The sequence below is a fragment of the Symphalangus syndactylus genome, chromosome 4 (assembly GCF_028878055.3).
Source record: "Symphalangus syndactylus isolate Jambi chromosome 4, NHGRI_mSymSyn1-v2.1_pri, whole genome shotgun sequence".
In the NCBI taxonomy this organism is placed as follows: Eukaryota; Metazoa; Chordata; class Mammalia; order Primates; family Hylobatidae; genus Symphalangus; species Symphalangus syndactylus.
This window is the reverse complement of record NC_072426.2, coordinates 162941685-163006003: the sequence shown is the minus strand read 5'-3', so window position 1 is coordinate 163006003 and position 64319 is coordinate 162941685. Positions and strand designations below refer to the sequence as shown.

Sequence of the window (64319 nt, the reverse complement as noted above, 5' to 3'; positions counted from 1 at the left end):
TTTAAAATTAACTGGGCATGCTATATTTTCTGTGGCAACCCTGTTTTATAGAGAACAGAGTATATGTCAGCTAAATTTTAGAATACTTAACCTGGTGTTCTAAGTCTTTCCTTTTTGTAATTATTATTATTTGGAGTCAAGGTCATGCTCCATCACCCAGGCTGGAGTGCAGTGGCACAATCACAGTGCCCTGCAGCCTTGAGCTTCTGGGCTCAAGTGATTCTAGCACCTCTGCCTTTGCCTCCCAAGTAGCTAGTACTTACAGGTACATGGGCCCAGCTAATCCCCCCCCCACCCCATAGAGACAGGGTCTCATGGTGGTCTGGAACTCCTGGGCTCAAGTAATCCTCCCACCTCTGCCTTTACCTCCCAAATAGCTGAGACCACAGGCACACACCACCACCATACCCAGCTTATTTTTTATCAGGTTGGTGCAAGAGTAATTACGGGTTTTGCCATTGAAAGTAATGGCAAAACCCGCAATTATTTTTTGCACCACCCTCATAATTTTTTGTGGAGACAGGGTCTTGCCCTGTTGTCTAGGCTGGTTTCCAACTCCTGGACTCCAGTGACCCTCCTGCCTTGGCCTCTAAAAGTGCTGGGATTACAGATGGGAGCCACTGCACCAAGATACTTTGTATAATTTTTAACATAAACATAAATATTTTGAGAAATAGAAATGTTAAAACCCTTGGAGGAAAATGTAAAGTATATAATAGAAAAAAAATACAAAAAATTATCAAAATTTTCAGAGGAACAAAAAATATCCAGTTTTCACAATCTTCTGGATTCATTCCCATTATATCAAACATACAAAGAAACATATTCAAAGAAAAAGGCAATCGAGACTGACCTCGAGATGACCCAGATGTTGGAATTAGTGTGGATTTTTAAAGTAGTTATTATAATTCTTACTAAAATCAAAACCCAAAAACCCTTATAATAAATGGATAAGAAATCACAGCAGAGAAGAAGAAACTACAGTAATAACAAAGGCTCAAGTGGAAATTCTAGAAGTGAAAAAGTTTTTGAAATTAAAAAATAATAATCAGTTGTGTTCAGGAGCAGCTTGGAGGTGGTAAAGAGTCAATGAACCTTAAAATACAATTGAAATGATTCAATCTGAAAAATGTGAGCAGTCATAGGTTGGGGCGAGGGAGCTTTTCCTTTGGTTTTAGTGCTTTTGGGTTATCTTGGTTTTGATAAGATTACTAGACTAATCTGTCAGGGGCATGCTAAGCCAGAGTTTACCTTGGTTTCAGTAGTGCTTTAAACAAAACTCATCCTGTGTTCAAGATGGAAGAAGAATGGGCCAAATGAAATATTTAGATGCAGTCATTCTTAACCCTGTTTCTCTCCCAGTCATCTAGCTGGGGTTTGTATAAAGTAGAATGGGAGGAACAGGGAAGGAGCCCCCACCTACCCTCTCCCCTTGTCCACTTGTCCTCCTTCACTAGTGGATAAAGTCCATGGGAACAGGCAAGTTATTTTAAATCTGTATCTTCTGTTGTCATGATCTGTAATTATTTCTGCTCGCTGTACTGGGGACAGGAACCGAGGGAACACGAGGGTGAATGAGGTGACATGGAGTCCAGGAACACACTGTGCCTGCATGCAGAATGTTTGTGCCAGGAAAGCCAGTCAGCAGGCAGATGGCCTCAGATACCAAGCTAGTGTTGGGAAGCAAGATTCAGTCTCTTGAAGGCGGTTTTCCTCAATGTGTGGTTTGTATTACTTGCTTTAGAATGACCTGGAGTACTTGTTAAATTCAAATTTTCAGCCCAATCCTAGACCTCCTAAGCCTGCATCTCTATGGATGGGTCTCAGTAGTCGATATTGGAAATGTGCAGGTCCCTAGGAGATGCTTATGCATATAAATTTGAACTGTTGTGTTTAAGGGTTAGGGAGCTGGCAAAAACAAGGAATAGACCAAGCCCTTGGGTGGGAAGGCTCCACAACCTTGGCACTATTAGCATTCTGGGCGGAAGAGGATTCTGCCACGTGCTTTGAAGCATCCCTAGCCTCTACCCTCTAACACAGTATCCCAGTTGTGAAAACCAAAAATGTCCCCTGGGGAGCAAAATAGTCACCAGTTGGGAACTGAAACCACTGCTTTGTATCAGAGTAGTTAACCTTGTTCCTAATCCAAGGATCAGAACACACGATGAGAGAAAGTCCAGCTACTGGAACTGGAGTGCCAAGTTGGAGCTAGACCTACACCAAAAGCTCCTTTATAGGGCTGGTCCCATGCCTCAGCTACCTAGCTTGTACAGATGCCATATAACTCTAGATTTGGTGACAGAAGGAATTTAAAGGCTAGAACTAGTTAGGGTCTTTCAGGTTAGGTCAGCACACAACGTGGACTTTTGACAACATCCAGATGCTTGAACTAACCTCAGTCCTGAGGCAGAATTTCCCGTGGCATCTGATGCACAGCCTGGATTTGGAGCACTCACTGGGATTAGATGCCATGGGAATATTGTGTTTAGGGACTCTGAAAGAGACAGGCTTCAACGAAGCAGACCTAAGCAACACGTAGTGTCTTTTTTTTTTTTTTTTTTTTTTAACAGAAATGTTCATAGCACCTTTATTTGTAATAGCCTAGAACCAGAAACAACCCAGATGTCCTTCAATGACTCAATGGTTGAACAAACTGTTCTATATCGCCACTATGGTGAAATATCTTTTTTTCTTTTTTCTTTTTTTATTGTACTTTAAGTTTTACGGTACATGTGTACAACGTGCAGGTTTGTTACATATGTATACATGTGCCATGTTGGTGTGCTGCACCCATTAACTTTTCATTTAACATTAGGTATATCTCCTAGTGCTATCCCTCCCCCAACCCCACAACAGGCCCTGGTGTGTGATGTTCCCCTTCCTGTGTCCAAGTGTTCTCATTGTTCAATTCCCACCTATGAGTGAGAACATGCTGTGTTTGGTTTTTTGTCCTCGCTATAGTTGGCTGAGAATGATGGTTTCCAGCTTCATCCATGTCCCTACAAAGGACATGAACTCATCATTTTTCATGGCTGCATAGTATTCCATGGTGTATATGTGCCACATTTTCTTAAGTCAATTATTGTTAGACATTTGGGTTGGTTCCAAGTCTTTGTTATTGTGAATAGTGATGCAATAAACATACATGTGCATGTGTCTTTATAGCAGCATGTTTTATAATCCTTTGGGTATATACCCAGTAATGGGATGGCTGGGTCAAATGGTATTTCTAGTTCTAGATCCCTGAGGAATCCCTGCACTGACTTCCACAATGGTTGAACTAGTTTGCATTCCCACCAACAGTGTAAAAGTGTTCCTATTTCTCCACATCCTCTCCAGCACCTATTGTTTCCTGACTTTTTAATGATCACCATTCTAACTGCTGTGAGATGGTATCTCACTGTGGTTTTGATTTACATTTCTCTGATGGCCAGTGACGATGAGCATTTTTTCATGTGTCTGTTGGCTGCATAAATATCTTCTTTTGAGAAGTGTCTGTTCATATCCTTTGCCCACTTTTTGATGGGATTGCTTGTTTTTCTTGTAAATTTGAGTTCACTGTAGATTCTGGATATTAGCCCTTTGTCAGATGAGTAGATTGCAAAAATTTTCTCCCATTCTGTAGGTTGCCTGTTCACTCTGATGGTAGTTTCTTTTGCTGTGCAGAAGCTCTTTAGTTTAATTAGATCCCATTTGCCAATTTTGGCTTTTGTTGCCATTGCTTTTGGTGTTTTAGACATGAAGTCCTTGCCCATGCCTATGTCCTGAATGTTATTGCCTACGTTTTCTTCTAGGGTTTTTATGGTTTTAGGTCTAACATGTAAGTCTTTAATCCATCTTGAATTAATTTTTGTATAAAGTGTAAGGAAGGGATCCAGTTTCTGCTTTCTACATATGGCTAGCCAGTTTTCCCAGCACCATTTATTAAATAGGGAATCCTTTTCCCATTGCTTATTTTTGTCAGGTTTGTCAAAGATCAGATTGTTGTAGATATGTGGCATTATTTCTGAGGGCTCTGTTCTGTTCCATTGGTCTATGTCTCTGTTGTGGTACCAGTACCATGCTGTTTTGGTTACTGTAGCCTTGTAGTATAGTTTAAAGTCAGGTAGCATGATGCCTCTAGCTTTGTTCTTTTGGCTTAGGATTGACTTGGCAATGTGGGCTCTTTTTTGGTTCCATATGAACTTTAAAGTACTTTTTCCCAATTCTGTGAAGAAAAGTCATTGGTAGCTTGATGGGGATGGCATTGAATCTATAAATTACCTTGGGAAGTATGGCCATTTTCACGATATTGATTCTTCCTACCAATAAGCATGGAATATTCTTCCATTTGTTTGTATCTTCTTTTATTTCATTGAGCAGTGGTTCATAGCTCTTCTTGAAGAGGTCCTTTATGTCCCTTGCAAGTTGGAGTCCTAGGTATTTTACTCTCTTTGAAGCAATTGTGAATGGGAGTTCACTCATGATTTGGCTCTGTTTGTCTGTTATTGGTGTATAAGAATGCTTATGATTTTTGCACATTGATTTTGTATCCTGAGACTTTGCTGAAGTTGCTAATCAGCTTAAGGAGATTTGGGGCTGAGACAATGGGGTTTTCTAGATACACAATCATGTCATCTGCAAACAGGGACAATTTGACTTCCTCTTTTCCTAATTGAATACCCTTTATTTCCTTCCCCTGCCTGATTGCCCTGATCAGAACTTCCAACACTATGTGGAATAGGAGTGGTGAGAGAGGGCATCCCTGTCTTGTGCCAGTTTTCAAAGGGAATGCTTCCAGTTTTTGCCCATTCAGTATATTGGCTGTAGGTTCGTCATAGATAGCACTATTTTGAGATACATCCCATCAATACCTAATTTATTGAGAGCTTTTAGCATGAAGGGTTGTTGAATTTTGTCAAAGGCCTTTTCTCATCTATTGAGATAATAATGTGGTTTTTGTCATTGGTTCTGTTTATATGCTGGATTATTTTTATTGATTTGCATATGTTGAGCCAGCCTTGCATCCCAGGGATGAAGCCCACTTGATCATGGTGGATAAGCTTTTTGATGTGCTGCTGGATTCAGTTTGCCAGTATTTTATTGAGGATTTTTGCATTGATGTTCATCAGGGATATTAGTCTAAAATTCTCTTTTTTTGTTGTGTCTCTGCCAGGCTTTGGTATCAGGATAATGATGGCCTCATAAAATGAGTTAGGGGAGGATTCTCTTTTTCTATTGATTGGAATAGTTTCAGAAGGAATGGTACCAGCTCCTCCTCCTACTTCTGGTAGAATTCGGCTGTGAATCCATCTGATCCTGGACTTTTTTTGGTTGGTAAGCTGTTAATTATTGCCTCAATTTCAGAGCCTGTTATTGGTCCATTCAGAGATTCAAGTTCTTCCTGGTTTAGTATTGGGAGGGTGTAAGTGTTGAGGAATTTATCCATTTCTTCTAGATTTTCTAGTATATTTGCATAGAGGTGTTTATACTATTCTCTGATGGTAGTTTGTATTTCTGTGGGATCAGTGGTGATATCCCCTTTATCATTTTTTATTGCATCTATTTGATTCTTCTCTCTTCTTTATTAGTCTTGCTAGTGGTCTATCAATTTTGTTGATCTCTTCAGAAAACCAGCTTCTGGATTCATTGATTTTTTTGAAGGGTTTTTTTGTGTCTCTATTTCCTTCAGTTCTGCTCTGATTTTAGTTATTTCTTGCCTTCTGCTAGCTTTTGAATGTGTTTGCTCTTGCTTCTCTAGTTCTTTTAATTGTGATGTTAGGGTGTCAATTTTAGGTCTTTCCTGCTTTCTCTTGTGGGCATTTAGTGCTATAAATTTCCCTCTACACACTGCTTTGAACGTGTCCCAGAGATTCTGGTATGTTGTGTGTTTGTTCTCATTGGTTTCAAAGAACATCTTTATTTCTGCCTTCATTTCGTTATGTACCCAGTAGTCATTCAGGAGCAGGTTGTTCAGTTTCCATGTAGTTGAGCAGCTTTGAGTGAGTTTCTTAATCCTGAGTTCTAGTTTGATTGCACTGTGGTCTGAGACAGTTTGTTATAATTTCTGTTCTTTTACATTTGCTGAGGAGTGCTTTACTTCCAACTAGGTGTGGTGCTGAAAAGAATATATTCTGTTGATTTGGGGTGGAAAGTTCTGTAGATGTCTACTAGGTCTGCTTGGTGCAGAGCTGAGTTCAATTCCTGGACATCCTTGTGAAGTTTCTGTCTCATTTATCTGTCTTATGTTGACAGTGGGGTGTTAGTCTCCCATTATTATTGTATGGGAGTCTCTAAGTCTCTTTGTAGGTCTCTAAGGACTTGCTTTATGAATCTGGGTGCTCCTGTATTGGGTGTATATATATTTAGGATAAGTTAGCTCTTCTTGTTGAATTGATCCCTTTACCATTATGTAATGGCCTTTGTCTCTTTTGATCTTTGTTGGCTTAAAGTCTGTTTTATCAGAGACAAGGATTGCAACCCCTGCCTTTTTTTTTTCATTTGCTTGGTACATCTTCCTCCATCCCTTTATTTTGAGCCTGTGTGTGTCTCTGCATGTGAGATGGGTTTCCTGAATATAGCACACTGATGGGTCTTGACTCTTTATCCAATTTGCCAGTCTGTCTTTTAATTGGAACATTTAGCCCATTTACATTTAAGGTTAATATTGTTATGTGTGAATCTGATCCTGTCATGATGTTAGCTGGTTATTTTGCTCATTAGTTGATGCAGTTTCTTCCTAGCCTCGATGGCCTTTACAATTTGGCATGTTTTTGTAGGGGCTTGTACCAGTTTTTCCTTTCCATGTTTAGTGCTTCCTTCAGGAGCTCTGTTAGGACAGGCCTGGTGGTGACAAAATTTCTCAGCAATTGCTTGTCTGTAGATTTTATTTCTCCTTCACTTATGAAGCTTAGTTTGGCTGAATATGAAATTCTGGGTTGAAAATTCTTTTCTTTAAGAATGTTGAATATTGGCCCCCACTCTCTTCTGGCTTGTAGAGTTTCTGCTGAGAGATCAGCTGTTAGTCTGATGGGCTTCCCTTTGTGAGTAACCCAACCTTTCTCTCTGGCTGCCTTGCCTTAACATTTTTTCCTTCATTTCAACTTTGGTCAATCTGACAATTATGTGTCTTGGAGTTGCTCTTCTCGAGGTGTATCTTTGTGGCATTCTCTGTATTTCCTGAATTTAAATATTGGCCTGCCTTGTTAGATTGGGGAAGTTCTCCTGGATAATATCCTGCAGAGTGTTTTCCAACTTGGTTACATTCTCCCCGTCACTTTCAGGTACACCAATCAGACGTAGATTTGGTCTTTTCACAATCCCATATTTCTTGGAGGCTTTGTTTCTTTTTATTCTTTTTTCTCTAAACTTCTCTTCTTGCTTCATTTCATTCATTTGATCTTCCATCAGTGATACCCTTTCTTCCAGTTGATCGCATCAGCTACTGAGGCTTGTGCATTCGTCATGTAGTTCTCGTGCCATGGTTTTCAGCTCCATCAGGTCCTTTAAGGACTTCTCTGCATTGGTTATTCTAGTTATCCATTCATCTAATTTTTTTTCAAAGCTTTTAACTTCTTTGCCATTGGTTCGAATTTCCTCCTGTTGCTCAGAGTAGTTCGATCGTCTGAAGCCTTCTTCTCTCAACTCGTCCAAGTCATTCTCCATCCAGCTTTGTTCTCTTGCTGGTGAGGAGCTGTGTTCCTTTTGAGGAGGAGAGGCGCTCTGATTTTTAGTTTCCAGTTTTTCTGCTCGGTTTTTTCCCCATCTTTGTGGTTTTATCTACCTTTGGTCTTTGATGATGGTGACATACAGATGGAGTTTTGGTGTGAATGTCCTGTTTGTTTTCCTTCTAACAGTCAGGACCCTCAGCTGCTGGTCTGTTGGAGTTTGCTGGAGGTCCACTCCAGACCATTTGCCTGGTATCAGCAGCGGAGGCTGCACAACAGCAGATATTGGTGAACAGCAAATGTTGCTGCCTGATCGTTCCTCTGGAAGTTTCCTCTCAGGAGTACCCGGCCATGTGAGGTGTCGGCCTTCCCCTACTGGGGGGTGCCTCCCAGTTAGGCTACTCGGGGGGGTCAGGGACCCACTTGAGGCAGTCTGTCCGTTCTCAGATCTCCAGCTGCGTGCTGGGAGAACCACTACTCTCTTCAAAGCTGTCAGACAGGGACATTTAAGTCTGCAGAGTTTTCTGCTGCCTTTTGTTTGGCTATGCCCTGCCCCCAGAGGTAGAGTCTACTTACAGTACAGAGGCAGGCAGGCCACCTTGAGCTGCAGTGGGCTCCACCAAGTTCGAGCTTTCCGGCTGCTTTGTTTACCTACTGAAGCCTCAGCAATGGTGGGCGCCCCTCCCCTAGCCTTGCTGCTGCCTTGCAGTTTGATCTCAGACTGCTGTGCTAGCAATGAGCGAGGCTCCTTGGGCATATGACCCTCTGAGCCAGGTGTGGGATATAATCTACTGGCGTGCCATTTGCTAAGACTGTTGGAAAAGTGCAGTATTAGGGTGGGAGTGACCCGATATTCCCAGTGCCATCTGTCACCCCTTTCTTTGACTAGGAAAGGGAATTCCCTGACCCCTTGTGCTTCCCGGGTGAGGCGATACCTTGCCCTGCTTTGGCTCATGCTCGGTGTGCTGTACCCACTGTCCTGCACCCACTGTCTGACACTCCCCAGTGAGATGAACCCTGTATCTCAGTTGGGAAATGCAGAAATCACCCGTCTTCTGCGTCACTCACACTGGGACCTGAAGACTGGAGCTGTTCCTATTCTCTTATCAGCTTCATTCCAGCCCATGAGGACAAAGGTGTCACATACCTATCCACTGTGGCTAACCTGTCCTCAGCAGGGAGCTTCCCCAGTACTACTCTCCTGTCTGTTCTGAGCCTACTTGCTCCTTTGTCATGCTTCCACTTTCTGTCCCACTCCCTAATAGATGATTTGTCCTCTCTGCCCAGCCCGTAGTTCTGATATTTGGATTGTCTGTGATCTGGGTAGTACTTAGGAGGTAGAACCAAAGCCTTGTTGATTGGATTGGGAGTTTCTAACTTCCTATTAAAGGCACTGATTAAGCATCTATCATATAAAGTAAAGTAAGATTATGATCCAGTAAGACAAGACTCCACAAGTAGCGCAGGAAGAACTGGTTTCTAGTACACTTCATGCTTCAGGACAGGAAATCCAGAAAAAAATTCTGTGGTACGTTAAATGTGTACTGTAAGTTTCATTTCCATGTGAAAAACTGTAGTTAGCTAAAAAGTACATCCATGAAGAATCCTGATTAAACTTGTTTAATCCTGTTAAACTAGCCACTAGCTAAACAATCATTTCACAACAACTCAAGAACTCTGTAAAAGCATTTCCTCTGAGTATTTTATTCAGAAAAAAAAACACAAAAAGATAAGGCAGAAACAAAAATCCCAGTCACTTGCAGTATCTGTCGGCTTTCAATTTGGCTCTCCTGTTTAAACAAAGAAAAATAATAAAATTAATCTATGTAAAACATGCCATACGTATTCAACTGCTACTAAATATAAAAAGCTTTAAAACTGTTCAATTTTGGTTATTACAACACTTATATTAAAATATGTATACTTTTAAATTTGGTTTCTATAAAAAATGGATTCTAATCTTATAAAAGTTATTTCCTAATATTCAATAAATGTTGCCTAAGGGCTTGTTCAATCCAAATAGCAATTTTAATTATTCCAGAATTTAAGGGTGCACTAAATTTCCATTTAACAGGGTGAGAATGCTGTATTATTACAAGTGATAAAAGTTACAGGACATAGAGCTTATTCTGTTTTAGAGTCCACATCCTGATTATATTTTTTATCCTTTTCTTGATTTCTTACAACTGGATACATATTCATTTCCTCAGCTGGAAAAAATTCTTAACATTATTTACTGACTTTAGGTATGAACTCTACCAGCTAGTTAACAGGAAATATGTAATTTTAAACATTGCCTTTATCAAGTAATGTAAAAAAAAAAAAAAAAGGGTAAGAGTAACTTTGCAACATAGGACCTGAATGAGCGGCTGGTGATTATCAAAATCTGGCACTTAATTGATTTATACTTGTACACCCACAGCTAAACGTCTCTACCTGTTTTTCTATGTCGTAAATCTAGGACATTACTTATCTACCTAGGAAGAGTAACAAATATTAATAATGTGCTATGATAAACATCCTGCACTCTTCCAAATCTTACAACTGCTTCAATTTCACTTGTTTAGCTTTTATACTTAGTTTTTTAGTTGCTCTATTCTTCTTTTAAGGAACCTGAACTACTATAACAGAATCCACATAATTTTTATATTAGTCAAACTGCTTCTTTCTAATTCTGGTTCTAATAGTTATAATGATAAATTTATGAAGTAGATACAGTCAAACCTGAATTTCTTAAAGTATATACTTGGTTAGAATCGGTTATATTTTTTAGATATCCTTTCTTTGACAGTCTTTTCCCAAACTTATGATGTCCTCTCTAGGTAATATTGCCACACTCATAAATTAGAAATAAAGATAAAAATGTGAAAACTACAGTAATTTAAGAGAATGTAGGTTTTCTACATGCCATTTCTATTGGCTACTGAAAATAGTGGAAATAAGTAAATAAATAGCTACCTGTCCAGAAGCATCTCATGCAAAAATCCATCTTTCCGAGCCTTTTTAAGAATTTTACTGTCCTCTTTACTTATTTTAAGTTTGTGGTCTTGGAAGCTCTGAAATTTCTTTCTGCAAAGAAAATGTCTTCATTGAAAAATACCTCAAACTCTTATTATACATATTTACTATTAAATTTATAAATACTGTTAATTTTTTTCACTTATTAAAAAAGTCTAATTGTAGGCCAGGCGCAGTGGCTCATGCCTGCAATCCCAGCACTTTGGGAGGCCGAGGCAGGCGCATCACTCGAGGTCAGGAGTTTGAGAACAGCCTGGCCAACATGGTGAAACCCCGTCTCTACCAAAAATACAAAAATTAGCCGAGCATAGCGGTGTGCACCTGTAGTCCCAGCTACTTGGGAGGCTGAGGCAGGATAATCACATGAACCTGGGAGGCAGAGGTTGTGATGAGCCGAGATCATGCCACTGCACTCCGGTCTGGGGGACAGAGCAAGACTCCGTCTTGGGGGAGAGAAAAAAAAGGTCTAATTGTATTTTTTTTTTTAATAAGCTGGAGCTTTTCAACAAAGATGACCTTCGTGACCTCTCATGAGGAGGGCCACTCATTGGCTGGGTAGCACAAGGCCCCACTTCTAGTAGGGCATGCTGGCTGGAGTCCCCTGTGTCCTGGCCATAGCACACCCTTTGACTGGCAACATACCCATTCTATGAATGAATAGATTGACTAACCCGAGTGACTAGCTTTGAGAGCTGATAGGATGATTAGGAAAACTGAAGCCTCAAGAAAAGAAAAGCATTTAACTCAGTGCTCTGTCCTAGAGGCCACATTGTGTTGTATCTTCTTGTCAATCAGTTTTATTTTTTCAGACAGGGTCTTGCTCTGCCACCCAGGCTGGAATGCGGTGGTGATCAGAGCTCACTGCAGCCTTGAACTCCTGGGCTCAATCCTCCTGTCTCAGCCTCCCGAGTAGCTGGGCCTATAGGCATGCCCCCCCATCCCCAGCTAATTAGGTAATTTATTTTGAAAGCACTTTGAGAAGCACTTCACTGTCAAATCTGTAGGTCTGAAAGGAAAAGAATACATACACATAATTTATTTCACATTGTTTTACGTTTCCTTTGTCTTCTTCTGGAATGTCATCTTTTTTCTTGGTTTCTCTTTCAGCACAGGATCTAATCTAGATATTGGAAAAGAGAATCCAATGGGTTATATGTTTATCTTCCATCTTCTCCACTTTACATATCACGTAAGAACATTCGAGATGATTTCTTATGCAGAAGAAAAAAATTAACTGAGCAACTATATTCAGAAAAAGGTTCTGGCTATGTGTTTTTACTTCATATATATAATCTATGAGTAAGTAAGTGCTATCACATGCTTCCTCTGCAGCCCTTGTGTCAGAAACACTACAGACAAAATTATTTGAGAAACATTTTACACATCAGATCCTGCTAGGCAATAAAGCAATCATTAACTAATTTAATTTTGTCCTCCAAGTGAATATACTAGGATCAAATTATCCCTAGTAGACAACTGTTCATTTGATCAGACTGAAAGCTTAATAGCTATTTTATGTTGCACAGACTATTACCAAAGTATTAAAACTTTTAACATTACACAACTTGTTTTTAATTAATTGGAACCCACCTCTTTTACTAGATTCTTATATCCTCCTAAGTTTGGATAGATGTTTACTATCACATGTCATAAGTTAATTGATCTGCATTCAACAATTAGGATCACCCACAGAACAGGCAACTGGCAATGGTAAGGACTCATGTCTCCTAAGGGATCTCTGTGGCCAGAGTCCAGTTCCAGGGCTGCTTAGAAAGTGATGACAAATAACGTGTTTGTGCCAATGACCAAAGACATCTTTGTGACAGTTTTGATTAGAGGGATCCCAAACCTGAAAACATTCCCTGCTAGGGCCTGTAACACAATGCTACCTTTAGTAAGAGGGATCTGTGTTCTGGTCATAGAGGTGAAGGGCTGACAGGTAACACAAGGCTACCTTTAGTAAGAGGGACCTGTGTTCTGGTCATAAAGGTGAAGGGCTGACAGAGGTAACACAAGGCTACCTTTAGTAAGAGTGATCTGTGTTCTGGTCATAAAGGTGAAGGGCTGACTGACAGGTAACACAAGGCTACCTTTAGTAAGAGGGACCTGTGTTCTGGTCATAAAGGTGAAGGGCTGACAGGTAACACAAGGCTACCTTTAGTAAGAGGGATCTGTGTTCTGGTCATAAAGGTGAAGGGCTGACAGAGGTAACACAAGGCTACCTTTAGTAAGAGTGATCTGTGTTCTGGTCATAAAGGTGAAGGGCTGACAGGTAACACAAGGCTACCTTTAGTAAGAGGGACCTGTGTTCTGGTCATAAAGGTGAAGGGCTGACAGGTAACACAAGGCTACCTTTAGTAAGAGGGATCTGTGTTCTGGTCATAAAGGTGAAGGGCTGACAGGTAACACAAGGCTACCTTTAGTAAGGGGGACCTGTGTTCTGGTAGATAAGGCAAGGTCATAAAGGCGAAGGGCTGACAGAGATTTAGGAGAGCCTGCAATTAAATGGTAAAGGAAAAGAGTCCTAAATAATCACTGTTCAGAGATTCCAGGTACTTGACTAGCCAAAGAGACCCAGAAAACTTTGTATTTCATCTGAAAATTGCTTTAAATAGTGAAAAACGCAGTCTTTGTGTATCTTTGTATAAGTGCAAAGCACTGCACATATATTTGCAATTGTTGCCTTCAATAACACTTTTGTGATGATATCCAGATGCAAAATAATTTAAACACACAATAAAATATAAATGTAAGTCACAAACCCATCTGCATTTCCCCAATGACCTGTTTCCTGAGAAGCAATGTGCTATGAAATATTGAGAGTGGCCTCTGGAGTCAGCTGGGCCTGGGTACACATCCTGTCTTACCACACCTTGAAATCACTGTGATTTCCATGAACTGACTGACAAAAACTACGAGGATGTAAGGAGGATCAGAGGCTGTCGTCTTGTCTGTAACGCTGAGCTCACATCCACCTCACAGGGGCATTATGGAAATTCAAGACTACAACGCATGTGCTGGGTACATGCAATGAAAAAATATAACATTTCCATTCTCTATAAGAAAATACCTACATTTTAGATTGAAATTGTTTGAGCTTTAGATTTGAAATTATTTGAAATCAAGACTATTCTAAAAAAAAATATAACCAGAAATCTAACATGAAGCACGTATAGAGATTTGATAGATGCTTTTAAATTGCACTGGTAGTAGAGAAAAATGTAACAAATTTTTATGCTCTAATAAGAATGAAAGGCATTTTAGAAAAGGCATTTGCCCCCCTCTTAGAGCCTTCCACTCCGGTCCCCACAATGCCTTACAGAGCAAATCTGGGTCAGACTGGATGCAACCTGTGATTCCCAACAGAGACAGACAAAGCAAGGTTCAGGATGCTCATTACTGGGACAGAATGCCAAGAAACAGAAAAACCATGTGTCAATAAGGGGGGATTTATTCTTCAGACACATCTTGGTATACGTTTATAATCAAAGATCAGTGGCTTTTGTGAGTCTAAAAAAGCCTTAAATGTTTTCATCAAATTCCAATTAACTACCTGATTTATCTAGGTTATATTAACAGTGTTATTTAGAATTTCACCTTGATATGAAGATGTCTGTGTAACTTTTACAGTGATGTAAAACAAAGAGGATTAGGGAGGGCACAGGCCAGTGGTGCAATGGATAACGCATCTGACTACAGATGAGGGAATTTAGCCTGGAATATGGAACTTTTATTTCCAGCTTAGTGACGCACACAAATTTTAAAAATAAAAATGTTTTGTGTGATGTTTCTCCTAATGCAAAGAAGGACTGGTACTATTAATAAAAATATTTTTAAAATGTGAGGGCTAAGGCCCCAGAAGTTCTGCTATGATGTGACTATCATCACATAAGCTCAAGCATTACATAAATACAAATGCATATACCCCGACCTGGTAATTCTCCTTCTGGAAATTTATCTTCAGGTCCACCCGCACATCTACAAATTGATGCATATTCAATGTTATGTACTGCAGCGCTGTTTATAAGAGCAAAAGACTGGCAACAGCCTAAATTTTCATCTATAAGAGACTAAATAAAGGTACATCCCTAAAATGGAATATTATGTGGCTGCTGAGAGAGGAAAAGCAAGAAAAAAACTTTCTACATTTAAACTAATAGTAGAAAACTCTCCAAAATGATTTTAAGGAAAAAAAAAGTCTAGAAGACTATAGAGGAGGCTACCTTTAGTGTAAAACAGTTGAAAATTATAAATATATTCATATGTTTATAAAGAAATTTTAGGCTATAAAAAAGGGAAAGAGGAACAGGAGCTGGGACACAGGTGAGTAAGATGCATGGCAGGCATATGTCTTCACATGCTTTTATTTGAAAATGTTGGACCACATGTATACGTTATCTATTTTAAAAATTAGATTTTAAAATGTAAGAAAACATGAAAGCCTAAAAAGAGCATGTGGAACTACCAGAAAAAGATACTAATCCATGGAGATAATGGCAAGGTATCTCCTAGATGCACTCATTTCTCTGCCACATTGTATAAAGTGACAGTAAATGACCATTTAACATTTTAAAGAGATACAGTCACATCGCATGTGTGAATGTAGTTATCTGTATAAAATGTCATCATTACCTTGATCATTTCTTCTTCTCCTGCTGTTTTACTTTTTGCTTCTATGTCTCCTGCTTCATTGCATCTAATAAAGCAGCTATTTGAGGCCAATAAAGCCATTTTCCCCTAAGTGAAACAAAATAACAAAATAGCCATGAGGATACTTCTTGTAGAAGAAACATTAAGTGTTTAGACTGGATTAATTTTTTCTCCCTGATTTAAAAATCACAGAAAAACTTAAGAGAAAAACCTGAAAAATATAATACAAGAACATATAGAAAAGGAAACCAAAATCACCTATCATTTTACTATTCAAAGATTACCACAATAAACATTTGTAGCATATCTTCCTAGTAGGACTAAATTCTAATTAGATGAGGTAGGATTGCTTCCTTTCTAAAAGATCTACTGAAGATCTGATTTAGTTCAGTTTGAAAAATTAAAGACAACATAATTATGAATGCATACTTTATTCAAATATTAGCATTTTAAGTAAAATTTATTTTCTTCACAATTAGGAAACATGAAAAGGTATATACAATGCCTTTGGTGTTTTGAATTTAAGAATCAATGTCTGAGGGACTTTTGTGTGTGAAAATATTCATATACTTTTTTAGTTGTTTTATGTTTGATATATTACACTGCTTTCTATTAAAACTTTAAAGACTGATTTTCTTGTGTATCTAAATCTGGGTTATAAATTTGGTTAGCTTAACTCCCTTAACAAATATAACGTTTATAACTTCGGTTGATTCTTTTGGAAAACTTGGAATACCATAACATTTAGACAAATATTTATAAATACAATGATTACAAAATATGTTAACCTTATATCACATCCAGTTAAAAAAGTGCTGATAACATGGATTTAATTTCTTAGTCAAGGTCACAAGGGCTGGGTGGTCTCTCATCTGGATGGCTCTTGGTGAGCCCTGGAACATGGCAGGGTGGTCCAAGACAATTTAAACCTGTGCCACAGATTATTCAGCTGAGTCCTTTTTGCAATAGAGTTTTAAGACCCTCTTTCATTTAAATTTAAATTTTTGAAACTTAGTGTCCTTCCTAAAAATAAAATGAAATGAACTTTCCTAAAGCGTTGTATTATTAGTACTACCTAAGTCATCACCTAAGGCCTTAGGATATATTGGCCTTTTCTACCGGTGTAACTTTTATTACAAGTATCCCATCATAACTAGTAGGATCATCTCAAAGGGGTTCAACACATTAGCGGGTCATGAAATCGATGTAGTGTTTCAATGTAGTGTTTCCTGAACCGTATGGGGGGCGGGGGAAGGAATACACACAGACACACAGAGGAAGGGGTAAAAGAGAATAAGAAATATCAAGGTGCATAACGGATAAGTATTGTTCAGCACAACTCTTGCTTCATTTATACATATGTGTGTGCTGGGCTGCAATGTAAAAATGCATTTCTCAATGGGTTGGGTCAAAATAGTTTTCAAGTCACTGACTTAAGATTTTATCTTAGGGGGTGAGGAAATCAGTCTAAGTGATTATCTCTTTCTAGGGGGATGTTTGTTTAATCTGTCATCTTAGAAAACACTCTGAGTTCCTATTTTCATTAGTGTATACTACCAAAGCTACTACTAGGGCTGAGCTTATCTTCTATTTGCTTGTTCTGCGTAGTGCCCATTGGTCCTTACTGTTTTGATATAGTTATCTACTTTTTAAAGACTGTTTAGCACATATTTTTGTTCAATCTTCTCAAACAGAAAAAGGAAATTATATATTCTGTATCAACAAAGATTTAACAAAACATACATATACTACAACTGTCTACTTACTAAAATTAAGAATTAGTATATATCTTTTTTCTTATATTAAAACTATCTTTTTGTACACTATTTTAAGCTTATAAACTGAAAGTCTTTTAGAGATAATTTACTTCAATGAACTATTATTTATTTTATGCACAAATTGTCACAACTTGGTCTTAGCAAGCTCTACTGTTCGCTGACAGTCTCGAATGTTTCTGAAAGCATCCATGATGTCTGCTACAAAGAAGATACTTAGGAACTATTCTGTTTTCCTACTCTGAGACCTAAAATTGACTGGTTCTTTAATGGAAATGAGATCCATATCTAGGCACTAGGGGTATACAGAAATAATTGTGGGCAAAAGTACTAATGCTATTTTTGTTGCATTGCATTTTGAGATCTCTTTAAGGCTCTATGTTCTTATTGATTTATTCCGATTTAATGTATTATACTATTGTATCCTACTTTGTAAATATATTATGATTGACTGTTACAGACTTTCTGTTAAACTGACAAGAAGTTTTTATGAACAATAACAGCACTTACATTTTGAAAGACTGGTTCCCATTGTTCTCTTGGTCCAATTGCATCTGAACGCCCAACAACAAGTCCATCTGAATTTATACCAAGGTATTTTCCATAGCCAGATTTCAGGGCAATTCTGTACATTAATAAGATAGATAAAAGTTAAAAACTGAGAGAAAATTAATTATAGAACATCAAAACAGGACATGTGTATGTGTGTGGGTGTGTACATATCTAAAATTTCAGACTAGACATATTCCAAGCTGCATGTGGCTGAGTGGTGACTCACTCCTGTAATCTCTGTGCTTTGGGAGGCCAATAGGAGAATTGCTTGAGGCAAGAAGTTCAAGATCAGCCTGGACAACACAGTGAGACCCCATCTCTACAAAAAATTTAAAAAATTAGCTGGGCATGGTGGCGTGCACATGTAATACCAGCTACTTGCGAGGCTGACGCAGGAGGATTGCTTGAGCCCAGAAATTTGAGGTTATAATGAGATACAGTCGTACCACTGCACTCCAGCCTGGGTGACAGAGTGAGACTCTGTGCCTTTAAAAAAAAAAAAAAAAAAAGCTACATGTGACTAGTTGCTGCCATGTTGGACAGTGCAGTTTTAAATTTAGTTTTATATTGTGCTTTTTAAATATAAGCATTGTGCCTTATATATTACATAATATTTTCAAAATTCATCATTCTTTAATTATACCTCTTTAGTTATACAGTTCAATACATTACTAAAACTTACTTTTTCTCTTATTATAAATAGTTCTATGTACATCTATTCTATAAATAAAACTGTTTTATCCTTAGAAAAAATTCCTAGAAATAATTGGATCGAAGGGTATAAAGTTCGAATGTCATCAAACTGTTTTCCAGAAAATGCTGCTTCCATTTACATTCTTACCTCAAATTAACAGAGTATGTTTTGTATCACGGATTTTTTTTTTAAACATTATGACTTTAAAAAAATACTTGAAAACCTGATATGGAAAAAACAGTATCCTATAAATTTGCATTTTAGTAGTCAACTAGAATAACGATTGTTTTTCTTTTCCTTTCCTTTTTAGTTTTTAGATTATCTGGTAATGTCCCTTGTCCATTTTTCTATTGAGATCTGATTGTTTGCAATTTTTCTACTAGGGTCTTCAGTGCTATGAATTCTATATAAGATACATATGAAGAGTAAGAACTCACTGCCTATTAAGATTGTTGCAAATATTTTCCTCATTTGTCAGTTAATTTTCTTTATAATCCTTTTTTGTTTATAATTGTAAAGCAGTTTAAAACTATTGAATTTTTTCTTCCTCTGCTTTTATTCTTTGTCTTTCACCATACTTATCAGACTTTCAAAGAAAGTACAGAAATAATTATCTTAATGTGATTTTTTAAAATTATGATTTCTAATCTTTTACCTTACCGAGAATCTCCTGGGATGCCAGAATTGACATTTACTCCTTTATACATTAATGATTATATAACAGAAATCATTATCATATTGATGTAACCAATTACTAAAATATGTAAATTCACTTTCAGTATCTTCTACCCAAAGAATCATTCTATACTTTTGCACAAGGTGAGAATAAAAAAGGTTACTTTATAAAATGACTGTAAAAATAGTGAGTAAAAACATTCTTTTGGTCGTTATGATTCTGTAACATTCTCTGCTGGTTTCAACAATATTCCTTTTTTTAGTCTTCCTGTTTGCCTTTGGACTTCCAAACAGTGAGTTTAAATATCATAGCAACAGTGAACCAAGTTTTGTACTATTTATTTTTTAATCTATCTTATTCGGTGTGTGAAATTATTAATCTTCATTTTTAACTTACATATTTTTTTTCCAGCCTAGCATTATATATTGATAGGAAACCCATTAAAAGTAGATCACAAAATCTACTTTTCAAAAAAGCTATTTTAGGCCGGGCGCGGTGGCTCATGCCTGTAATCCCAGCACTTTGGGAGGCCGAGGCGGGCAGATCACGAGGTTAGGAGATCGAGACCACGGTGAAACCCTGTCTCTACTAAAAATACAAAAAACTAACCGGGCGTGGTGGCGGGCGCCTGTAGTCCCAGCTACTCAGGAGGCTGAGGCAGGAGAATGGCGTGAACCCAGGAGGCGGAGCTTGCAGTGAGCCGAGATAGCGCCACTGCACTCCAGCCTGGGAGACACAGCAAGACTCTGACTCACAAAAAAAAAAAAAAAAAAAAAGCGATTTTGTTTTTTATATCAAAATTACCCTGTGGGCTTAAGACAGATACTAAAATTTTTAATGAATACAATTAAATTTTTAAAATAACTGGTTACTAATTATATGACAACATGAGCTCACCTGGAATCAGACAATTTGACAGCCGTAAACTGCTCTGGAGGACTAGGGCCCTCATCAACTATTGGAGAAAAAACATTTGAAAATAAATTTGACATTTGCTATAAATATAAAGACATTATTTTGCTTTAAAAAATGTGGCTATTTTCTTCTGCAATTAAATGTAGGAATATTCAGATATACTGATGTCACTGTAATACTGTATCTTTGGAATCAAGATCTATTTTACCTTCTTTTAACTACAGTGCTGATTTTATATACTGAGTAAGACAAGGTGATATAATGCTTATTTAATAACTTTTGAGATAGCTTCTCTTTATGTTTTAAAATACAATCATAAACAAGCACTTATTTAAAAAGCTAAATGCTTTCATCTATTCAAGGGATGGCTTTGCTGACCAAATGATACTGCTTTTTATCTTCTAATTACTTTGTATCTCATTAGTGCTTCCTCTAGTGGGCTAAAGAAAATGAGGAAACTTCAAATTGTTAAATACACCCAGGTTAGTTTTGGCAATAGGTCTGAATAAAAAAGAAATTCAAACATTTTGACTCAAATAGGTTTTCTTTTTTCTTTCCACTTACTATTTTAATTATTCATCTTGTTTTGATTTCCAAAGATACTCTTCTGGAACTATACGGAATGTTTTCAAATGCTTATATTAGAAAGAGGGACTTGCCAATGGCTGGTAAATATTAAGGAATTAAAAAGAAATGGAAGAGTCAAATGCAATGGTTCCATTCCTTTGGAAAATGTTTGAGACTAGTTAGAGTTTGGCCTAAGTGAATGAATGTCCTAAAATCTACACTTGTGGCAGCCTCTTCCCTTCCAGACACAAACCTTCTTTGTGTGGAGCTCCCAGGGTAAAAAGACCGTTGTCGAGTGCATGTATATAGGTTCCCTTATCCATTTCAATGGCTATGGTTCCCGAAATTTCACCAAAGTTTGTTACTGTCCACCAGATTCCTAAAAAATAAAATCAATATTTCAACTTTATATTTTAGTTTTGACACAGAGTTCTTTTTTTGTTATAACTTAGTTTTAAAACCTTTTTATTTTGCAGTTGTAAGAAATAATACAAAGATCTCACATATCCTTTACTCACTTTGTCTCAATGATGACATCTTGCATAAGTATCATACACTGTCAGAATCAGGAAACTGACATTGATATAATCCATGGACCTTATTCAGATTTCACCAGTTTTACATGTACTTGTTTGCATGTATGTGCAAAGATTCATGCGACTACCAGCACAGTCAGGATTAGGTTTTTAAAACACAAAATAGCAGCATACATCCACGCACGGGGGTGCATGCCTGTAATCCTAGCTACTCGGGGAGTTGGGGAAAGAGGATCACTTGAGCCCAGGAGTTCAAGGTTATAGTGAGCTATGATCACGCCACTGCACTCTAGCCTGAGTGACACAGCAAGGTCCTGTCTCAAAAAAAGACCAAAACAAAACAAAGGCAACATGTGAAGGTACAAAGTGATATATAGAGAACGGTCTCTCTTATAGACCCCAGCCATCTATTCATGCCTGCTTTCCAGAGGCAATGCCGATCATAATGTTTCTTAAAAATGCCTCTACGGGAAGACTTTCTAGCATAGCAATCTTTTTTTTTTTTTTTTTTTGAGATGGATACTCGCTCTGTCGCCCAGGTTGGAGTGCAGTGATGCGATCTCGGCGCACTGCGACCTCCGCCTCCCGGGTTCAAACAATTCTCTGCCTCCGCTTCCCGAGTAGCTGGGGTTACAGGTGCCTGCCACCATGCCTAAATAATTTTTTTTGTATTTTTAGTAGACACGGGGTTTCACCACATTGGCCAGGCTGGTCTCAAACTCCTGACCTCGTGATCCACCCACCTCTGCCTCCCAAAGTGCTGGGATTACAGGTGTGAGCCACTGCGCCTGGCCAGTAATCTTAACTATGATTTTAGATTGAAAGTAAAATGAGCAGAATCTATGTCTATGTATATTAATTTCCAATTTGCCAATAGAAATGTTAGACTCTAGGAACAATTATGTAAGCAGTTGTTGTAAGTTTGTATCTTAATGTTAAAAAATATCCTCAAACCTCCTCCTAAATTGTACGTTAGCTAGAGTAGAAATGAGTCAATCATTAACTGGATATGACATATTAAGGAATTCTTGTTAATTTTACAAGGTCTGATAATGACATAGTATAATATATAAAAATAAAGAACAAAACAGGCGATGAGAGAAAGACATACCATGTTAAGAAATATATTTTTATGTACTTATGGGTAAAATGACATAATATCTGTGATTTTACTTAAAATTTTCTAGGAAAAAATGTGTGTGTGGCTGTGTGTGTAAATCAAACGAGACTGGCAAAATATTGATAATTAATGCTGGGGCCTGGGCACATGGGGGACTCATTATATTCTTCTATGTATGGAATAGTTTGGATATTTCCATAATAAAAAGGTTTTAAAGATTCAGTTAATTACACTGCACAAAATTTTCTATTCAACTAAACATTTCATGCTTTCCATAATTTTAAAATACATAAAATTTTAGCTAAAATGAAGTTGGACCCTTATCTAACACCAAATACAAAAAGTAACTTAAAATAGACCAAAGACCTAAATGTAAGAGCTAAAGTTAGAAAACTTTTAGAAGAAAATGGGAAAAGCTTCATGACAATGAATTGGCAATGATTTCTTGTATAGAACATCAAAGGCACAGGCAACAAAAGAAAACATAGACAAACTGGACTTTATCAGAATTAAAAACTTTTGTGCATCAAGAACCGCTGTCAACAGAGTAAAAGGCAACCCAGAGAATGGAGAAAATATTTGTAAACTACATACAGTATAAGGAATTAATATCCAGACTATATAGAGAACTCCAAAAAGACAAATACCACAGTTCAAAACTGGGCAAAGGACGTACACGAACATTGCTCCAAAGATGATATACAAATGGCCAATAAGCACTTGAAAAGACACTGAACATCACTAGTCACTAGGGAAATGTAAGTCAAAACCATAATGCAATACCACTTCACACCCATTCGAATAGCTATTATCGAAACAAACAAACAACAGAAACCAAGAAAACCAGAAAAACAAATGTTGGGCAGGATGTGGAGAAACTGAAACCCTGTGCAATGCTGGTGGGAAGGTAAAATGGTGCATGTATTTAAATGCCACTGAAGTGTACACTTAAAAATAGAAAAACTGGCAAATTCTATATTCTATATATTTTACCTCCATACACACACAAAACCAACGGAGAAAAAGAAAATCAAAATTAAAATTTCAGCTAAAGACAATTAAAAAGCAATAAAACTAATGGCAATTTGGATGACTGAGTTATAGCTACAATCGTTTTCAGGAAAAGAAATAATGCTTTATTCAGAATCACTATCAACAGTGTTATGATCAGCAAGTCTTTCTTATAAATATAATAGTTAATGATTTTAAATTAGATTTATTTTGTATGTTCTATGCCACATTGACCAAGTACACTTAATATTAAATAAAATCATTTCAATATAATATCTCATTAATGTTTTGCAAAAGAAGAAATTTCTGGCAGACAAGCTCTTCAAAATTTTCACACTCTGTCTCAAGTAGGGAAATGATACAATAACATTACTTATAATATTGTCAACTGAAAAAGAAATTACTTTGAGCAGATGCCAGTATTTTTTCTCAATGAGATTTCAAAGAATAAGAAAGCTAAACATAGTATCATCAAGACTTAAATGTGAGCATTCTGCCTATTTTCTGCAAGTGGCCTCCATTCACCCTTTGGAAATATGCTTATATGTTTAACGACTAAAGTAACATAACATAATACTTAACAGTGCCACTCTGGGGTTTTAGCTGTGAAAAAACAGTGGATCCTAACAACAGTGGGCACTGAAGTTGCCTGTCTCTACGTCAGGTTACAGCTCAAGCTGTGTATATGCTGCAGACGCCCAAGCTGAATTTAAGAGAATCCGCTCTAAAACATTACTTGCTATTTAGACACACGCTTAAAGTTATTTCCTTTTGAACCTTAGGCAGATAGTCAAATATTCCTGCTGTGTTGTCTCACAATGCATGACAAAGCTTTTCACACATTTTCACATAGTTTAGAATGTTTACATGTCTGGCATGCCTGTAATCCCAGCACTTTGAGAGGTGGAAGCAGGAGAATCAATTAAGCCCAGGAGTTCAAAATCAGCCTAGGCAACAAAAGGAGACCCCTATCTCTACAAAAAAATTAAGAAATTAGCTGGGTATGGTGGTAGGAGCCTGTGGTCCCAGCTACTCGGGAGTCTGAGGTGAGACAATTGCTTGAGCCTACGAGGTCGAGGGTGCACTGAGCCATGATCACATCACTGCACTCCAGCCTGAGCAACAAAGCAAGAGCCTGTCTCAAAAAAAAAAAAAAAAAAAAGGCCCGATGCACCAGTGTCATGGCTGATAAGATACTACCAGGTCACCCTCATTCTAGCATCAAGGCTGTGTGACAGCTCACCTCACCTTCTGACTAACCCAGTGCTTCTGTGCTAAGGGCCCCCTTAAATCTCTACCTTCATTATGTGTTTGGCACAAAGGAATGATATATCTTAGATTTGGAAATGGAATTTTCTTCCCCAATCTTACTGTAGTCTAAGTACCCTTCACAGACCTTCTATTAACCCATAGCTTACTTAACTTTAGTTCCTGGGTAAAATATGTGTTTTGCAAACTACGATGTTGTAAGTCCAACTGCTTCTTAATCTAGCAGAGCTCAGTGAAACTCTTTGCTTACAGACATGCTCGTGTTTATTAATGTCACACATGGTATCTCCATGTGAAAGACAGAATTTCTTTCATCCTATTTACCAATCCCTTCAGATCCTTGTGAGGAACCAACAGAACAGCTTTAAAAAATTAAAAGGTTTTTTTCTTTCCCTTCACAAATAGGCACATGCTTACTTATACGGCAAGTTTAGAAAATCCACAATGCAAAAGAAGGTGGAAGGACAAAGAGAAAAAGATGCAGAAGGACTTCCTCTTCCAGCCAAGATGGACTTCCCCTCCCACCATCCTTTCCACCTCCCACTTCCTTTCCCAACCAGAAAACTGAAACTGGATACAGTATTTGAGAAAACTTTTTCTGGGGATTGGAACACAGGCAGAACAGGACTGTGATATTTGAGAACAGGAAGACACAGGAGGCAGATCTCACACACACTTCTGTTTTCTGCCCAATGGCAGTTTCTTGACCACATGGAGAGAGGTAGAGACCTCCAGAAATGAGGAAATGCCACTAAGCTGAGAGTCTTGCAGTGCTAATATGTTGGGAGTTTATAGAATAAGTACTGGAGAAGAGGGAACTACACACAGGTGAGGCCTCAAAAGAGTATGCAAAAGTTCTCTGCAGGTCTGTGGCCAAGGGCTGGGGGGAGTGCATGCAGTAGGCAGGCTCCACAAGGCCTCTGCAGAGTGGCTGGCACTGCTGAGGGCTGACTGGAGATGCCAGAGATCACACAAATTTGGGACACAGCAGAGTGGAGAGAACTCACCAAGTATGCCTAGAACATGTGGCTGAGGCCCATGAGGATGAACCTTTCCTAGAGTAAGAGTCACTGTCTAAGTCTACGGGCAAAACCCTAATAAATAAGCACAAACGAACAAAGGCCCAGGCTTGACAGGAGCAAAAGGGTGGTCAAATAATTTAACTAGGCATCAAGACATTTAACAGAAATAAGGTTAAAATATTATGAAAATGAAAGACTGAATTTATAAGGAAGACTTAACAATTCTAAATGTGTACACATCTTATGAGAGCTTCAAAACACTTTAAGCAAAAACTGCTCAAATAGACAGATCTAGAATTACAGCTGGAGATTTTAACATAACTCTCAATACACTGTAGGATTAGTAAAAAATCAGTAAGGACACAGAAGATATGCATAGTCACAAGTTCTACCAGTTGACCTAACAGACATCTAAAGAACACTGAACTGGCTGGGCACCACGGCTCACACCTGGAATCCCACCACTTTGGGAGGCTGAGGCGCGTGGATTACCTGAGGTCAGGAGTTTGAGACCAGCTTGGCCAACATGGTGAAACTCTTGTCTCTACTAAAAATATTTAAAAAATTAGCCGGGTGTGGTGGCAGGTGCCTGTAATTCCAGTTACTCCGGAGGCTGAGGCAGGAGATTCACTTGAACCTGGGAGGCAGAGGTTGCAGTGAGCTGAGACCGTGCCACTGCACTCCAGCCTGTTGGGCAACAGCGAGACTCCATCTCCAAAAAAAAAAAAAAAAACCCTGAACCAACATCTGCAGAATACACATGCTTTTCAAGTGTACATGGAAATTCACTAAGAAAGTATGTTCTCCAACTATACTATAAATGAATTAGAAATCAGCAACAATAACATACCTATAATATCTCTATGTAGTAGAAATTAAAAACAATACACTTTTAAATAACTCATGTGTCCATGAAAAGAAAAATCACAAGGAAAACTAGATAATATTTTGAATGGAATGAAAATGAAAACAAAATGTGTTGACTATAACTGAAACTAAAGTGGAATGAAGAGGTCTAACTCCCTTCTCAAGAAGCTATAAAACAAGAGCAAAGTAAACTGAAAATAAGTTAAAGGGAGGAAAAAAAAAGACTGAAAATAAATGAAATAGAAAATGAAAAAGAGAGAAAATAAGTAATACTGAAACAGGCTTGTCCAACCTGAGAGCTGCATGTGGCCCAGGCCAGCTGTGAATGCAGCCCAACACAAATTCATAAACTTTCTTGAAACATTATGAAGATTTTTTTGCTTTTTTTTTTTGGCTCATTAGCTTATCGTTAGTGTATTTTATGTGTGGCCCAAGACAATTCTTCTCCTTCCATTGTGGCCCAGGGAAGCTAAAAGATTGAATACACCTGTACTAAAAGATCATTAACGATCTAAAATAAATGATCTTATAAAGAATTGAGAAACCTCCAGCTAGACTGACTGATCCAGGAAAAAACAGCAAAAACACAAATTACCAATATTAAGGGACTGCAATACAGATTAGATTCTGGATCTTATAAAGAATTGAGAAACCTCCAGCTAGACTGACTGATCCAGGAAAAAATAGCAAAAACACAAATTACCAATATGAAGAGACTGCAATACAGATTAGATTCTACGGACATTAAAAGCATATTAAAGAAAGGAATATTCTGAACAATTTTATGCCAATAAATCTAACAACTTAGATGAAATGAAACATTCTTAAAAGACACAAATTACCAAAACTGACACAACAAAAAAATCTGAAAATATCTCTTAAAAATTTTTAATTTTCCCACAAAAAACTAAAACCAAACCAAACAAAACCCTCTAGGTTCAGTTGACTTCACTGGTGAATTCTATCAAACATGTAAAGAACAAATCATACCCATCTCACACAGCTATTTCCAAAAATAGGAAAGGAGACAGCACTTTCCATCTAATTTTATGACACCCAGTATCACCTTGACACCAAAATCAAAAAAGGACATTACAAGAAAAGGATACAAAAGTCCAATATCTCCCATCAACACCAATATAGAAATCTTAAAAAAAAAAAAAAAAAAACACACACACACACAAACACCTAGAAATCAAATCTAGCAATATCCCAAAGGACAACGCACCACAGCCAAGTGGGGTTTATCTCAGGGATATAAAGTTACTTTAAAAGTTGAAAATGAAACCAATGTAATCCATTGGCAGAATGAAGAAAGCTGTATAATCATCTCAACAGATACAGAAAGAGGCATCTGACAGCATTAAACACCACTAAAATAAAAACTCCCAAGAAACAAAGTTTAAAAGGAATGTCCTCATTTTGATAAAGGTTTTCTCTGCAGATCCTACAGACATCATACCATATGGTGGACTACTGAAAGCTTTCTGCCTGAGCTTGGGAACAATGCAATTATGCCCATTCTCATGACTTCTGTTCAATACTATGGAAGTCCTGGACAGTATAATAAACCAATAAAAAGAAAGACAAAACATAAGGATTAGAAAGAAAGAAGTAAAATGATAGTCACAGGAAACACAATTGAATATTTCTTAGTTTTCTATATAAGCAAACCACTAGAAGTAATAAGTGAAACAGACTTATCAGACTACAAAGTCACTATACAAAAATCAATTGTATATCTACATACTGACAGAAAACAACTGGAAAATCAAATTCAAAGGTTCTATTGACAGTAGTGTAAAATTATAAAATACTTAAGAATAAATGTTTAAACAGGCATGCAAGACTGCTACATTGAAAATTATGAAATATTGAGGCCCAATATTAAGATGTTGATTCTTCCCCAAATGATCTGGACTCAATACAGTTCTCGAGAAAATCAAACAAGCTTCACTGTAGAAATTAATAAATTAATAGTTAGTAAGTACAAAGTTGGAGGACTCACACTACCTGATCTCAAGACTTCATGAAATTATAGCAATCAAGAGAAATATACCAACAGAAAAACAGACAAACATATCGATAGAACAGAGTCCAGAAATAGACCAATACATAGAAAGTTAATTGATTTTTTATGAAGATACCAAAGTGGATTAATGGAAAAAGGAAACACCAGTGGTGCTGGCACAATTGGCTATCAAGATGTCAAAAAAAAAAAATTAAATCTTGAAACCGAACTCACAACATCATGCCAAAATTTAATTTGAGATGAATGACAGATTTAATGTAAAAACTAAAACTATGATGCCTCTAAAAGACAATGTAGAATATTTTCCTGACTTTGGGGTAAGCAAAGATCTCTTAGAGCAAAGAGATAAGGCAGTAACCATAAAAGAAAAAAAAATAAACTGAGCTTTATAAAAATTAAAAGCTTCTGGCCATCCTGGCTAACACGGTGAAACCCCATTGCTACTGAAAACACAAAAAATTAGATGGGCGTGGTGGTGGGCACCTGCACTCCCAGCTACTCTGGAGGCTGAGGCAGGAGAATGGCGTGAACCCGGGAGGTGGAGCTTGCAGTGAACCCAGATCACGCCACTGCACTCCAGCCTGGGAGACAGAGTGAGACTCTGCCAAAAAAAAAAAAAAAAAGCTGCTCATCCAAAAACCACCATTAAGAAACTGAAAAGGTAAAACTCAGACTGGGAGAAAAGACTGATAACACCATCAACTCTTGACAAGGATGTAACTGGAGCACTAATTCATTCTTGGTGGGAGGGTAAAATGGCACAACCACTTTAGAAAATTTTTGGCAGTTTCTTATATGGTTAAACCTTCACCTATCCTTTGACACAGCAATTCCACATCTACATATCTACCCTAATTTTAGAATTGTTGATTTGCCATTTTGAAAGCAATGATTCTTCCAGAACATTAGCTTTATACCATTCCATATTGTATATATTTTTTTAAGTTACCATAATTTATGAAGATTCAAAATGCAACTTGCCAAGTTTTAAAAGAGAAAAAAATGTATGGAAAGAACTAAACGGAAAATAGGCTGGTTAAGTGTGTTTAGGTTAGTTTATTTCTAGTATCATTTACAGGCTACCCTGATGTTGTATTTAAGATTTTAATTCATTTCAGAGTTCACAAAATAATGATTTTTCCTGTGAAGATACTTCCTTTAAGAGACAACAGACTTCTACAATTAAAATGCATACATGTGCAAAGAAAATAACTTGTAAAATATATTTGGTTGAATAACATTTACATTAGGCCTTTAAAATTATGTATCACAATCTCTGGCTATTAAGCAGTCTAACGGTGCCTACTAAGTCAAGAGTTATAATTTTTCTCTCCTGATAATGAAGTAAAGGCATCAGTAGCATCTACTGTGCTAAAGAATAAATGGAATTTATGACTGTAGGTAATATTTAAGCACTTTAAGACAAATATGAATACATCATAAATTTCTAACTAGGAAAATATTTTCAATGAGATCTCAAGAAATGTTAACTTTTACAGAATAGAGCACTGAAAACTGACTCACCAACAATATCAAGCTGGGTTTCTTCATCTTCTTCTCTTTTTCTCTTCTTATCTTTGCTCTTTTTCTTCTTACTACAGGACATAATTTATATAGATGAGTTTAGGTATATTAATTTGTATGATAAATATCGTAAGATTGAAACTTGGAAGTCTTTTAAACTGTTTCATTTACAAATTATTGATTTAGGAAGACTTACATTGCTATGCCCTCTTAAATACAGTACTGAGAAGTTGCTTCAGGCTTTCTACATATTATGTTAGAGTTCAAAGCAGACTGTAGAGCCACACTGCCAGATTTTAAATCCTGATTCTTTCACTTCTTAGCTCTGTGATTTTTGGAAAAGGTACTGAATCTCTCCGAGTCAGCTTCCCCACTTAAAAAATTAGGATAATAACTTAACCTAACTCTTAAGGCTATTGTGAGGTTTAAGAGGTAATATGTACCTTCACACATTGCGGGTGGAAATGTAAAATGGTGCAGCATCTACAGGAAACAGTTTGGGGTTCCTCAAAAAGTTAAAGAGTTACCACATGACCCAGCAATTTTACTCCTAAGTATGTATACCCAAGGGAAATGAAAACATACACCCACAAAAATACTTACATAAGAATATTCACACTAGCATTAGTCACAATAGCCAAAAAGGGGAAACAACCCAAATGTTCATCAACTGATGAATGGATGAACAAAATGTTACATCCATACAATGGAATACTATGCAGCCATAAAAGGAACAAGTGCTACAACAATGATGAACCTCGAGAATGTTATAAGAGAAAGAAGCCAGATAAAACAGGCCACGCTGCATGATTTCTTTCTTAGGAAATATTTACAATAGGCGATTTCACATAGACAGCGGATTAGCGGTTGCCAACGACTAGCAGAAGGGGAGGATGGGATGTGACTGCTTTAATGGGTAGGGGGACGTTTCCTTCTGAGATGATGAAAATGCTGAGCAACTAGACAGTGGTGAACCTCTTGAATGTATACTAAAAACCACTGACTGTACAAAAGGGTGGATTTTACAATGATGAATTACATCTCAATAAAAAAAGAAAAAACCAAGAGCGATTTGAAAAAAGTTAACGTGCAAAGCGCCTACAACAATTTCTTGGCACATTGAAGGTACTATATAAGCATTAATTATGATTATTACGATAATCTTTTTTTTTTTTTTTTCTGAGACGGAGTCTCGCTCTGTCGCCCAGGCTGGAGTACAGTGGCGCGATCTTTGCTCACTGCAAGCTCTGCCTCGTGGGTTCACGCCATTCTCCTGCCTCAGCCTCCTGAGTTGCTGGGACTACAGGCGCCAGCCACCTCGCCCGGCTCATTTTTTATATTTTTAGTAGAGACGGGGTTTCACCGTGTTAGCCAGGATGGTCTCGATCTCCTGACCTCGTGATCCGTCCGCCTCGGCCTCCCAAAGTGCTGGGATTACAGGCGTGAGCCACCGCGCCCGGCCACGATAATCTTAAGACACTCTTGTCTGCGTTTTCATCATAAAGTTTTCAGAAGATAACTCTCCTCTCCTCACAGGAAATTCACATCTCACATTTATTCAGGATAAACCTGTCATTTATTCTGGCATCTTCATGAGGCCAGACTCCTAGACAGGGTTCTCAAGGCCAGTGGCTTCAGCTCACTCCTTGATACTTTCTTTCCATCTCGCCTAAAAATACCAAAACCTGTTTATCACGGAGACCAGGAGGAAATGCTCAACATCTGTATGTACAGTCAACCTCGGGCAAATCTGCCAGTTAAAAAAGCGGGGATATGAGTGCACAGGTATTTTTTTCCTAAAGAGCTAATAAATTACCACTACGACCTCCTCCTCACATTTGGCTCAATTTATTTACTGAATATATGTTCTCTCATTTAATTCTCAGTCTTCTAAAAGTATAAAAAATCGTCTGAAAGTATAAATGTGTAAACGGAGATTCAGATATTTGATCTCTTAATGAGTAAACAGAAGTTCAGACATATTAACCAATTTGCCACAAATTACAAAATCAGTAAATGACAGAGTGCAGGTTCGAGTCCATATCCCTATCAAAGCCCATATACACCTCAACCACTGTGTGATTCATCCTGGTTTCACTCTACATATGAGGTTAGAAAAAAATCAATAATTTTTCTAGGAAGAGACAATGAAGAAAAGAATAATCCCTAACAAAGGAAGTTATTATCATGAACTACGAGATCAGACTAACGCAGACCCACCAGGCAGAGGCCTGGAGAGATGCCTCAGGGGACCCAAACTCGTGGGTACGGGGTCATCGGTCACCCGCCGTCTACCCCGTTTTCAGGGTCGTCCGCGCGGGAGGCTGCCCCTCTCTGCACAGGCGCCAGGAACCGCGGCCCGGCCTCCGTCCAGCCCGGACAGAGGCCAGCGCGAAGCCTGGGAGGCCACGAAGCCGGCTCTCCGCGCCACGGCTTCCACCGGACTCGCGGGGGTGGAGTGCGTCCGAAAAGAACGCAGGAGGCTCCCGCCCGAGCTGCAGGACCCACCTCTTCGCCTTGGTTCCCTTGAGCACGAGCTTGGTAGACTTTACATAGGAGTACTCGGCCATGGCTCCTGGAGACTTCTGCGCGGAGAGGCTGAAGCCGGCTCAGGACGAGTATGTGACCCGGAGCAGCATCAGGGCGGGGAGGAACAGAAGTGGAGGCGAAGTAAACACTCCCTGACAGCGTACGTCTCTCCAGAACCCGCCTCCGTCTTCACAGAAACGCTCAATGGCTAAAAGTTCCACTTCCGGGTTTCTGCCGGGGAGCTACGGCGGCCGCAGAGGGCCGAAAGGTGTCCGCGCGCAGCTGCTCCCTGGCGCTCTCTCGAGGAGCCCCTGAGGATTCGCGCCTCCCGGAGGGGAGGAAAGCCCGCCTGAGGCGCTGGTGCTGGCGGGGCGGGGCGGGGCTTCCGGGCGCGCTGTGGAACCGCCTCTCGCTAGGGCTGCCGGCTGGCCATGGTCCCTGCGGGGGCGGGAAGCGGCTCCGGCTGCCCTCGCTGGCCTGCGGCAGCGCGGCTGGAAGCGCAGGCCACTCGTGCGCAGGTCACTCGGGGCTGTGCCTCGAGTGACTGTGTGCGCAGGAAGCAAGCAGGAAATACCCCAAAATAGAATGAAGCGCCATGTCGAGGGCCGCGGACGTCGCTAGTGCTGTGGGAATGTGGGCTGAGGTGGAGAGTTACGGTGGCACGTGTTACAGGCTCAGGGGTCAGGAGAAACCTAATGGTGGAGGCGGCATCTGAGGAGGGTCTTGAACGCTGGGCAGGCTTTTGCCGGACAGAGATGGAGGAGGCTAGTCCTGTCTGATGAAGGAAACAGGGCGGAGGCATGGAGGGAGCCGTGCAGCGCTGGTGTGAGGAGCAGAGAGCAGGCCAGGCCTGTAAAGCAGAGTGAGGGAACCAGGATAGAGAAGGCAAGTCGGGGTCCTGTGGTCGCTGAAGAATTTGAATGAAATCAGTAAACAGGTGAGAGGCATCAATCGCAAGAGCATGGGATGAAACGAGGAGTAGTCCACGGTGATTCCTCTGCAGAGGTGGGTATTATTAATCGCGTATGTGACACCAAAATCACCACACTCAAGCTGTGGCTCTTTCCCTAAAGTAGAAAACAGAGACCAGTTGGGTTCCAAGCATCCACGAAGATCTTATTAAATTCGTGATCCCTGGTGGCATCATCGATTTAGGATTGGCCCATCTCGAACCTGACTCAGAAACAAAACCGTCACAATGTGCGGAAATGAGCGTCCTTACCCACTATCATAAAGTATTTTCCGGTGTTTTCACAGTGCTGCGCTTCCTAATCCCCATTCCATGGCAATCCACATGCCATGATGCCGGAAGTTATTAACAAAGGAGACACACGGGGCTTCTCACGTTGGCTTTCTGGGGTTTTGATGAAAATCTGTTTCCTCATCTCTTACAATGTAGTTAGTAATAGTATCATTTAGGGTTGAAGAATTAAATGGTACGAATTATATAGGGTGCTTATTAAAACCTACATGGAAAATGTCTAGGAGATGTTAGCTATGCTCATCACCAACATCGTTACTTGATGGTAATAATCAGATAGGAAGGTCGAGACCAAGAAAATGGATACATGCTCTGAGGGAATGAATGTGGAGAGATCAGAAGGTTAAGAACAAAGTCGTACAACATGTCTACAGTAAAGGGATAGAGAAAAGAAAGAGTTTATAAAAGAAGAAATGAAACAGAGTTAGAGTAACGTTATAGAAATCAAAGCTAAGGAGAGTTTCCAGAAAGGATAATATCATTTAATATCGTAGAAGTTCAGGAGCATAAGATGGAAAAAAGGCCTTGTGGTAGCTGACATTGAGGCAGTCTTTGGGGAAGCTCCATTTCCAATAGAGAAGTAGAAAGTCAGCTTGAAGCAGGGACTAGGTGAAGAAGCTGTTGGCTGGTCACATGGGGAAATAAATAAGGGATGGCGTATGCCATATTTCTGGATTTCTTTCTTTCTTGCCCAGCCTCTGGATATGCACAGAGTTTGGCAAAAACTTACAAAAAATAAAAAAGAGACCAATTTTGTTTGTAGACTCAAATACAATGCTTTGTGTTAGAATCAAGATAAATTCATGCCCCTCCCTTCTATTCTCACTGTCAGTTTTGAAATTAAACATCAGCTTTTCTTCTTCATTAAAATCATTTTCAACCCCTCCCAGGTGTTGGTGGTTTTGGGGAGTTACATAAGTAGTCAGGTCTTGATGAATAGAAGAGGAGGGAACAAACACTTTCAGCAAAGGCAGAATTCTGAAATTCTGCTCATATTTTTTTCCAGTAACTTTCCTATGTTTGTGAGGTTATTCAGTCGTAAAGATCCTAGTGAAATTTTTTTCAAGTTTTACTAATCATATAATAACTGTGGACGTTTGTTTAAAATGTGTATTCCCGGGCCTCTCACCTGGAGATTCTGATTCAGGAGATCATGTATGGGACTCAGAATACATGTGTTTGACAAGTATCACAAGTGGTTCTTATGGTCAGGCAAATTTGGGAAACTAACCAGGAATTTATGTTTTTATGACTGGCAGCTAGAAAAGGTTCCTAGAGTCTTTGCTTTTTGAAAATAAAATATTTCTTTTTTAAAAGGAAAATTGTATTACTAGATACAACATTTATACATGTGACACATGTATTATACTGTGTGCTTTTGTCATATTTACAGTTAAAGATGTGTAAGAACACTCTGAGAAAAATTATATATTAAATGAAAAGGTGGTAAGTCAGGTTGGGGGAGAAATGGGAGGGGTGTGCTTATTGTTGTTAAAAGGTAGAAAAGCCAGAATGATAGCCATCTAAGGTTGCAAATAGCACATTCTAAGTTGAGGGAGCTTCATAATCATGTCTGAAAGCTTGTTTGATACACTGAGTTGTAAACAGTGGCTTTGGACAAGATTTGAGGGAGAAACCAACTATGATTTAAAGTGTTCATTTAAAAGGCTATAATTAAAGGAAAGTCTTTGCATTTATTTGAGCTAATTTAACTTCAGGACTAACAATTTACTAGCCCTTAACCTCTTAAAAATTGTCTTTCGTTTCAAATGAAAGTTTAAGGTGGCCTTTATGTTCGACTGGTATATTTGTGCAAAGACTTAAGAGCAAGGTACTTTACATTTCTAAATGTTTACTTCTTAATTGTGCTGGAAGAAATATACTACTCGATTATTTTTAAAGCAAAGAAAAACAATTTATTTTGACAAGTAACACTTTATTTTCCCAGTTTTATTGTGGCAAAGATGAGGCTTAACATCACTAATCATCAGAGAAATGCAAATCAAAACCAAAATGAGATACCATCTTACACCAGTCAGAATAGCTACTATTAAAAAATCAAAAAACAACAGATCTTGGGAGGCTGTGGAGAAAAAGGAACACTTACACATAATTGATGCAAATGTAAATTAGTTCAGCCACTGTTGAAAGCAGTTTGGAAATTTCTCAAAGAATTTAAAAATAGAATTACCATTCAAGCCAACAATTCCATTACTGGTATATAACCCAAAGAAAATCAGTTATTCTACCAAAAAGACACATGCACTTTCATGTTCATTGCAGCACTATTCACAATAGCAAAGACATGGAGTCAGCCTAGGTGCCCATCAGCAGTGGATTGGATCAATAAAATGTGGTACATTTACACTGTATTATTAGGCCATTCTTGCATTGCTATGAAGAAATACCTGAGGCTGGGTAATTTATAAGGAAAAGAGATTTAATTGGCTCACAGGTCTGCAGGCTGTACAGGAAGCATGGTGATAGCATCTGCATGGCGCCTGTGGAGGCTCCAGGGAGTTTTTACTCATGATGGAAGGCAAAGAGGGAGTAGGCACATCACATGGTCAGAGCAGGAGCAAGAGAAAATGGGAGTGGCAGTAAGTACCACACACCCTTAACACAACCGGATCTTGAAAGAATTCACTGTCACAAGGGTGGCATCAGGCCATGAGAGATCCACCCCCATGACCCAAACACCTCCTACCAGGCCCCACCTCCAACACTGAGGATTACATTTCACCATGAGATTTATGGGGGCCATCTTCCAAGCCATTTCATACACCATGGAATACCATGCAGCCATAAAAATAACAAAATCATGTCCTTTGAAGCAACATGGATGCAGCTGGAGGCCATTATCCTAAGTGAATTAATGCAGGAACATAAAACGAAATACCACATGATCTGACTTATAAGTGGGAGCTAAACACTGGGTACTCATGGACATAAAAATGGAAAGAATAGACACTGGGACTACTAGAGGGGAGAAGAAGGAAGGCAAGGTTTGACAAACTATTGGGTACTATGCTCATGTATTAATCTGTTCTCACACTGCTATATAGAACTATCTGAGACTGGGTAATTTATAAAGAAAAGAGGTTTAACTGACTCACAGTTCCACAGGCTGTACAGGAAGCATGGCTGGGAGGCTTCAGGAAACTTACAATCATGGCAGAAGGTGAAGGAGAAAGCAAGGCACATTCTACCATGGTGGCAGGAGAGCAAGTGAGACAAGGGGGATGTGCCATATGTTTAAACCATCAGATCTCATGAGAACTCAACATCTAAGAACAGCAAGGTAGAAATCTGCCCTCATGAGCTAATCACCTCCCACCAGGTCATTCTCCCTACATTGGGAATTACAATTCAACATGAGATTTGGGTGGGGACACAGAGTCAAACCATATCAAATCAGCATCTGGATGATGGGATCATTCATACCCCAAAACTCAGCATTATGAGATATACCCATGTAACAAACTGGCACATGTACCCCTGAATATAAAATACAAGTTAAAATTATTTTCAAAATAAATTAATAAATGAATAAATAAATGTGATTAAATTAAATTAAAATTTTGAATTAAAAAAATTTGACAGTGATTTCAGCTTGACAGTTATGTAAGTTATGTAAGTGGAAACAGTGAGTTCTGTAGGGTTCGGATCAATTGCACTATCTGTACTAAGTTGATGTCCAGTTTGGATGAAAAGAAAAGAAGAGAAACATAGATCTAATGGAAAAAAATGGACAAGTTTTATGATAGCAAAAAGAAGAATGGAGGAAATAGGACTGAGGCTAGTGATTGATAGATATTAATAGATGACTAAGTCAAAAGCCACTGCTTGCAGAAAATATTGATTAATATCGTTTTATTCCAGTCATACAACAAAATCCTATGCCCTGCCTTCAGAGAAAAACCTTTTAGCCCTATGATTATCTTTATTCCAAGCACCATTCCATTCATTAAGTAATGTATAGGGTGATTAATAAGTGAATTATTCACAGAATTAAGACAGAAGTTTTGAGTATTTCAGGGTGGTATTAATAGTATAGTCAATAAACTAAAATAAAATTTGACTAGAGGTGTGATCACCATGAACGCCATGTTGGTATCTTGTTAGATTTGGCAACCCAAAGTCGACAAATTTATTAATAAAATAAACGTTCATTGATGATTAATTTACAATTAGTAGACATGCTCTTTTTTCTTCCCTTTCTTTTTCATTCATTCATTCATTCATTCATTCATTCATTACTACAGAGCAGTGACTTTCATTCTAAGATTCCCAGAATCCTAAAGAATTCTTGAATGTCGTCATAGGGAGCCAGGTGTGGGGATTCCCAAAAGTTGTATTTAATACTTGAAAAATCTTGAAAAGTTATATATTTACACCAGAAAAAGCTATACAGGTTTTAAGTTATATATATAGTTGAATACTTTTTATTTCTATCCAGACCTAAGTCATTAGAGTTAGTAATGTTGATTATTTCATACTGACCTAATGGGTAGCCTTTATATATCATTGATTAATTATTAATAAAATAAGAACCCCCCAAAATTACAAAATAAATATATTTTGTGGCTTTTTCTTAAGGCTTTTGAAACATAAAATCAGAGGAGAGGATTAAAAGTAATCCTTGATGGTTAAAAAGGCAGGGACCTACTAACTTAGAAAATTGTATGAAAACATCAAGATATATACATGGCCCTCAGACCAGCTGCCTGTTTTAGTAAATAAAGTTTTATTGGAGCACATCCATGGATCTGTGGTGCTTTCCTGCTACAATGGTAGAGTTGAATGGTTGCTATAGAGACCGTACGGTTTGCAAAGCCTAAAATATTTATCATCTGGTCCTTTATAGCAAAAGTGAACCCAGTTTTAGAACATTCACTTTACAAATTAAGATACAGTGGATGCTGCCTTAACGGACCTCCACTTAACTGATTTGCAATCAGCACTTCCTGGTACCCCTGTACAACTTATTGGCTGATGTCCACTGCAAACTGAAAGCCTTTGAGCTACTTTTAATGCCTGTACATTTCTCCTTCCATCACCGAAATTGTATAGTTTCTAAGAGGAAGCTGTGTTCATTCCTAAATATGTTTACACCATTTGTTCTTGCTCTTGTAGCTATGTAATTTAGTTAAATATTATATTGGTAGGCCAAGGCAGGCGGATAACTAGGTCAAGAGATCAAGACCATCCTGGCTAATATGGTGAAACCCTGTCTCAACTGAAAATACAAAAAAATTAGCAGGGCGTGGTGGCGGGCGCCTGTACTCCCAGCTACTTTGGAGGCTGAGGCAGGAGAATGAGATGAACCCGGGAGGCGGAGCTTGCAGTGAGCAGAGATCGCACCACTGCACTCCAGCCTAGGCAGCAGAGCGAGATTCCGTCTCAAAAAAAATAAAATAAAATAAAATAAAATAAAAATAAATATTATGTAAACTGAGAAAATGAGTATAGCAAGAGTAGTATTGTTGTTTCTCTGAGAAATAAACTAAATGTGTTGGGAAAATGAGACACTTAAACAGTTGCTGCCAGCTTAACTGTTGTCAAGACAACTAGAAACAAATGGGAAAAATTGTATAATCTAGGATTTCAGATTGCTTTACCTCAGTTGTCTTCACAGAAAGTGAACAAGAAATGAATGACAACATATCATTGGCATAGTTTCCACAGGAAACTCCACTCAGTGAATCCCTGCAAGGCTTTGACCTTGTCATCAAAATACTGGCAAATTTATTTACACATGTCTTTTAAATTAAAGTTAAGTTTTAAGGACTTACATCTAATACTTCTTATGATTCCCCCATCTAACTTAAATTTGTTATTAATCTATTTATTACTGGTCCCAATCTTACTGAATAAGGGAGTTTCTACCGTTTTTGCTAACCAAAAGTTTACTTTGATGAAGTTGGAATTATAAATACAATAATTCAAGTTTAAAGAATTAGAATGGTAATGGTTAATACAATATAGTATGCCTAAAAATCACTTGAAAAGCTAACTAGCAATGCAAATTCTTGTGCCTTAGGCCTGAGATTTTGATTTAATGGGTCTAGCATGGGGCATAGGAATCTGTATTTTTAGGAATGTTAAAGGAAAATTGCTTCAAGTAGGGTAAATTATGACTTACAAATATAAAACGAACATTTGTCTAAGATTTTTGTTTAACTCATTTATTTAATGAGGGAGTCAGTAAGATGTTATAATGAGTTTTATGGAAAATTAAAAGAGCTACACATATCTAGGCACTAAGGAACACTGAAATAAATTTGCTTGATAGGTTCAAAACTGACTTCTTGATGGAAGGTGGAAAAAGGAAAATTAATTATACTTCCACCAAAATCAATCATTTGCATGTCTATAGAAAAAAATATTTGCATTACTATCAGTAATCTACAACTAACAGGATTGCAAATAACAAAGAAAACAAAAGGCAAAGAGACCCCATAGAAACAGATAACCCAGATTATTCTAGACAAGGCTGAGATTTCTTGAAGACACTCAGTGGTAATTTCGTTGATCCAGCTTAAAATCTTTCCATTTTCTCCTGAAACAAGTTGCTCAAGCAATTCAAATACAATGAATGTGGTCAGTGGGTCACACCTGGAGAAATCATTTTCTAACCTGTAATCAAGACTGTTGAGTTACTCCCTTCACTAGAAAGAATAAAAGATTACCACATAAATTCATATTATGATAATGGCCCACTATGAATGCTTTGGTGTTCTTAATTTTAAGATTTATTAATATTTCTGTAGTAACTACTAAATGCCAAGCAATATATTTTCAAATTTAATCTTTCATTGACTTTTACTTTCACTTCAATTCAGCTACTCACTTTCATGGCTATAAACTTAACTTTTCAATAACTTAAAAATTGGTTTCTAACGTTATAAACTTTAATGTTCCACTCTGTGACCTGCTCTTTCAGACTCTCTCTTCCTTACTGCCAATTCACCTTCTCTTCTTTCTCTTCGAGTGCCCCAGTATCTTGACTCTTCCATTTTCTTTTTTTTTTATTAAGTGGACGTGATAATTTCACATGTTGATGGGGTACAATGTGGTATTTTGATACATCACACATTGTTAAAACCTCTCCTCCCTATCTTTCCCAGTCTGGTAACCACTCTTCTACTCCCTATTAGATCAGTGTTTTTAGATTTCACATATGAATGAGATCATGTGATATTTGTCTTTCTGTGGTTAGCTTATTTCACTTACCACAATGTCCTCTATGCTCATTCATGTTGTCACAAATGACATGATTTTATTCTTTTTTTATGGCCAAATGTGCATATGATATAGTTTGGATATTTGTCCTGACCCATATCTCATGTTATATTGTAATCCCCACTGTTAGAGATGGGGCCTGGTAGGAGGTGTTTTGGTCATGGAGGTGGATCCCTTATGGCTTGGTGCTATCCTCATGATAGTGAACAAGTTCTCAAGCTTACTGAGGCCCCAAAAGCAGATGTTGGCACTATGCTTCCTGTACAGACCACAGAACCAGGAGCCAATTAAGTCTCTTTTCTTATAAATTATCCAATCTCAGGTATTTCTTTATAGCAATGCAAGAATGGCCAAATACAGCATATATGCCACATTTTCTTTATACATTCATTCATTGATGGACACTTAGGTTGATTCTAGGCTATTGTGAATAGTGCTGTAATAAACATGAGAGTGCAGAAATCTCTTTGAGATACTGATTAAATTTTCTTTGAATATACACCCAGTAGTGGGATTGCTGGATTATGTGGTAAGTCTATTTTTAATGTTTTTGGAAGTTATATTGTTTTCCATAACAATTGCTCTAATTTACATTTCCACCAACAGAGTATGAACATTCCCCTTTCTTCACATCCTTGCCAGCATTTGTTATTTTTTGACTTTTTCATAAAAGGCATTCTAAGCAGGGTGAGATGATAACTCACTGTGGGTTTTTTCACTTGCATCTGTGTGAAGAGACCACTAAACAGGCTTTGCGTGAGCAATAAAGCTGTTTATTTCACCTAGGTGCAGGTGGGCTGAGTCCAAAAAGAGTCAGTGAAGGGAGATGGAGTGGGGCCATTTTATAGGATTTGGGTAGGTAAAGGAAAAAGGGGGGGTGTTCTCTGGCAGGCAGGAGTGGGGGTCACAAGGTGCTCAGTAGGGGAGCTTTTGAGCCAGGATGAGCCAGGAGAAGGAATTTCACAAGGTAATGTCATCAGTTATGGTAGGAACAGGCCATTTTCACTTCTTTTATGGTGGAATGTCATCAGTTAAGGCAGGAACCGGCCATCTGGATGTGTACGTGCAGGTCACAGGGGATATGATGGCTTAGCTTGGGCTCAGAGGCCTGACATTCCTGTCTTCTTATATTAATAAGAAAAATAAAATGAATTAGTGGTAAAGTGTTGGGACAGTGAAAATTTTTGGGGGGTGGTATGGAGAGATAATGGGCAATGTTTCTCAGGGCTGCTTTGAGCAGGATTGGGGTGGTGTGGGAACTTAGAGTGACAGAGATTAAGCTGAAGGAAGATTTTGTGGTAAGGAGTGATATTGTAGGATTGTTAGAAGAAACATTTGTCATTTAGAATTATTGGTGATGGCCTGGATACAGTTTTGTAGGAATTGAAAAACTAAATGGAATAAGAGAAGGCGAAAAACAGATATTAAAGGACTAAGAATTTGGAGGACCTAGGACATTTAATTAGAGAGTGTCTAAGGAGGTTCAGCATAGCTTTGCCAGCAAAGATTATTTATTTACTGTAAGAGTTAAGAGTGGCGGTTTGAGGATAGCACCAGGAGATATCAGCTGTGATGGCTTGGAGAAACAGTGTAAACTGGCAGTGTAAACAAGAGCAGGGCATGTATGAGTAGTTGAGAATGGTGAATAGGAGTATGACTAGACAGAAGATAATAGGGATGACAAGTTTTTTGTGGCACAGTCCAAGGTGGTCTGGTGTCTGGAATAAGACTGGGGCCTAATAAAAAGGAGTGTCTATACAGGAGCTCAAATGGGCTGTACCTTGTAGCATTCTGAGGACAGGCCTGAATTCTGAGAAGGGGAAGTGGTAAAAGTATTGTCCAGTCCTTTTTAAGTTGGTGGCTGAGCTTGGTGAGGTGTGTTTTTAAAAGACTATTAGTCTGTTCTACTTTTCCTGAAGACTGAGGACTGTAAGGGATATAAAGGTTTCACTGAATACTAAGAGCCTGAAAAAATGCTTGGCTGATTTGACTAATAAAGGCCGGTCTGCTATCAGACTGTATAGAGGTGGGAAGGCCAAACAGAGGAATTATGTCTGACAGAAGGGAAGAAATGACCATGGTGGCCTTCTTAGACCCTGTAGGAAAGGCCTCTACCTATCTAGTGAAAGTGTCTACCTAGACCAAGAGGTATTTTAGTTTCCTGACTCGGGGCCTGTTGAGTAAAGCTAATTTGCCAGCCCTGGGTGGGGGCAAATCCTTGAACTTGATGTGTAGGGAAGGGAGGGGGCCTGCATAATCCCTGAGAAGTAGTAAAATAGCAAATTTGCCAGTCCTGGGCAGGAGCAAATCCTTGAGCTTGATGTGTAGGGAAGGGAGGGGGCCTGAATAATCCTTGAGGAGTAGTAGAATAGCAGATGGAACACTGAGAAGTTATTTCCTTGAGGATAGATTTCCACAATGGAAAGGAAATGAGAGGTTCTAAGAGGCGGGCTAGTGGCTTGTACTATAGCATAGCCTGCCTTTCCTGGTGTGTGGCGATTAGGCCTGGTGGAACTGCCATCGATAAACCAAGTGTGATCAGGGTGAGAAACAAGGAAGAAGGAAACTGGGGAAATGGGGTGAACGTCAGGTGGATCAGAGAGATGCAGTCATGAGGGTCAGGTGTGGTATCAGGAGTAATGTGGGAGGCCGGATTGAAGTCGGGCCAGGAACAGTGGCAATTGTGGGAGACTCAACAAAGAGTGAGTACAGCTGAAGTATCCGGGAAGCAGAAAGTATATGCATCAGGTGTGAGGAAGAAAATAGATTTTGGAAATTATGAGAGCTGTAGAGAGTGAGTTGAACATAGTTTGTGATTTTAAGGGCCCCTAAAAGTATTAGTGTGGCAGCAGCCACTGCACGGAGACATGATGGCCAGCCTAAAACAGTAAGGTCAAGTTGTTTGGACAAAAAGGCTACAGGACGCGATCCCGGTCCTTGTGTAAGAATTCTGACTGCACAGCCCTGCACTTCAGCTGTGTGTAATGAAAAGGGTTGGGATGAGTCAGGGAGAGCTAGGGTGGGGGCAGTCTCTAAAGCTGTCTTCAAGGAATGGAAAGAGGAGTGGGGAAAGGATTTAGGATCTATGGGGTCAGCTAGGTTTCCTTTTGTGAGTTTATATAATGGTTTTGTTAGGATGGCAAAACCAGGTATCTAAAGGTGAAAGTATCTAACCATGCCCAGGAAGGAAAGGAGTTGTTGTCTTGTAGAAGGGTTTGGGGTTTGAGAGACTGGTCAGACATGATCAGCAGGGAGAGCACGTGTGTTTTTATGAGAATTATGCTGAGATGGGTAATGGATAAGTAAGAAATTTGGGCTTGACTGAAGTAATGGATGCTGTCTGTGAAGCTTTGTGGCAGTACAGCCTAGGTAATTTGCTGAGCCTGATGGGTGTCAGGGTCAGTCCAAGTGAAAGTGAAGAGAGGCTGGGATGAAGAGTGAAAAGGAATAGTAAAGAAAGCGTGTTTGAGATCCAGAACAGAATAATGGATTGTGGAGGGAGGTATTGAGGATAGGAGAGTATATGGGTTTGGCACCATGGAGTGGATAGGCAAAACAATTTGGTTGGTAAGGCATAGATCCTGAACTTGTAAGGCTTGTCTGGTTTTAGGACAGGTAAAAGGGGGAATTGTAAAGAGAGTTTATAGGCTTTAAAAGGCCATGCTGTAGCAGGCGAGTGATAACAGGCTTTAATCCTTTCAAAGCATGCTGTGGGATGGGATATTGGCATTGAGCGGGGTAAGGGTGATTAGATTTTAATGAGATGATAAGGGGTGCATTATCAGTTGCCAAGGAGGGAGTAGAGGTATCTTATACTTGTGGGTTAAGGTGGGGGGATACAAGAGGAGGACGCAAAGGAGGCTTTGGATTGGGAAGAAGGGCAGCAATGAGATGTAGCTGTAGTCCAGGAATAGTCAGGGAAGAAGATAATTTAGTTAAAGTGTCTCAGCCTAATAAGGGAACTGGGCAGGTGGGGATAACTAAAAAGGAGTCCTTAAAAGAGTATTGCCTAAGTTGGCACCAGAGTTGGGGAGTTTTAAGAGGTTTAGAAGCCTGTCTGTCAATACTTAGCAACAGTTATGGAGGCAAGGGAAACAGGCCCTTGAAAAAGAAGGTAATGTGGAGTAGGTAGCCTCCATATTGATTAAGAAGGGGATGGACTTACTTTCCACTGTGAGAGTTACCTAAAGCTCGGCATCTGTTATGGTCTACGGGACTTCTGAGGTGATCGGGCAGTGTCAGTCTTGAGTTGCTAAGCCGAGAAGATCTGGGAAGGAGTCAGAGAGCCTTGAGCCAGAGTTCCAGGGACTGTGGGAGTGGCTGCCAGGTGAGTTGGACTGTCCGATTTCCAGTGAGGTCCTGCACAGATGGGACATGGCTTAGGAGGAATCCTGGGCTGTGGGCATTCCTTGGTCTGGTGGCCAGATTTCTGGCACTTGTAGCAAGCTCCTAGGGGAGGCAGTTCTGGAGGAATGCATGGCCACTGCAGTTTAGGTGTTTGGAAGATCTTGTGTGCTGGAGATGTGGCTGGGGTTTGTCTCACAGTGGAGGCAAGGAATTGCAACTCAGAAATATGTTGCTACTTGGCTGCCTCTACTCTATTATTATACACCTTGAAGGTGAGGTTAATTAAGTCCTGTTGTGGGGTTTCAGGGCCAGAATTTAATTTTAGGAGTTTTATTTAATGTTGGGAGCAGATTGGGTAATAAAATGTATATTGAGAATAAGATGGCCTTTTGACCTTTTAGGGTCTAGGGCTGTAAAGCGTCTCAGGGTTGCTGCCAAATAAGCCATGAACTGGGCTGGAGTTTTATATTTGATGAAAAAGAGCCTAAACGCTATCTGATTTGGGATAAAGAAAAAGGAGCATTAACCTTGACTATGCCTTTAGCTCCAGCCACCTTTTTAAGAGTAAATTGCTGGGCAGGTGGGGGAGGTCTAGTCACAGAAAGAAACTGAAAGCCAGACCAGGTGTGAGGAGGGGAGGTGATAAAAGGATTATAGGGTGGAGGAGCGGAGACTGAGGAAGAATTGGGACCTAGCTCAGCCTGGCGAGGAGAGGAGAGGTCAGATGGGTCTGTAGAAAAGGAAGATTAGAAAGACTCAGCAATGCGTGGGGTTGAGACTGAGGGTCCAAGTGGGAGGGAAAGAAGGAAGATTTGGGATGAGTTGCATTGGGAACAGAGACTAGGGAGGGACTGATGTGTAAAAGAATGCCTGGACATCAGGCCCCTCAGACTGTTTGCCTATTTTACGACAAGAATTCTTTAGATCTTGTAGGATGGAAAAATTGAAAGTGCTGTTTTCCAGCTATTTGGAACTACTGTTGATTTTGTATTGGAGTCAAGCGGCATTGCAGAAGAAAATAAGATGCAAGATGCTTAGATTTTAGGTCAGGTGAGAGTTGAAGAGTTTTTAAGTTCTTAAGAACACAGGCTAAGGGAGAAGAAGGAGGAATGGAAGGTGGAAGCTTGCCCATAGTGAAGGAGTCAAGCCTAGAGAAAAGAGAGTAGAGACACAGAGAAGGGGTAGGGGCTTCTTGCCCTCCAGAAAAGCAGAGAAGGGGTTGGGGCATGGAAATAAGGGGCTGGGGCACAGAGATAAGAGGTCGGGGTGTGGAAATAAGGGATCAGGGTGCAGAGATAAGAGGTTGGGGTTCCTGCCTCTCCTCCAGAAAAGCAGGACTTGCCACTAAGGGTGAAGGAGAAGGGGTTGAGGGGTTCTTGCCCCTCCCCCAGAAAAGTGGAGAAGGGGTAGAGACACGGAGAGAAGGGGTTGGGGTTCTTGCTTCTCCCCCAGAAAAGCAGGACTTGCTGCTAAGGGTGAAGGACCAAGGTAGGCGTCCCTGTGTGGTCTGACACCTCTGAAACCTGGGTGAATAATCAGAGAGGTGTCCCTGCAATGATTAAACACCAAGGGAAGGCTGCCTTCCCTAGTCTGTGACTGGCGCCAGAGTTTTGGGTCCACAGATAAAACGTGTCTCCTTTATCTGTGGACCCAAAACTCTGGCACCAGTCACAGACTAGGGAAGGCAGCCTTCCCTTGGTGTTTAATCATTGCAGGGGCGCCAGAGTTTTGGGTCCACAGATAAAACGTGTCTCCTTGCCGGGCGCGGTGGCTCAAGCCTGTAATCCCAGCACTTTGGGAGGCCGAGGCGGGCGGATCACGAGGTCAGGAGATCGAGACCATGGTGAAACCCCGTCTGTACTAAAAATACAAAAAATTAGCCGGGTGCGGTGGCGGGCGCCTGTAGTCCCAGCTACTCAGGAGGCTGAGGCAGGAGAATGGCGTGAACCCGGGAGGCAGAGCTTGCAGTGAGCCGAGATTGCGCCACTGCACTCCAGCCTGGGCGACAGAGCGAGACTCCGTCTCAAAAAAAAAAAAAAAAAAAAAAAAAAAAAGTGTCTCCTTTGTGTCTACCAGAAAATGAAATGAATTGAAATTAAGAGAAGAGAGAAATTGAAGTGCGGCGCCAAGATTGAAAGGAGAAAGAGGTTGAAGGATAGTGAGGGAGGTTGGAGAAGAGAGTAAAAAGAGGCCACTTACTGGATTTGAAATTGGTGAGATGTTTCTTGGGCTGTTTGGTCTGAGGACCTGAGGTTATAGGTGGATCTTTCTCATGGAGCAAAGAGCAAGAGGACAGGGGATTGATCTCCTAAGGGATGTCCCCCGATCTGAGTCATGGCACCAAATTTCACTCGCGTCCATGTGAAGAGACCATCAAACAGGCTTTGTGTGAGCAATAAAGCTGTTTATTTCACTTGGGTGCAGGTGGGCTGAGTCTGAAAAGAGAGTCAGTGAAGGAATATAGGGGTGGGACCATTTTTTAGGATTTGGGTAGGTAAAGGAAAAAGGGGAGTTGTTCTCTGGCAGGCAGGAGGGGGGGTCACAAGGTGCTCAGTAGGGGAGCTTTTGAGCCAGGATGAGCCAGGAGAAGGAATTTCACAAGATAATGTCATCAGTTAAGGTAGGAACAGGCCATTTTCTCTTCTTTTGTGGTGGAATGTCATCAGTTGAGGCAGGAACCGGCCATCTGGATGTGTATGTGCAGGTCACAGGGGATATGATGGCTTAGCTTGGGCTCAGAGGCCTGACAGGTTTGACTTGCATTTCTCTGATTATTAGTGATGGTGAGCATTTTTTTCATATACCTGTTGGTGATTTTTATGTGTTATTTGGGGAAATGTCTATTCAGCTCTCTTGACTATTTTCTAATCCAATTATTTGTACTTTTGCTGTTGAGTTGTTTGAGTTTTCTATAAATTTGGGATATTAACCCCTTATCAAGTGAATAGTTTGCAGATATTTTCTCCCATTTTGTAGGTTGTCTGTTCACTCTCGTGATTGTTTCCTATGCAGTGCAGAAGTTTTTATTTGGTGTAATCCCATTTGTTTATTTTTGCTTTTGTTGTGCATGTCTTTCAGTGTCTTTTCTAAAAAGTCCTTGCCCAGACTAATGACATATAACATTTCACCTATGTTTTCTTCTACTAGTTTCATAGTCTGGGGTCTTACATTTAAATATTTAACTTAAGTTGATTTTTGTATATGATGAGAGATAGGGGTCTACTTTCATTCTTTTGTATGTGGATATCCACTTTTCCCAGCACCATTTGTTGAAAAGACTGTCTTTTCCCCATTGAATGTTTGCATCTTTGTCAAAAATAAGTTGTAGGTAAATGTGTGGATTTATGCCTGGGCTCTCTATTTTTGTTCCACTGGTCTATGTGCCTGTTTTTATGCCAATACCATGCTGTTTTAGTTAGGATAGCTTTGCAATATATTTTGAAATTAGACAGTGTAATACCTCTAGCATTGCTCTTTTTCCTTAAGATTTATTTGGCTATTTGGGGTGTTTTGTAGTTTCACATGGATTTTAAGATCTTTTTTAATATCTGTGAAGAATGAAATTAGAAATTTGACAGAGATTATATTGGATCTATAGATTGATTTGAGTAGTATGGTCATTTGAACAATATTAATTCTTCTAGTCCATGAATATGGGATATCTTTCTATTTATTTTAATTTTTTTCAATTGCTTTTATCAGTGTTTAATAATTTTCATCTTTCCATGGCTTAATTTACTTGTAGATATTTTGTTTTTCTAATAGCTATTTTAAATGGGATTACTTTCTTGATTCCTTTTTCAGATAGTCTGCTATTGGTGTATAGAGATGTTACTGATTTTTTATGTTGCTTTTGTATCTTGAAACCTTGTTGTATTCATTTACTATTTCTGATTCTCAGTGGCGTATTTAGGGTTTTTTACATATATGATCATGTCATCTGCAAAGAGGGACAATTAGACTTTTTTTTTTTTCCAATTTGGATGCCTTTTATTTCTTGCTCTTACCTAATTGTTCTGACTAGGACTTCCAGTAGTATATTGAAAAAAGTGATTAAAGTGAACATCCTTGTCTTGCTGCAGATCCTAGAGGCAAAGCTTTCAACTTTTCACCATTCAGTATAATGTTCCCTGTGGGTTATCACATATGGTCTTTATTTTATTATGTTCTTTTATAACTAATTTGTCAAAAGATTTGATCGTAAAAGGATGTCCAATTTTGTCAAATGCTTTTTCTGCATCTATTGAAATGATTATATGTTTTTTATCCTTCATTGTTTAATGTGATGTATCGCATTTATTGATTTACATGTGTTAGACAATCCTTACCTCCCCGGGTAAATACCACTTGATTATGGTGAATAATCTTTTTAATGTGCTTTTGAATTATCATTGCTAGCACTGCTGGTTTGGAATGTTTGCATCTATGTTTATCAATGATATTGACCTGGAGTTTTCTTTTATTTGCTGTTCTTGTCTCATTTTGGAATCAGGTAATGCTGTCTTCATAGAATGAGTTTGCAAGAGTTCCCTCCTTTTCATTTTTTTGAAATAGTTTGTAAATAATCTGTATAGGTTTTTTAAACTTTTGTAGAATTTGTCAGTGAAAACCACCAAGTCGTGAACTTTTCTTTCTTCTATTTTTTTTAGAGACAGTGTCTCACTCTATCACTGAGGCTGGCATACGGTGGTGCAGTTATAGCTGACTGCAGCCTCAAACTCCTGGTCTTAAATGATCCTCCTGCCTCAGCCTCCTGAGTACAAGTACACACCACCATACCTAGGGAATTTTTATTTTTATTTTTAGAGATGGAGTCTCATTGTGTTGCCCAGGCTAATTTTGAACTCCTTGCCTCTTGTGATTCTCCTGCCTTGGGCTCCTAAAATGTGAGATTACAGGTGTGAGCTACTGTGTGAAGTCTTTTGGATTTTCCTTGACTGACAGACTAAATCGCTCCTTCCATCTAATTATTTATCATTGGTGTGTTCACATTTTCTATTTCTTCTTTCTTCAATTTTGATAGGTTATATGTGTCCAGAGCATACGTGTTTCTTCTAAGTTTTTCAATTTATTGATGTATAATTGTTTGTAGTACTTACTCATGATTCCTTGTATTTCTGTAGTGTCCATCATAGTATACCCTTTTTCATTTCTGATTTTATGCGAATTTTCTCTTTTTTCTTAGTCTGACAAAACATTTGTCAATTTTACCTTTTCAAAAAACATTATTTCATTTAATTAATCATTTGTGTTTTTTGTCTTCATTTTGTATATTTGTGCTCTGATCTTTATATTCTTTTGCTAATTTGGGTCTTAGTTTGTTCTTGATTTTATAGTTCCTTGAAATACATTGTTAGATGGGTTATTCATTATCTTTCTTCTTTATTGGTGTAGAAATGTATTGCTATAAACTTCCCTCTAAGGACTGTTTTGCTGTATTTCATAAGTTTTCATATGTTCTGATTTCATTTTTATTTGTCTTAAGACATTTTTAAAATTAAATTTTTTTCATTGACCCATTGGTTGTTTAGGGATATGTTGTTTAATTTGTATGTATTTGCACAATTTCTGAAGTTCCTCTTATTGTTTATTTCTAGCTTTATTCCATATGGTCAGTAAAAACATGTGATATGATTTGATTTTTTGATTAGCTAAGACTTGTTTTGTGGTCTATCATATCTATCATGGACAATATTCCATGTGCAGGTGAAAAGACTGTGAATTATTCAATTGTTGGATGAAATGTTATGTAAATAACTGTTAAATTCTTTTGATCTAGAGTGCAGTTTAAATGTTTCCTTGTTGACATTGTCTCTGGATGATCTGTTCATTACTGAAAATGGGATGTCGAGGTTTCTTACTATTATTGCACAGTTTTTTGTCTCTCCTTTTAGATCTATTAATGTTTGCTTCATATATTTAGGTTCTCCAATGTTGAGTGCATTGTATATTTACAGTTATTGTATTCTCTTGTTGTACTGACCCCTTTATTATTACATAATGGCCTTGTTTGTCTGTGTTTATAGTTTTTTACTAGAAGTCTATTTTATTTGATATAAATATACCTACTCCTGCATTCTTTTGATTTCCATTGTCATAAAATATATTTTTCCATCTGATCACTTTCAATTTATGTGTGTATTTACAGGTGACGGGAGTCTCTTGTAGAAAGAATATAGTTAGGTCTTGTTTTTAATCCATTTACCTATTCTCTGCCTTCTTACTGGATAATTTAATCTATCTACATTCAAGGTAATTATTGATAGATAAGGACTTGTACTGCCATACATGGTTTTCTTGTTGTCTTTTAGAATTTTTGTACCTTTTTGTTCCTTTATTGTCTTCCTTTGTAGTTAAGTGATTTTTTCTGTGTGTTTTTGTTTTTTGTTCTTTTATTTTCAGTGTACTTATTAAAAATTTTTGCCTTTTGGTTACTATGAGGCATGTGAAGAACATTTTATGGTTTCAATAGGTAATTTTGAATGGATAATAAGAAATGGGGAAAAGCAATCACTCTGCTCTTTAACTCAATCACTCCCCCACATTTTGCATTTTTGATGTCTTAATTTACATCTTTTATATCACTTATTCCTTAACAAATTATTGTGGTTGTTATTATTTTTGTTTTGTATTTTAACCTTCTTACTAAAAATATGTGAGTGGTTTACATTCAATTATTACTATATTAGAGCATCCTGAATTTGTCTGAATATTTATTTTTACCTGTGGATTTATACCTTCTAATTTTTTGTATTACATATTAGTGCTCTTTTCTTTCAGTTTGAAGACTGTTCTTTAACATTTTATTTTATTTTATTATTATTATACTTTAAGTTTTAGGGTACATGTGCACAATGTGCAGGTTTGTGACATATGTATACATGTGCCATGTTGATGTGCTGCACCCATTAACTTGTCACTTAGCATTAGGTGTATCTCCTAATGCTATCCTTCCCCCCTCCCCCCACCCCACAACAGTCCCCAGAGTGTGATGTTCCCCTTCTTTTGTCCATGTGTTCTCATTGTTCAATTCCCACCTATGAGTGAGAACATGCAGTGTTTGGTTTTTTGTCCTTGAGATAGTTTACTGAGAATGATGATTTCCAGTTTCATCCATGTCCCTACAAAGGACATGAAATCATTTTTTATGGCTGCAGAGTATTCCATTGTGTAGATGTGCCACATTTTCTTAATCCAGTCTATCGTTGTTGGACATTTGGGTTGGTTCCAAGTCTTTGCTATTGTGAATAGTGCCACAATAAACATACGTGTGCATGTGTCTGTATAGCAGCATGATTTATAGTCCTTTGGGTGTATACCCAGTAATGGGATAGCTGGGTCAAATGGTATTTCTAGTTCTAGATCCCTGAGGAATCGCCACACTGACTTCCACAATGGTTGAACTAGTTTACAGTCCCACCAACAGTGTAAAAGTGTTTATATTTCTCCACATCCTCTCCAGCACCTGTTGTTTCCTGACTTTTTAATGATCACCATTCTAACTGCTGTGAGATGGTATGTCACTGTGGTTTTGATTTGCATTTCTCTGATGGCCAGTGATGATGAGCATTTTTGCATGTGTTTTTTGGCTGCATAAATATCTTCTTTTGAGAAGTGTCTGTTCACGTCCTTTGCCCACTTTTTGATGGGGTTGTTTGTTTTTTTCTTGTAAATTTGTTTGAGTTCATTGTAGATTCTGGATATTAGCCCTTTGTCAGATGAGTAGGTTGTGAAAATTTTCTCCCATTTTGTAGGTTGCCTGTTCACTCTGATGGTAGTTTCTTTTGCTGTGCAGAAGCTCTTCAGTTTAGTTAGATCCCATTTGTCAATTTTGGCTTTGTTTCCATTGCTTTTGGTGTTTTAGACATGAAGTCCTTGCCCATGCCTATGTCCTGAATGGTATTGCCTAGGTTTTCTTCTAGGGTTTTTATGGTTTTAGGTCTAACATGTAAGTCTTTAATCCATCTTGAATTAATTTTTGTATAAGATGTAAGGCAGGGATCCAGTTTCAGCTTTCTACATATGGCTAGCCAGTTTTCCCAGCACCATTTATTAAATAGGGAACCCTTTCCCCATTTCTTGTTTTTGTCAGGTTTGTCAAAGTTCAGATGGTTGTAGATATGTGGCATTATTTCTGAGGGCTCTGTTCTGTTCCATTGGTCTATATCAATTTGTTTACTGAAGTTTCCACCTCCAGGATTTCCATTTGATTTCTTCCCATTATTTTAAATTCTTTGTTGAATTTCTCATAAATTTCCATATTGTTTCTCTGTACTTTGTTGAAGTTCACAGATTTTTTTAAAAAAACAGCTAGTTGATTTTTTTTTGTCTGCCACATCATTCATTTGCATGTCTTTAGGTTCAGTTGCTGACACCTTGTTTTCTCCATTTGGTGAGGCAGTTTTTCCTAGGCTATTCTTATTTTTTTTAGATGTAAATCTCTGTCTACACATTGATGAATTAAATATTTACTTCAATCTTCTCAGTCTGGGTTTGTTTTTGACTGTTTCTCAGTGGGCTTGTTTAGAAATTCTGTGTGGATTTCCATTATATTCCATTTTAGCATTAGGAGGTGCCCAAAGCAAAGGTTAGACATAAGTCTTGCAGTGGGGCTTCACCACTGATGCAATGTAACTGAATGGGCCCATGGGTGATCCACAGAAAGGCTCCTGGCCGTGGGGAAGAACAAGTCAGGCTATCAAATCTGGACAGTCTGTGTATCATGTTTCCCACAGCGTGGTGCCCATAAACAACCTTCCTCGTGTAATGTTTCCTCTGGTAGGAATGGCTAGCCACTGCTAAGTTTCATGTAATGAGTATTGCTAGCCCAACCCCTTCTCTATGTCCCTAGCATGCCTTGGCTGGTTCAGCTCTGTTGACACTCATGGTGCTGCTTGTGGGCTGATGCAGGAGTGAGTCTACTGTGAAGGGACTCAGTATGGTGGAAAAAAATGTTCAACTTCTGCTCACTTTATTCAGTGTAAAAACTGTGAGTTCGGGAGGACTTTCTGCATATAATACCATAATGGCCTGGGGGAGGAGTATCACAGTCACAGAGTACTGGTTCCCTTACTGACCAAGCATGGTTTTACTCATCTTTGCAGTCCAAAGGGGCTTCATAGACTCACTCATGTATTCAGGGTTCATTAGCTCTTGTAAAGGTAATTTCATATGTGGATAGTTGTTCATATAGATGTGTCCGTAGGGGTATGATTACAGGAGAGATCTACTCCACTACCCTGCTCTGCCCAAATCCTTCCCCTTTCCATCAAGAGTTTGCCACCTCCTAGTTTTCTTTTTTCTTAACCAAACTAAGTTTAGTCTTTTAATCCTTCACCCTCCTCCACTTCTAATGCCATTGTTTCTTTGTATGCTTATTATATCTTCCGTGCTATATGAATTTCAGCTGGTTATTTACAGTATGTAAGTTTTAATATTCTCTAAAAGGGGGATAATAATAGCATCCATTTGATAGGGATGGTAAAGATATTAAATGACACTGTCCATGTTAAATGACTTTTTAAGTTATATTGAGATGTTTCTGTACTTCATTGTTCTGGCCTTCTTGTTGAACCAGAGGAATCTATTGCCATGAAAAGCAATAAAACTGTGATAGTAGAAATTAAAAGTGAGTAGGAACTTATTTAAAAATCATCATTCTCCTTTTCAATGCAAAAATAAGAACTAGAAACTTTTAATAAGGCAATAGTCTGATGAAATAACTTATGGACGAGAACATGGGTTTTTTAATCCTAAAGATTCTTTTATATATTCAAGGGTCGAGATCGGCTGCCTTGTATCCAATAAAATTCCAATGCAAGTTTCAGAGAGGGAGGAAAGAGTCAAAGAAAAAAATTGCACTGGAAAAAGTTAAATAAATAAGGAAGATATTATTCAATAGGGGAGAGAGGCCAGAACCTAGTCTGAACTCAGCTCCCCTGATACAAAGGGCGGTGGAGTTTTTGAAAGCGAGGGTAAGGGGGTGATCATAGGCCACCTGTCTTTGGTAACTGTCTTTTCTCAAAGGAAAAATAAACTTTCTTTTATCTTTATGATATAAGGTAATTTTTACAACTTGGAGCAAGATTAAGCTCTTACTCTCTCATAGAGACTGGGAAATAAGATATTATGTTTCTGGAAGATTACATTTGAAAGGGATGGCTCGCAGATCCTTGAAAAAGGAAATTTTCTGCTTGCAAGTTACACATGCCACTTCTACCTACATTTCACTGGCCAAACAGGTCACATGTCTAAATTTGACCCTTACTTCAATAGGACAGAAATGTACAATCTTCTAGGAGATAGGGCCACTGCAGTAGGAAGACCAGATAATGGGAGAATGGTAATATAATCTACCACATTGGCCACAGTGAAAACATTAGTAATCCCCAGGGTTAAACCCAGTCTTCTTGGACACTTAGGTTGATTCTAGGCTATTGTGAATAGTGGAATAATAAAAAATAAAGAGAATTGCCCCTTTATTTATTGCAGAGAAGCTAGACAATTCACAGTAACTTATGGCCTAGACAATTTTATTTCTTGATCAACACAACTCTTTATAGATGCCTGTGGTCCAAAATGCAGATTCCTGCTCATCCCCAAGAAGGAGGGATCCACTGCAAGGTAATCTGGGAGGGAGTTTGGGATTGTTCTGAGGCAGGGAAAGCCATTGAAATTCACATGTATGTGGGTAGAGAAAGGGGATCCACATGTTTTGATCCCACCAAGTGCTGGATATAACTTGGTCTTCATTACATTGCACCACCTTTGATCCCACCAAGTGCTGGATATAACTTGGTCTTCATTACATTGCACCACCTTTGGTGTCAGAACTGGATTTGAATCCCAGTTCCATCACTCACTATGATTTGATGGTGAATGTGTTTTTAACTCGTCTGAGCCTCTGTTTGCTCATCTATAAAAGATGGGATTGTTATGAGGCTTGCATAAGGTAAGTGTGTAAAAATCTGGGAATAATGCCTGTAATTTAAAAGACGGGGTTTTGATGAGGCTTCAGTAAGGTAAGTGTGTAAAAATCTGGACACGATGTTATTAATTTTGTAGGTTTTCAATATAGAGAGAAGGAAGATTATTTTTCTCTCATTTAATTTTTAGAACAAGTTTATAAATTTGGTATTATTCATATTTTTGAGACAATCAAAGGATCAGTAAGTTTAAATAAATCACCATAGTCACAAAGCAGTTCACCATATATTGACTGGATAATTGCTAGTGAAAAGTAGCAATGATGATCACATTAAAAATCTTGTGTTAGGTGGTGGTTTTCTCTTACATAATCCTCTTCATTTGTTGAAACCATAGATTCTAAGTTGCTCTATCAAAGTGATCATTAGAAAAATATAATGTACTTCGTGTATAAGTTTTAGAAAATTTCCTTTGTTAGTCCTGTTAATTTGATTGACTATGTGCATTTTGAATTATGAATATAAATATGAATATGTATGATATATGAAATATGACTTGACATCACAGGGTAACCTTAGGTCGTGGCAATGCTTTTTCTGAAAGCACCTGCAGAAATGTGTCTTCTTTCTAGTTTCCAAAAAACTCGGAGGCCACGGGGGAAGAGGGGACTTTGACTGTCAGATAGTGCATGAGGTACATTAGGATACAGTAATTTCATCATAATTCATATTCATAATTCACAGTGAGGAAACCTGAAAGTTGCTACCAGCTACCAATAAATGAAAGGTGGGGCGGGGTCCCTGGGGGGGCGCGGCTTTGTGAGCCAGCGCCTGGACTTCCACATCACAAATGGAAGGGCAGTGCGTGGAGGGAGCTCAAGGCCTGATTGGTTCTTCCTAAGCAGGACACGATCTGGTTGGCAAGGCAACCGGCCTTCCATTGGTGGCCTTCAGTGGGTGCCTTAAGTTGGTGGCATTTGGTTGCCTTTCCTGGGGAGAGGCGGCAGGTGCTCAGCTCTGCAGACGTGGAGGCAAGGGAAGGCCCAAGCTGCCTCGAGAAGAGCAGAGGTGCCCCATGGGGACCACGATGACGGGTCGCATGTGCACCAAAGCCAGCCCCCGGCAGGGCTGGCCCAGGGATTCTGTGGGGCCATCCTGTGGCTCTGACATCTATGAGTGGGCGGCCAGCAGAGGCACAGGCACCAGCAGAGAGGAGCAGAGACACCCAGAACACGCTGTCCCCCAATGCCAGCCCCAAGTGGGGCCAGCTCAGGGTGCGGTGGACAGAGCCATCCTGCAGCTCTGAGATCCATAAGGTGGAGGTGGGAGTAGCGCCAGGCTCCACTGTGTTGGAGCTCGCCCAGTTTGAGCCCACTTTGATTCCGGAGCCATGACCTGCAGCACATTGGCGACCAGAAGACGCCCAAAGCTAGGGAGGCGACAGATACCGCTCGGCCTCAGGAGCTCCTCTGGCCATTGCTGAACCAAGGTTCCCCCAGAGACATCCACAGCCTGGAGTTCCTCCCTTCTTCACCTAGTTCGCTTTCTTAGGCCCAGGACCCAAGCATGAGGACTGGCTCTGCCTGGCGTCCCCACCCCTTCGTCTACCCCTGTTGCATCCAGCCAGTTTCCTTTCCCCTCCCTACCCAAATGCCCAGTTCTGGGCCCTCTTCTTCCCAGAGGCTGGCCAAAAATTAAGTTTTCAAAATACAAAATGGATGCTACAGATTTTGTTGCTGTAGAGGAAATGTCTGGCAGCTCTTGTATTTAAGCTTAAGTAGCTACACTGGGACTCACAATTTCATATCTTGAGTTCTAGACCAGAGCTCTCTACCCTAAAGCAATGGCAGGGGGTTAGAGGTACTCTTCTTGATTCTAATAATAAACAATGATTTTTTTGTAGGGACAAGGTCTCACTGTGTTGCCCAAGCTGGTCTCAAACCCCTGGCCTCAAGTGATTCACCCACCTTGGCCTCCCACACTGCTGGGATGACAGGCAAGAACCACCACACCTGGCCATTGGAGGTGCTCTTGCTTTGTGTGGTTCAGCTGGTCTTCAGGCACTGCTTCAGTACTGCTTGAGGCACTGCTCCTGCAGTATAGTTCTAAGTCTTTCTGCACAAATTCAGTGGATCCTGTGATTTTTTTATATGGAATAGCCCCTTTATTTTTTGCAGAGAAGGTAGACAATTCACAGTAACCTATGGCCTAGAAAATTTTATTTCTTGATCAACACAACTGTTTATGGATGCTTGTGGTCCAAAAATGCAGATTCCTAATCGCCCCCACGAATAAGGGGGCCATTGCAAGGCAACATGGGAGGGAGTTTAGTATTGCTCTGAGGCAGTGAAAGGTATTGAAATTCTCACATGAGGGGGCAGAAAAGGGAATCCACATGTTTTGATCCATCCATGTTCTGGGTGTAACTTGGTCCTTGTTAAATTGCACCATTTTTTGGCATCAGAGAGAACTGGATTTGAATCCCAGTTCCATCCCTCATTATGACTTGATAGTGAATGTGTTTTTAACTCATCTGAGCCTCAGTTTGCTCACTTATAAAAGATGTGATTGTTACGAGGCTTCCATAACATACATGTGTAAAAATCATGACAAAATGCTTGTAATTTAAAAGACAGGGTTGTTAGGAGACTTCTGTCAGGTAAGTATGTAAAAACCTGGATGCAATGCCTACAATTTTGTAAGTGTTCAATGTATGGAGAAGGAGAATTATTTATCTCTCATTTAATCTTTAAAGCAACTTCATAAAATTGGTGATACTTATATATTTGAGATAATCAAACCAAGGATCAGAAAGACTAAATAAATCACCATAGTCACAAAGCAGTTCACAATACATTTACTGGATAATTTCTAGTTAAAAATAGCAATGATGATCACATTGAAAATCTTGTATTATATGGTTTTCTCTTACATAAGCTTCTTGGAATTTAGTAAGGTAAGTTGCAGCTCAAAAAGCAGATCCGTAGAATATTTTATTCAAGAGATTGTAGTGGGGGCCAAAGTATTGCATGAGTTTTGTTGGGAACAAAGTGTAGGCTGAGAATCTAAGCAAACTTCAGTTGGTGGTTTTCAGCTGGTGGGCAGTGGTGGAAGGAGGAGGAGCTCTGTCTGTGCTCTCTCTCCTCCCCCAGTCACAGCCCTCAGGCTTGTTGCATCCAGGCCCTTCTGAGTTAAACCTGACAGATTGACAGGTTTATTTAGCATTTAGCAGACAAGTCAGCTTAGGGTAGGCAGGTGACGTGGGGTGTGGGCTGCTAGTACAGTGCCGCTCTGTGGCCCAGGGCTGCCTGTGGCTGTGGGACTATTCCATATATTATATATTATATATATATGTATATAAGCCTGTTGGTTTGTTGAAACCATGGATTCTAAGTTGCTCTATCAACCTGATCATTAGAAAAATGTGATGTACTTAGTGTGTAAATTTTAGAACATTTCTTATGTTAGTCTTGTTAATACTCAGTTCTTTTCTAAAACACGTGGCCCAAATCTCCATAGACTTTAATCAAATTATATCATAATTTGGATTTTCTGGTCTGCCTATCTTCCAAATAATAAACTCCTTAAAATTAATTTTCTATTGCTGCCATAACAAATTACCACAACTTTGTGGCTTAAATCAAAGGCTTATGACCCTATAGTTCTGTAGGGCAAACCTCTGACCGTGGTCTTACTGGGCTTAAGTCAAGGTGTTGTCAGGGCTGTATTGTTTTCTGGAGGCTCTAGAGAGAATCCATTTCCTTTTCCAACTTTTAGATGCTGTCCTCATTCCTTGGATCATGGGACCATCCCTCCATCTTCAAAGCCAGTAATGTGGGATATCTGTGACCACTGTTCTGTAGTCATGTCACCTTCTGACTGCAGCTAGGAAAGATTCTCTGATTTTATAGACACATGCAATTAGATTGGCCCCCAAGATAATCAAGGATAATCCCCCTAACTCAAGGGTTAATCACATCTACAGAATCCCTTTTGCCCCATGTAAAGTAATATGGTCACAGATTCCAGGGACTAGAACATTTTTATGGGGTCATTATTCTGACTGTCACAAAGGCAAAGTCTTGGACTTACTCATATCTAGATTTTCTTTGCTTAATTTCAGAGCCTAGAACACATTAGACTCTAAATAAATGGGAATGAGTGATAAATATTTTAATTTACAGATTGCTGCCACATTGCAATTCTGTCCTCCCACTGGTGGTGGAATCCTATGTACTTTTTTTACCATCTCCATTTTGCATTCAGACTGAACATGGCTATGTTATTCCCTTCACCTGTGTGATGTGAAACCATCTCTCTATTTCTGTTTGTAGAGATCTTATCTATCAAGCCCTTCTCAAATGCTGCTTCATATAGCTTTTTCTAATCCCCAGTTGTCTTAGTCAATTTATGCTCTTACAATGAAATAACACAGACTAGGCAATTTATGAAAACCAGACATTTATCTCTCACAGTTCTGGAGACTAGGAAGTCCAAGTTCAAGGCGCTGGCAGGTCTGATGTCTGGTAAGGGCTGTTCTCTCCTTTCAAGATGGTGTCTTGATGCTGCATCCTCCAGAGTCAAGGAACATTGTGTCCTCACATAGTGGAAGGCGGGAGGGCAAGAGGGATGAACTCCCTCCATGAAGCCCTTTTATGAGGGCTCCTAAACCCATTCCTGAGGTAGGAGTCCTGATGGCCTAATCACTTCCTGTAGGCTCCATCTCAACACTATCACATTGTCAATGCTGAATCTCGGAGGAGGCACAGTGAAACCACAGCACCAATCAATTATGATCTTTCTCTCCTCAGAAACCCCCTCATATATTTAGACCTCCCATGCACTTTTATACATTTTGTCTCATGGTTTCTTCCTGTACCAATAAGGTGCTATAAATGGATAGCTATTGTTTTGGGTTTCATTTCAACAAAACACCCATCCTAGTTTTTTGAACCCCAAGCAAAGTATGAGGACAGGCCCCACCTTCCATTACAAAAGCTGAAAGGCAGTGCATGATCCTTTTTCCAGTTTCTTGGCCACTTAAGTGTGGGCACATATCTAGGCCCAGCCAATGGATGTCTCTTTATTAGAACTTGGAACCTGATGAAATGATGCAAAAGACCTGAAAGAATCAGAGATGATTCTGAGAAACTGAGCAGAGATGCAGGTCCAGGAATGTGGCGGCAAGTGCCTAGGTTGAGCAGAGCCCAGCTACATGGTGACGAGTGTCAAATGGCAACATCCTAGTGGTGGCATCCCAAGATCTGCTTCCGTAGGATCAACTTGGCTGTGCCAAGTTTCCCTCAGTTCTTACCTTGGTTCTCCAGCATCTTCAATGATTTTGTGAACTATTCAGTATCCGTTCATTGAATTCCTATTTTGCTTAAGTTGTCTAGAATTTATTTGTTATTGTCAGTGAAAAATATAAACCAATTATCCTTTCACATTAAAACACACTCCACTTAGGCATCTCCTGTGATCTCACTGGAGAAAAGTGTGGACGTTATTTTTAATTTGACTCAGAATGATAGGATTAGTTTGGTACTAGTAACAATGGAGATAAGGAACTAGCTTTTTGTGAAACTTCCTGGGGTGAAACAAAATCTATTGTGGAAACTCTTTACAATCATCTCTGGAAATTTATTAAGTGACCTAGTATATAATGATAATTTACCATGATATTTGATAAAATAGTTTTGTGTATTTAGAGTAATTTCTTTTTTCTTTACCTTTGAAAATAATGCATCGATAGTTAATTCTCTCCTAAATTGTCTGTTTTTATTTCCATAAAAGGTATTTATTGAATGTCTCTTTACTTTTAATATAACTAGGCATTGTGTGATCAAAGTAAAATAAGCATGTTCTTGTTTCCGGAATTACTACAGCTTTGAAAATGTACTTATCTACCTCAAACCAATGGGACATATTCCCATGTGGCCTGCTCACCTGTTAGGGTTCCCAGGGTAAGTGGCGATTCCTTTTCTATCTTTTTAAAGTTTTTAGAAATGCAGCTTCTGCTGTGGGCCACTAGGCGGAGTACTTCAGAGAAGGGTTTGTGGGAGTACAAAGCTAACTTCCGCTGCTTTTGCTTGATGCTTCTGTAGCTTCCTTGACCACTGTGGATGATAAGTAACCATTTTCTCCCTCTTATTTTTTTTTCCCCCTCACTCTTTGGAGTGAACTTGAAACATCCAGGAAGTTTGTTGATCAACATATACCTTGTTTATGAAAATCCTGCTAAGATAATATGGTAGGACTCCTTTGGTTATAAATAATAGAATTCAAACTCAAACTGGTCTAAGCCAAAAAAATATTAATTTGTGGACTCGTGTAATGGAAAAATCCAAGGTGTAGCTTCAGAATGGCTGAACGTAGGGACTCAGGACTTGGCTCCTCTCAGCTTCCTTGCTTTTTTCTTCCCCATTGACTTTATTATCAGACAAGTTTTCCCTTTGTGCTGCAATGTGGCCATCATCACTCCTCCAGTTTACATTTCCTTAGTTCCACACCCCCGGAATAAAGCAAACACAGAAACACTTCTAATAGTTTCAATAAGACACTAGAGATTGACTTTGGGTGTGAGGCTTGGATTTCATGTCCATCTCTAGTTTGATCTGTGCCAGGATTAGAAGTATATTTATTGGCCAGGCCTATGTCACGAGCTCATGCAGGGTTTCCACTGTCCACACAGTGCCTTTGCAAGTATTAGGAAATGGCTCCCCTTTCTCCAGTTAGATGCAGCCCTGTATCGGGGTTTGTGGCTTGGAGAAGAGCATGCAGGCTGGATTTCAGCCCCCCTTTCTCCCTTAGCTGGGTTTCTTCCTTGAGTGAACAACATACTTGTTAGTAGCTGTCCTGTGCTTATTCCTGAAGCTGGGGGTGAAATCAGCCCCCAAACCAAAACGGAAGGACAGAAGATGGCTTAATCTAGGGTATCAGATAATGGCTAATAACAAAGGGAGGGGACAGTGGGTGCTGTGTGCACAAAAGGAACAAAAAATAATCCTAACCTGCCTAGACTTCATCTCAGAAACCATATGCAACCTTCTTCAATGGAAATATTTAACACTTCAGGAGTGCCAAGAAGGCTATAAGACGCATATCTCTTAAGGACCTGAGTTAAGACATTCTAGAATGTATGCTTTATGGACTTACCTTATAAATATATAACACTGACAAATACACACAGAAAATATATTGCAGAGTAACAGATGACAGAACTTGAAATACATGACATTCTACCACAGTCTATCATTATTTTCTAACTTATCAAAAGACTCAGAGGATCTTTTTTTCATGTTGATAAATTTCTAACCAGAGCCCTATTTACTCGTGTCTTGAAAAACAGAGTATTTGCAAATATATCTGAAGAGGGAAGAGAAAGAAAATGATTCCAAAAAAGTTGATAACATTAAGACAGCTTTTTATAGAAGAAGTTAATTTGCAACCACAAATTAAAAACTTACAGGAGATCCACAAAATGTGAAGAAAAATAAAAGAAACCAAACCATTACAAGAAATAACCAAACATAAGAAGACAGCAAGAGAGGAAAAAAAAACTGCAAAACATATGGAAAACAATTAACAAAATGCAAGTTACTCCTTACCTATCAACAATGACTTTAAATATGAAAGGATTAAACTATCTAATTAAAAGACATAGAGTGGCACAATGCAAAAAAGATACTCATCAGTACTTATTTATAAGGGAGTCACTTTAGATATAAAGATACATAGAGGCTCAAAGTGAAGGAATGAGAACAGATACTCTACACAAATGGTAACCAAAAAAGAGCAAGGGTATCTATACTTAGAAAAAACAGACTTGAAATCAAAAACAGTCACTAGAGACTAAGAAGGTCATTATATAATCATTAAAGTTCACTTCAACAGGAAGAGTGTAAATATATATCCACCCAACATTAGAACACCTAAATATATAAAGTTAATATCAAGAAAGCTAAGGGGAGAAATCAGTAACAATAAAATAATAGTAGCCAACTTCAGGACCCCAAATGCAATAATGGATAGAACATCTAGGCAGGAAAAAAAAAAAAGAAACAGCTGACTTGAACAACACGGTAGATTAAACACTGACATACACAGAACTTTCCATCCAACAGCATCAGAATATACAT

At 38.9% G+C, this 64319-nt stretch overlaps 1 protein-coding gene across 1 annotated transcript; it reads right to left on the bottom strand.

Moving 5' to 3' along the window:
• Window positions 1-9322: 9322 nt before the first annotated feature.
• Window positions 9323-33229, bottom strand: FRG1 (FSHD region gene 1). The gene is made up of 9 exons (XM_055276679.2): window positions 32383-33229; window positions 29875-29945; window positions 20747-20872; window positions 19909-19966; window positions 17600-17714; window positions 15297-15401; window positions 11693-11784; window positions 10605-10715; window positions 9323-9436 (listed from the first exon to the last, which is right to left on the bottom strand). The coding sequence occupies exons 1-9, from the start codon at window positions 32442-32444 to the stop codon at window positions 9400-9402; spliced, it is 777 nt and encodes a 258-aa protein (XP_055132654.1). The 5' UTR covers window positions 32445-33229; the 3' UTR covers window positions 9323-9399.
• Window positions 33230-64319: the final 31090 nt, after the last annotated feature.

Excerpts from the sequence above, each read along its gene's own strand:
- FRG1 (XM_055276679.2), bottom strand. The coding sequence starts at position 32,444 with ATGGCCGAGTACTCCTATGTAAAGTCTACCAAGCTCGTGCTCAAGGGA. Across the intron at positions 29,946-32,382 it reads AAGGGAACCAAGGCGAAGAG|TAAGAAGAAAAAGAGCAAAG; the intron begins GTGGGTCCTGCA and ends TATGTCCTGTAG. Across the intron at positions 11,785-15,296 it reads GAGAAGAAGAAATGATCAAG|ATTAGATCCTGTGCTGAAAG; the intron begins GTAATGATGACA and ends TCCAATATCTAG.